Genomic DNA, 72089 nt, shown 5'->3' with positions numbered 1-72089 from the left:
ATACCTTCTGCTCTCCTTGGGTGAAAAATCACAAAATATTAATATGATCAATTTTTGCTTATTTTTCCATGAGCAGAACTGCAACACCTTAGGCAATATTACTCAGACCTCTTTTAGTTAAAAGTAAGAGAAACTCAAATTAAGTTATAAAAAGTTATTTCTGAGCTTTATTGCAAAAAAATCTGTTACTTTTTCCAAGTACATTTGAAAGGGAATGTTGTGGAATATTCCTTTACACTGTATAAAGATATATTGCTGTTTTAATAAAAAGCTAAATGGCCAATAGCTAGGCAGGAGGCATAGCTGAGGCTTTTGGACAGAGAAAGTTCTGGGAAGAAGAAAGGCAGTGTCACCAAACAGACAGAGATGGAGCAGGACATGCATGAAGACGGTACATGCTGAGTCATATGGCAGCATATACTGAGTAGACATGGGTTAGTTTAAGTTTAAGAGCTAGTTAAAAACAACTCTAAGCTATCGGGCCAAGCTTTCATAATTAATAATAAGTCTCCACGTTGTGGTTTAGGAGCTGGCTGGTGGGACAGAAAATTCTGCCTGCAAGCTATGTAAAATTCTTTTTTTTCTATCCTTTAATGATTAACATGTTAATTTTCCTCTACGAACAACTTGGATCAAATAACACTACATTTGATATGAGAAATTCCATGTGCATCTGTTTGAAGACTTCTGTATTCTACTTTCAACTAATAATCATTTTAAAACAAAGATTCTGGTGAGGTTTTAGTTTTGGTGGAGTGGTGGGTGGTGGTGTTCAAACCTTGGGGTTGTCTTGGACTTTTACAGCATCATTGTTATAAAATGTAGGCTGCACCCTTTTTGTTTTACAAACATATTTTCACTTTTATTGTGGTTGTGTTGTTCATTTACATGTTGTTCATTCTCCAAAATTGATTTCTCAAAACTCTAAAACTGAACCAACCACATGATACATCTACACCATGCCCAGTGTAGACTTGAAGGAATCAAAGGCAGCACACCATAGAAATATGTGCACACATACGCTCACCACAGCACTGTTTACCAAATCCAAGTTACAGGAACAGCCTAGATGCCTATCGATGGATAAAATGGTAAATAAAACACGGTGTATATGTGCAACTATGTGATTTCTTCTCGAGAGATTTGAACATACATCTGTTTCCCTCAGATAAGGCACTGACAGCAGACCAAAGTCATGATGTTTCTGAAGTCTAGCTTAGTGAAGCAGGGAGTCACTGGACTTAATTTCAGGGGCATGGATGAGAAGGGATAGGACAATGAGTGACACAAAGCACCTGTGTCACTGAAAAGCCCAGCCAGCCTGAGTGGGACTCCGGAAAGCTGCAGGCAGGTATGCAAGTCTGCAAGAAACTCCTCTCCCTCGGTAGCTGTTCAGTTTCTGTAGCCCTGGGGCAGGGTGGGCAGGAAGTAGGGACCACACTGCTGGGTTCTGTAGCTTATGAGTTCCCTTCCTCCTCCAATTTGGAGGAAGTAGTCACACAGCAATAGTGGGATTTTATTCAGTTTTTAAAAAGACAAAGTCATGTTTGGGCAAAAATGTGTGGAACAGATCATGTTCAACAAAAATCAGCCAGACTAAAACACACAACAGTCACACATTTTCTCTTATAATCAGAGTCAAGAATATGTAAATGAAATATTCTACTCTATACAACTTAGGCACACTAATAAACATGGCTAAAGTAATTTAAACTGTCCTTGAGACTAGACTAGTAAGGTATGTTTCAGTGCTTTGTACACAGAATTTGACCAACCATATACTACCATATATTCAGATACTAACCATGGATTCCCTAAATGCTTATTTATATTTTATTTGATTTTTCTATACCTAAGCATATCAAAGTCTGCTGTTACTCTTTTTGTTCTGTCGTTTTTCTCATATATAAAACTTGAGTGATTTTTGCACAGTTGCCCGGGCTTTTAGCTGATATGTTCATATGAATGATTTATTTTCCCATTTAATCAATTTTGAATGTGAATATATTTGACTATCTTTCACTGCTAAACATTCTTAGCCATTGTTTTTTGTTTGGGTATGTTTACAATAAAAATCACATTTTAATTTGGGGAGGCTGGAGGACTGGCTCAGTAGCTAAGAGCACTGTCTGTTCTTTCAGAGGACCCGATTTTAATTCCAGTACCCACACAGAATCTCACCATCATCTATAACTCTGGTCCCAGGGAATCCAATATCCTCTTCTAGCTTGTGTGGGCCTCAAGCATGCATGTAGTGCAGTCACACATGCAGCCAAAACACCCACACTCGTGAAATAAAAATAAACTTTAAAAATTGTTTAAATATTATATTTTGATTTTTAAAACATGCAGAGAGATTGTTAGCATATAATTTAAATGAGGTGAAAACTCGAAATGTAATGTTACTATTCATTCTCTTGCTAGCTTATAGATAACAATGCTTTCCCTGTTCATTATATATACTTACTTCAAAGATGGACATCTTTTCATCCATACCAGCGGCTACCTTTTCAGCTCAAAATGTGCAGCATAAATGTCATGAGATACCTTATTTAACGATTCTCTCTATGAAAGGTGGGATATTAACATGCCATTATTTCTCTCTGCGACACACCTGCATCTCTGCTCACAAAGATACGAGCCTCAATTTTAGAATTCCATTTCCTGTCTTGAAGTCACATATTAGGACATAATACATGAATTCATTATCATTTATAATAAATAGCTACAGATTAAAAATTCCTTAAACCATCTAAGCAAGCCTTCATTTCCATATAAGAAGAAACAATATTTAAGCTGCTGATGATTCCTGCTGACACCCTTTTTAAATTTATATGCTGTTTTTCCCTTTAGAGTTGTTACTTTTTACAAAGATTTCTTTGCCCAGTTATCATGCATTTTAGTTTGTGTTTCTGCAGTATCCTTTTTTTTTCTTTATTTCCACTTCTAAGGAGTCCCTCTTCATGAATAGATTAAAATGTAGAATTAGCAATTGTGCAACCTCAAGCAGTTATGATTTTTTTCCAGAGCCAAAGTTGGCCCAGGTAGCAAATACTGAGGGTTTGTAAGTCATTCGATGTCCTTTGCTTCTTCTGCCTTTGAGTTGAAAATGAAGCCACAGGCAATATGAACATGAAGGACCCTGGCTGTGCTCCAATAAAATTCTGTGCATTAAAGCAAGCGGTGGGCTAGATGTCACCTGCAGGCGGTAACTTTCCCACCTCTGTCTCAGAGTTGCATAAGGTTTTTTGTTTTGTTTTGCCTTTTGTTTTTGTTTTGTGACACTCACCCCATAGGATATGCTGAGGCTTTGTGGAAATAACCTCCATGGGCAAGGTACTAAGGTCTGTAATTTGGCATTTTGATGCACTACAGATGCCCTACTTTGTTGAGAGCCTCTGTTTTCCGAGTACTTTAACTTCTCTGATTAGTGCTAACAATAGCCATTGGTTATCTCCTTCTAATGAAAAAGAACATTGAAACAGCAGGTGCAAGATTGGAGAGAGGTAAAGCCATGTGCTAGAATGTAGATTAATGGGTTAATTTAAGTTATAAGAGCTAGTTGGGAACAATCCTAAGATATTGGTCAAGCTTCAATAATTAATAAGAATTCTCCATGTAATTGTTTGGGAGCTGGCTGGTGGAACAGAGACTCATTACATTTAAACAACTGTCTTCAGTCCCCTCCCTCCAATCTTCTTTCTTAGGTCCAGACTTTGAATCTCTCTCTCTCTCTCTCTCTCTCTCTCTCTCTCTCTCTCTCTCTCTCTCTCTCTCTCTCTCTTTCTCTTTCTGTGTGTGTGTGTGTGTGTGTGTGTGTGTGTGTGTGTGCACATGTATGCATGCGCATGTAGTGGACTGATCTATTGATACTCTGCCTTTCTCAGTTTTTAAAGACAGTGTCTCTCATTTTACTGGCCTGGAGCTCTCCAAACAGGCGAGGTTGGCTAGCCAATGAACTGCCTGTCTCTGCCTCCACAGCACCATGGTTGCTAGTGTGTGCTATCATGCCAGCCTTTCTTACATGGGTTCTGATGGAAGGACACAGGTCCTCATGCTGGATGACTGAGCTACCTTCCTGGCCATTTTATTGCTATTTTTGTGCCTGTGGCTATTTCATAGTTCTATCTACAATTCCCCTCATATCAGTCCAATGTCTCAAGACATTTGCTACCATATGGCTCTAGAACTTTGGAATCCCTGTCACACAAAGGATGTGAGTGTCCACGGCCTGCACTGTGAACCCAACCAGTGAGCACCTGCTACCTATCCTTCCCGTAATGTACTAAGAAGCATCACATGAATCCACATCTTCTATTACTTCAGTTTTGGGCAAATCTCTGTATGCTCCTTTCATGATTTATGGACTTTGATCACATATCCCTTCATCTTTCATCTGACATGAATTTAATTTCCCTTCTCTATTCTCTTAAGGGAAATGATTCTAACTTCCAAAAAGCAAAGCAGAAGTTGTTCATTCTGTGTCAGCTGAAACTGTCTGACTCATCTCAGGGTTTGTTTGTTTGTAATACTTCCTAGTCCATGTTGCAGTCATAAACACTGAGGGAGGCAAAAGAGAAGGCTCAAACAGATATCACCTGCCAAGAAATGCATTTCCAATGAATTTTCATGCTGGCCATGCATTTAATATATGTTCTTAATCATATCATTTGACTTCCCTTGGTTTCTACTTTGTAAGTTCGTAAAAATATGTGAAGAATAGTCAATGTTATCTACCTTAACTTTTTTTCAAGTATTAAAAATATACAAGGCTTGTTATTTTTCCCTTTGTTGGGGAAAAATATGCAACAAAATAATTATGGAAGGGATGGTTTGTCTGAAGGAACAGGCCATCATGGTGGGTAGTTATACCAGTGGGGACAACTCTAGCAGTGGCGCCAGGGAGCACTACGTGGCTGCTTTGACACTGCATCCACAGAGGAGGCCCAGAGAGACAAACGTTGGTGTCTCTCTGTCTGTCTGTCTGTCTGTCTGCTCTCTGTGTGTGTCTCTCTGTCTTTCTCTCTGTTTCTCTCTGTGTGTCTCTCTGTCTCTCTCTGTGCCTCTATCTCATTTTTTTCAGATTAGACCATAGATAGTGCCACCCATTATTCAGGATGAGCCTTCCCTTTTCAGTCAATCCTCATAGATACACCTGGGGAAGTATTTCCTTGATATTTGAAGCAAATCAAGCTGAAGATTAACAATCTCAGAGACATAGAAGACAATGTAGTAAAGTGGAACATGAATTCTTTAAGCCTCAGCAGTGGGTTTGCTCAGCCAAAGAATCTGCATATAACTTTATACCATCTTTGAATTCCTGTGATTGGCCAACTCCAATACTTCAAGTTCATGCCACAATCTTTTGTATGCCAGGTTCATCATGCACTATTTAAACCGAAGCAACTGGCATGAATGAGATATTTTTCTTGTAACTCATAGCATAAGATCAATAGAGGCACCGGAACTAGGACTAGACTACCACTGCGTCTTCCATCCCAGTAGCAGGAACCAACGCACCATAGTCTCGTGCTCTACCACAGGTCCAGGAAAACCAGGGCCAATTCCCGAGCTGCCTGCCGGTGCTTGGGGGCTGCCACTGCGGCTTCCATGCCAGAGGCAGGAGGCAAGGCACCCCAGCAGCCTAATCTCCGCCTCTACCCATGGGACTAGGCCGGGTGCCTGTGCTCAGAATCTACCACCGTGGCTTCCATCCCAGTGTTGGGAACCAAGGCACGCTAGTCTCCTGCTCTATCCATGGGACCAGGTAAACCAGGTCCCATTTCCGGACTGCTTCCTGGACCTAGGCTCTGCCACTGAGGCTTCCAAAGTACCATAATTTCCTGCTCCACCCACGGAACCAGGACTAGACTGACTACAGGTGCTTGGGGACTGCCACTGCAGCTTCCATCTCAGAGGCAGGAGCAAACTCACCCCAGCACCCTAGTCTCCTGCTCTACCCATGTGACTAAGACTACCAGGGCCTGTCTCCAGGCCTGGGGTATACACTGGAGATCCAATCCACCCCAGTGGGATCCAAAGCACCCTGGCATCCTAGTCCATTTCTCCACCCACGAGACCAGGAAGTGGAGAGCTACCACAACAGTGAACTTGCCTACACCCACCAGAAGGGAACGCTGGTCCAACACCCACCATGAATGGAAAAGGCACCCTCTGGAACCCACTGAAAGAACGAATGGGAAGGAGACAATATAAAAACACAAGGAGCAATAGAAAAACCAATATGACACCGCCAGATTCCAGAGACCCTACACCAACAAGACTGGAAAACCCCAACTCAAATGAACCAGAAGAGAATGACATAAAAAACTTCATAGAAATGATAGAGGCCCTCAAAGAGGATATGAGAAAATCCCTTAAAGAGATGGAAGAAAACACAATCCAAAAATTCAAGAAATGGAGCAAAAGACAAAGCAAAAATTGCAAGAAACAATTCAAACAGTGAAAGGGCTGAAATTCAAAATAGAAACAATATAAAAACACAGACTGAAGAAATGCTGGAAATAGAAAAGCTGGGAAAACGATCAGGAACTACAGATGTAAGCATAACCAACAGAATACAAGAAAATCTCTGGTGTTGAAGATACACTAGGAGAATTAGATTCATCTACCAAAGAAAACTTAACGTCCAACAAACTCCTAACACAAAATATCCAGGAAGTTTGGGACACTGTGACAAGGCCAAACCTAAGAATAATAGGTATAGAAGAAGGTGAAGAAACCCACCTCAAAGGGTCAGAAAACATATTCAACAAAATAATAGAAAAAACTTTCCAAACCTAAAGAAAGACATGCCAATGAAGGTGCAAGAAGCTTACAGAACACCAAATAGAGTAGACCCAAAAAAAATCCCCTCGACACATAATAATCAAGACCCCAAACATACAGAATAAAGGAAGAATATTAAGAACAGCTAGGGAAAGAGGCCAAGTTACATAAAAAGGCAAACCTATCAGAATTACAGCTGACTTCTCCATGGAAACTATGAAAGCCAGAAAGTCCTAGACAGATATTCTACCAACATTAAGAGGCTACAGATGCCAGCCAAGACTGCTATACCCAGCAAAGCTTTCAATCAATATAGATGGAGAAAACAAGATATTTCATGACAAAACCATATTTAAACAATACATATCCACTAACCCAGCCCTACAGAAAATTCTGGAAGGAAAACTCCAACTCAAGGAAGCTAACTACAACCAGAAAAACATAGGCAATAGATAATCCCACTTTACCAAAAGGCAAGAGAAAAAGTGGTGGAAATCCACATACAATTCCACCAACAACAACCATTCCAAAACAAACAAGAATAAACAATCAATGGTCACTAATTTCCCTCAATATTAATGGTCTTAACTCACCCATAAAAAGACACAGGTTAACAGAATGGATTCAAAGACAGAATCCATCCTTCTGTTGCATATAGGAAACATACCTTAGCTTCAAAGACAGACGTTATTTCAGAGTTAAGAGTTAGGAAAAGATTTTCCAATCAAATGGACCCAAGAGACAAGCAGGGGTAGCAATCCTAATATCTAACAAATTAGACTTTAAACTAAAATCAATCAAAAGAGATGAAGGAGGCCATATCATACTCATCACAGGAGAAATCAACCAAGATGAAGTTCCAATTCTGAGCATCTATACCCCAAATACAAGGCCATCCACATTCGTAAAAGAAACATTACTAAAACTCGAAGCACATATAAAACCTCACACACTTGTAGTAGGAGACTTCAAAACCCCACTCTCACCACTAGACAGGACTACAAGACAAAAACTTAACAAGGATACTAAGGATCTAATAGAAGTTCTGGCCCAATTGGGTTTAACAGACAACAATGGAACACACCATCCAAACACAAAAGAATATACCTTCTTCTCAGCTCCACACGGAACCTTCTCAAAAACTGACCACATACTTGACAACACAGCAAACCTCAACAGGTACAAAAAATTGGAATAACTCCATGTATCTTATCAGACCATCATGCCTTAAAGTTGGAATTCAACAATAACACAAATTACAGAAACCCTACAAACTCATGGAAATTGAATAATACACAATTGTACCACCACTGGGTCAAAGAAGAAATAAAGGAAGAAATTCAATGAGAATGAAGACACAACATACCCAAACTTATGGGATACTTTGAAAGCAGTGCTACGAGGGAAGTTCATAGCACTAAGTGCCCACATGAAGAAACTAGAGAATAGTCACACTAGAGAATTAACAGCACAACTAAATGCTCTAGAACAAAAGGAAGCAAATTCACCCCAGAGGAGCAGACGCCAAGAAATAATTAAATTGAGGGCCGAAATCAATAAAATAGAAACTAGAAAAACCATACAAAGAATCAATGTAACAAAGAGTTGGTTCTTTGAGAAAATCAACAAGATAGACAAACCTTTATCCAAACTTACTAAACAGCAGAGTATGAGCATGCAAATTAACAAAATCAGAAATGAAAAGGGAGATATAACAATGGACAGTGAGGAAACACAGAGAATCATCAGCTCATATTTTGAAAAGCTGTACTCTAAAAAATTGGAAAATTTAAAGGAAATGGACAATTTTCTGGATAAATATCATTTACCAAAATTAAATAAAGAACAGATAAGCAATCTAAATAGTTCTATAACACCTAAGGAAATAGAAGCAATCATCAAAAGTCTCCCAACCAAAAAAAAGCCCAGGCCCAGATGGTTTCAGTGCAGAATTTTACCAGAAATTCAAAGAACAGCTTATACCAATTCTCCTCAAAGTATTCCATGCACTAGAACCAGAAGGGTCTTTGCCAAACTCTTTATGAGGCTTCAATAACATTGATACCCAAGCCACACAAAGACACAACTAAGAAAGAGAACTTCAGACCAATATCCCTCATGAACATTGATGCAAAAATACTCAATAAAATACTGGCAAATAGGATCCAAGAACACATCAGAAAACTCATCCACCACAATCAAGTAGGCTTCGTGCCAGGGATGCAGGGATGGTTCAACATACAAAAATCCATCAATGTAATCCATCATATAAACAAACTGAGAAACAAAAATCACATAATCATCTCACTAGATGCTGAAAAATCCTTTGATAAAATCTAACACCCCTTCATGATAAAGGTCTTGGAGAGAGCTGGGATAACAGGAACAGAGCTAAACATCATAAAAGCTATATACAGCAAATGAACAGCCAACATCAAACTAAATGGAGAGAAACTCAAGGCAATTCTTCTAAGATGAGGAACAAGACAAGGCTGTCCTCTCTCCCCATACCTCTTCAATATTGTACTGGAAGTTCTAGCTAGGGCAATAAGACAACAAAAGGAGATCAAGGGGATACAAACTGGAAAGGAAGAAGTAAAACTTTCATTATTTGCAGATGATATGATAGTTTACATAAGTGACCCAAAAAACTCTACCAGGGAATTCCTACAGGTAATAAACTCTTTCATCAAAGTGGCAGGATACAAGATCAACTCAAGAAAATTAGTAGCCCTACTATATACAGACGATAAAAGGACTGAGAAAGAAATCAGAGAAACATCACCTTTTACGATTGCCACAAACAACATAAAATACCTGGGGGTAATGCTAACCAAACAAGTGAAAGACCTATATCAAAATAACTTTGATCTTTAAAGAAAGAAATTAAAGAAGACACCAGGAAATGGAAAGATCTCCCATGCTCCTGGATAGGTGGGATCAATATAGTAAAAATGACAATCTACAGACTCAATGCAATCCCCATTAAAATCCCAGCACAATTCTTCACAGACCTTGAAAGAACAATTCTCAGCTTTATATGGAAAAACAAAAAACCCAGAATAGCTGAACAACCCTGCTCAACAAAGCAGCATCAGGAGGCATCACCATCCCTGACTTCAACCTCTATTATAGAGCTATAAACAGCTTTGTATTGGCACAAAAATAGACAGGTAGACCAATGGAATCAAATTGAAAGCCCTGAAACTAACCCACAAACCTATGAACACCTGGTTTTCGACAAAGAAGCTAAAAATTATACAATGGGAAAAAAGATACATCTTCAACAAATGGTGCTGGCATAACTGGATATTGGCATGTAGAAGACTGCAGATAGATCCATGTCTATCGCCATGCACAAAACTTAAGTCTAAATGAATCAAAAACCTCAACATAAATCCAGCCACACTGAACATGTTAGAAGAGAAAGTGGGAGGTACCCTTGAACGAATTGGTACAGGAGACAGCTTCCTGAACATAACACCAGTAGCACAAACACTGAGATCGAGACAATTAATAAATGGGACCTCCTTAAACTGAGAAGCTTCTGTAAGGCAAAGGACACAGTCAGCAAGACAAAAAGACATCCCACAGATTGGGGAAACATATTCATTAACCCCACATCTGACAGAGGGCTGATCTCCAAAATTTACAAAGAACTCAAGAAGCAAGTCTCCAAACACCAAAGGATCCAAGTAAAAAGTGGGGGACTGAACTAAATAGAGAATTCTCAATAGAAAAGTATAAAATGACAGAGAGACACTTGAGAAAGTGTTCAACATCATTAGCCATTAGGAAAATGCAAATCAAAGCAACTCTGAGATATCATCTTACTCCTGTCAGAATGGCTAAAATCAAAAACTCCAATGACAGTTTTTGCTGGGGAGGATGTGGAGAAAGGGGAACACTCCTGCAATGTTGGTGGGAGTTCCAACTCATACAGCCACTATGGAAATCATTATGGAGATTTCTCAGGAAAATGGGACTCAGTCTACCACAATACCCAGCAATTCCACTCTTAGGCAGATACCCAAAAGTCGCCCATTCACACAACAAGGATGTCTGTTCTACTATGTTCATAGCAGTTTTATATGTAATAGCTAGATCCTGGAAGCAACCTAGATTCCCCACAACTGAAGAGTGGATAGAGAAAATGTGGTACATTTACACAATGGAGTACTATTCAGTGGAAAAAAAACAATGGAATCTTGAAGTTTGCAGGCAAATGGATGGCACTAGAGGAAATCATTCTGAGTGAGGTAACCCAGACACAAAAAGACAAACATGGTATGTACTCACTCATATATGGATTTTAGATATGGATTAGGGGAGTCTCATCCTCCAATCCCACTGCCAGTGAGTCTGGGAAACAGGGGGATTCCCAAGAGAGATGCATGATACCCTAGAGAAGAGGAATGAGGCAAGATCTCCTGAGCAGATTGGGAACATTGGGGGAGGGGAGAGGGAGCCAGGAAAAAGAGAGGGGGATAAGAAGAGGGGAGAAGAAGGTATGGGGGAGCAGGAAGGTTTAGTCAGGGTAAGAATAGAGGAGAGCAGGATGAAAGATACCATAATAGATTGAGTCATTATAGGCTTGAGGAGAGAGCTGACACTAGTGAGATCTCCAGAGATCTACAAGGATAACACCAACTGGCAAACTAAGCAATAGTGGAGAGACTACATTAAATGACCCTCCTTGATGGTAAGGTTGATGACTACTTTATATGCCATCCTAGAACCTTCATCTAGTGACTGATGGAAGCAGAGGCAGATATCCACAGCTAAACACTGAACTGAACTCCTGGAACCTAGTGAGAGATGGAGGAGTGATGAGCAAAGGGGTCAAGACCATGATGGTGAAACCCACAAAGACAGCTGACTGAGTAAGGGGAAGCTCTTGAATCCCAGACTGATGCTGAGAGGCCAACAGGGGACTGATCCAGACTCCACGAATGTAGTGCCAGTGAGGAGGCCACAGAAATCACTGAAGCCTTGGGTAGTAGATCAGTGTTTACCATGGTGTATGAATGATCTTTGGGAGCCCCTTCCAAATAGAGGGATGCTCTCTCAGCCTAGACATGGGGAAGGGCCTAGGTCCTGCCCTGAATGAAATGACAGACTTTAGAGATCCCCCCAAGGAGGGCCTCACCCTCCCTGGGAAATGATGTGGGGATGGGGTGGGAGGCTGGGGAGCTGATGGAGGGACAAGGGAGGAGGGGTGGGAGAGGGAGCTGGGATTGACATGTGAAGTATTCATGCTTCTAATTTAAATAAAAAACATTACAAAAAAAAGATCAATAGAGGCTTCATTCAATGACTGTTTGTCACTCCACTAACAGAGAATATGGGTAAGATTCATGCCTCACATGGATTTCCTCAGTGCCACCGTTTGGTCCTGATGCTGAGATGCTTTGGCTTTCTCCGAATACTACATACACTATACTTCCCAACTCATGAAAAATGACTATGTATTTTGAATGAGGTTTTCCTAGACAAGTTCTAACACAGCTGTTTCATTCGGGGGACACTGGAGAAGAACGCTGAGAAACAGCACCTGTCAGGGTCTGCTGGGACCAACTTTTACTGGCTCACAAGAAGCAATTATGTGCATCCTTTTCCAGCTGTGCATTCCATGGCATCATGCTGATAGTTTAAAATGGACATAACGAGAGTCTATATTTTGAAAACTGACAAAACAAATGAGCATTTTTCTCCCCAGGAATTCAGTTGTGAGACACTTGCCAGCTCACTGCTACTTGAAAAAGAGGGCAGACTCGGCCAGAGGAAAAAGAACTGCTTGGACTTGATCTTTTCCGTAACAATTGCTACCCTGCATATGACATAATCAAAGTTTTCTGCCACATGCTGAGTACCCCCATCCCAACATCACAGAGATTCAGAAATGGCTACCAGTCTATGATCCTCAGCTGAGTGTCGTTACACACCTGGGCTGGAACATCTCTGTTTATTTCCCATATGTGCCCTCATCTGTTACTAGGGAGTCATGATGACCCTCTGGGTCACCAAATAATGGTGTCAGCAGGGACCTGAAGACCAACAGTTCTCAAAACAGCTGGATATAATTACATAATTCAGCAATATGTCAAAGACAAGGGAGGTTTTCCAGCCTCACTCTACCTATGTCCTTGGTATTCTAGGATATCCTTATTGCAAGCTTTGTCACTAGATCTGAGAGAGATGCACTATTGCTGCTGACCTTGGGCTACACCAGATATCATGATAGTAGACATCTCACTCACAGAATACATAGGATGTATTCAAAAAAATAAAAGCAGTAATTCTCCAATTAGAGTAGCCAGGCAATTAGGGGGAGACCTTGACATATGGATAGTGTTATTAGGAGGTTTCAGAGGCACAGTTATGTAGCAGTTGCAATTAGCATCTAGCAAGGAATTAGATTTGTTTATATACGCTTCAGGGGGAAGAAAGATTGTGGAGAATATTTTCAAGGCACCAAGTGTGCTGGGACTTAATGAAATATTGAGTGACATCTTGAAAAAAATAACTTTTCTGGAACTAATACTCTGGCCTACACAATCACAAGTCATGCTGGGACCACAGTGAGCTAATGGGTTTCAGGGTGATTTTCTATCCAAACAGGCTTCGAGTACTTGAAGCAATTAACAAGCTTTCTAGCCAGATTCAAGATTGTAGGGGAAAATTTTAATGTGAAATATGCTCATGTGGGAACCCTTAGAAATCATCTCTGTGATTATCAAGTGATGAAGCCATAATCACAATGCTGGCATCCACAGACCTCCTGACTCAGAGGTTTCTGTGAATATAGTATTCTCATTAATGTCCTCCTCTCAGAGATCTGCATCAAGAACTAGGAAAAATGATCTTTTATACACAGTCGTGAAATATGGCATCATTGTGTGAATTTTACTGACCACAGCTTCATGGAAGGATGGCTACTCTCTAGGGTCTGTAAGAGAAATGGGAGCAACATATGCTTGAAGGAACTGACAGAATAAAAGAAGAATAATTCTTAGTCAGGTCATTTGTAACAGCTAGGATTGAGTATTTAACCTGTTGCATGGATTCTACCTAGGCCCCAGAAGGCTGCCTGTATTTCTGATCCTTGTTTTTACAGATTGGGTCATACTCATAATAACATTGATGTTTTCTGGTTTACAGTAAAAAGAAAACTGTGAACTGATCTTTACACACTAAAACCAGATTTAAACTGACTCAAGAAAAGATCACTTAGATGGAAATGCAGTGGAGTGGCCTTACAGAACTGGAAATAACCTAGCCACATTTTCTTTTCCATCCTTTGTCATTAATGTCCCTATTTGAATAAACTAGTGTTTGACTTTTCATTTAGCACATTGGTTCTTAAGAACAAATTATGAACCATGGACATTGTTAAGACCCTGATTACTGTACATGCCCACTCAAAACTGAGATCCCTCCTTCCTCTCTGCCTCTAGCCACGCCCACTATGGGAGTTTCGAAACCCCACCCCACGACCAATTGGCAGGCACTGTGCACTGTGATAGAAGGGCAGCCCTGAAGCATTTTGTATCAAGGTGGTACAGGGATTGTACTAGGAAATGAATTCCCATGAGCACATCTTAGGAGGCTCCAACCCAGAAATATTTTGAAACGTATTTTGCTCCTATGACGTGACAGGTAGATGAAAGTTTCTTTCCAAAGCTTTGAAGAAAAGTATTGCCATGTAGTCCTTAATGGTATAAATCAAATCACACCATATCAGGCTCTGTGTCAAGATACTGTTTTCCATTGTTTATACTCAGTATTTGAGATTCAGCCTTCACATATAACAGTGGTTCTCAACCTCTGGGTTGAGCTATCCTGCATATCAAATACTTACACTATGATTCAAAACAGTAGCAAAATTAGTCATGAAGTAGCAATGAAATAATTTTATAGTTGGGAGTCACCACAACACAAGGAACTGTATTGAAGGGTCACAGCATTAGGAAAGTTGAGAGCCACTGCTATATAACATAACACACACATAACAGTGAGGGTAACTACATAATGATGCTTTCTCTAAATACTTCAGATAGCCTTATTGACAACACAACACATATTTCTCATGCTTTTATTGTCATTCACTTTGTCATTCATAATTCAGGCAATTGAAAATATTTTGATTTCCATTAATCTAAGGGTAGCAATAACCAGTATGCCACAGCAATAACCCCCAATAAAGAGCAGTGTGCATTCTCATGAAGATTCCAAGACTCTTGTTTTGGAGAAGGGGAAGTGCAGCCATACATGCTGTGTGTGTGCGGACGAATGCACGCCACGGGCCTTCTCAAAGCCCAGTTCTGCTTACTAAGTCTGCACTGAGCCAGCCACAGTGGAGACCAACCCAGAAGGACAAGAAACTTTGCTCTCCTCCTTCTAAGTTCCCAGTTGCGTGTTTTCCAATTCCCACTCCAAAGCCAGATTCTGTGTTCTAAGTGCCCAAATAATACTTGCACCCAACTTTTGTTTTCAAGTCTTCATCAAGACCTTCTCCATCCTGAAAAGTTGCATTCATTGCCAATTGTTGCTCTCTCTTCTCTTGGTTGACACGTTTGATGGTTGAAATCTTTGTGACCTCCCCCTCGTCTGAGAAGTCCTGCATGTAGCTAAAAGCATCTCATTGTACACGCTCAGATATGGCAAATGTTGCATGAATTTTAACTCTTACTTGATCCTTCATTTTTTCCTTCCCCTTGCCACTGATTCACACCGCCATTCAAGTCACAGGACAGTCATTCTTCACGGCGCCCAAGTTTATAACAAATTATTCTTCATGGAGGCCTCGTGTACCGCCTGAGATCTTAGCTTTACTAGTCTCCCGATTTAGACGTCGCAAGTTCTGGCCATCTTTATGCAGGCACAAACAATAATGGCCCTCCTCCCTTGCTGCATCTCTGAGCCCCTGACCCAGGCTTCTCTTGATTTTGATGCCTAATACCCTGCTTAACATCCATGCCGGACATTGCACAGCCCAGATGTTCAGGAAACTCGGCATGCCAAAGGGAGGCATAAGCCAGAGCGTCTTTTCCATTGGCATCCTTCATATGATGGTTCTGACATGAAAAGCACACAAATTATTATCAGTGGAGCTCCACAGACTTAGCAATCACTTGAATTTAGCAGAGGGCCAGTTTCAAAAAAAATACAAAACAAGCAAACAAAAAAAAAAACTGGTGACTTTCTACCTTCTGTTGTTCTATTACTCCTGTACTCCCTAAGTCTTGCTCCTTAAATAAAAAGTACCACATGCTCTGCACTCTCTGGCTCTCTTTGGCAAAGCTGTATTTTCTTTCTCCCTCAATTTATTGCTCTAGATTTATTGCCTCTCTCTCCTAAGGATCTTCCTGATTTTAATCAATAGTCAATTCTCCCTTTTGAAAGAGTAACCTTTCAAAATCATAAATCTGTTTACTTTATTTGCTTTAAAACCTTCCAATAGCTTCTGATGTTTTGCAGAATAAAACACAAAATTCCCTACTGTGGCTCACATAGTTCTAGAGGAACTGGCTTTGTCCAACCCTTCACTGTCATCCCATATAACAAATGGGCAATGTACAAGCAAGAATCCAATTTTGTTTTATTTTAGGTTATCTCATTTCACTTTATATTACCTTTAAAATTTCAAATATTTTTAAACCACCTGGAAGAAAGTAATATCTTCTGCTACCTGATTTAAAGTTCTCCCCAATACATGCCAGATTGCCCAAAACTTACAGCTCTCTGCTTCTTCTTCCCTGCCTGACTTCTATTGGAGTTATCTTTAAACTATTGTTATATCCCCATTCCAAATATGAGGAATGGAAGCATATTAAGTAAAGGCAGAATCAAAACAAGACCAAAACATAGTAGGGCAAACACCAAACCCCATGACTCCATATCTGGCATTTGGGGTTTGGAATGAAATCACCTGAGCTCCAACAGTCTTGGACATCTCGCACTTCCAACTCTACTGTCTTATTTGACATCTTTTTTTTTTTTAGGTTAGAAAAAATCTTGTTTCACGTGTCAATCCCAGCTCCCTCTCCCTCCTGCCCTCCCCTGCCCCACAAGGTCCCCCAGTTCCCAGCCCAATCTCCAATTCGATCCCCAAGGAGAGTGAGGCACTCCATGGTGGCTCTCCAGTAACTGTCATTTCATCCAGGGCAGGGCCTAGGCCCTCCCCCAAGAGTCCCAGCTGAGAGAGCCTCTAATATTGTAGCATGGGCACTCAAAGTCTATTTGTACGCCAGGGATAAATACTACCCAAGGCCCCATAGATTACCTAGGCCTCCTCACTGACACCCACATTCAGGGGGTCTGGATAAGTCCCATGCTTCCCACACAGCCATCAATCTGGAGTCTATGAGCTCCCCCCTTGTACAGGTCAGCTGTTTCTGTGGGTTAAACCAGCCTACTATTAACTCCTTTGCCCATCAGTTCTCTCTTTCTGACACTGGATTCCAGGAGTTCAGTTAAGTGTTTGTCTATGGATATCAGCCTCTGCTTTGATCAGTCGCTGGATGAAGGTTCTGTTTCCTGGATTCTCTGGCACTGGGATTGTATGCTGGCACTCCCCCTGATTCATGTCTAAAATCCATAAATGAGTGAGCACATACTATGTTTGTCTTTTTGTGACAGGGTTACCTCACTCAGTATGGTTTCTTCTAGTGCCATCCATTTGCCTGCAAATTTCAAGATTCCATTGGGTTTTTTTTTCCGCTGAATAGTACTCCATTGTGTAAATGTACCACATTTTCTCTATCCACTCTTTAGTTGAGGGGCATCTAGGTTGCTTCGAGGTTCTGGCTATTACAAATAATGCTGCTATGAACGTAGTGGAACAGACATCCTTGTTGTATGAATGTGAAACTTTTGGGTATATGCCTAATTGTGGAATTGCTGGTTATTGTGGTAAACTGATTCCCATTTTCCTGAGAAATCTCCATAATGATTTCCAAAGTGGCTGTACAAGTCAGCACTCCCACCAGCAGTGTAGGAGTGTTCCCCTTTCTCCACATCCTCTCCAGAAAAAACTGTCATTGGAGTTTTTGATTTTAGCCATTCTGACAGGAGTAAGATGGTTATCTCAGAGTTGTTTTGATTTGCATTTCCCTGATGGCTAGGGATGTTGAGTACTTTCTCAAGTGTCTCTCAGCCATTTTAGTCTCCTCTATTGAGAATCCTCTATTTAGTTCTGTACCCCATTTTTTGATTGGATCCTTTGGCGTTTTGGAGACTTGCTTCTTGGGTTCTTTGTAAATTTTGGAGATCAGCCCTCTGTCAGATGTGGGGTTAGCGAATATCTTTTCCCAATCTGTGGGGTGTCTTTTTGTCTTGTTGACTGTGTCCTTTGCCTTACAGACGCTTCTCAGTTTCAGGAGGTCCCATTTATTAATTGCTTATTTGACATCTTTTAATACTATCAAATTTATTACTGTAAGAAATGAAGTTTTCAATGTAATTGATGATAATTTTGCTTTTGAAGTTGTGACATTTTACCATGATCATAGGAGACATTTTTCTCTGTGCAAGACAGATATTTTTTTCCATTTTTCTCTGCTTAAGACCCAATGTATCTCTTCAATTTGAGAATTCACATTTTTGTTTGAAAAAATTCTTGACCATGAGTAATTAAAGTTTTGTATAATGAACATGCATTTGTTCCTGTTCTGATCTCCATATCCCTTAATTAAAATTTTATTGTTAACCAATCCTTTCACAATGGACAATCAAGAAGATAAATCGTTTGGATTTGCTATCCAATTCACAAAACCTCTCTTGGTCTGGGTCTGGGTGGCTGCTCAATCTTTGCATTCAGAATTGATATATAAATAAATGTATCCAGGTCCATTTAAATTTTCTAATTCTTTTTTGCATTGTCTAACTGTCTTGTGACTTCTTCCTTTGATCTATTTGAATATTTTAAATAATGTGATAAGAATTTTTTGTGATTACTCTGTTGTTTTTACTTGTAAGCTTCAGAGTTGCCCCACATACAGTTCTATGACTTTTCTGCAGTGGATTAGTCTATATGACACCATTAATTTCAGTGTGAGTTCATCTCTATATAGTAACTCTCTATTAATTTGCGGAAAGTCAAACACTCCCTGAACTATACAAACATCTTTCACTGACCCTTAATTTCCTTACTTCACACTTGCATCTGACTCTAAAGTTTAAGTTTTCCAGGTATTCTTCCTCACTGGACCAGTGAATTTGAAGCCAAATATTCGTGCTTGTTTCCAGAGACTGTGGAGGTGACTCAGCATTGTTCATTTTGAGGTGCTGGTTTCTTGCTTTTGGAATTCGTAGAAATCATTTCTCCTTCTGTGAGCATCTAAAGCATCAAGCCAAGATACTAATATCGCAATATATTTTCAATAGCCCCTTGGCAGCAGCCCCTGCTCACAGCTGGGATATAGCACATTCTACTTATTTTTTGCCTTCTGGTGATTTATCTATTGGTTTTAAGTTTGGCGGTGTTTCCAAATATTCTTGGGCCTATTTTCTCCATCATTCATTTGTTTGTGGAACAGTATGCACTCTGTTTGATTTATAACATATGAAATTTAAAACTTAATCTTCATCACATTTTAATTGAGATAGAACCACACATATAAAACACAGAGAGAACAGATATCTATCACAGCCAAGAGAATGTCATATGGCTTTATTTACTCATTATTTCTTCTTCATTCTCAATATACAAAAAGCCTTTGAGATTTCATTTATGGACAGAAAAACTAAAAACATCTGTTACTAAGCCTTATTCCTGAGATTTTTAATGCCATACTTCTCTGTGCACATGGATGATGTATAAAAGTTATCTTGGTAAATGTACCACTATGGTACTTAAATTGTATCGATTAGGAGGCTATCATAATAATCCACTGGAACAAGAGGTATACTGAAATAGAAGGCAACCATGCAAATCTCAGATCCTCGGGATGTCTTTAAGCTATGACTGAGAACATGATGGGCAGAGGTAGGGGTGCTGATGAGTGAGGTACTGAGGACAGCACCTGTGTATGCACCTTGATGGGTAGAGGTGTCATTGATTAGAAAGAAATAATTGATAAATAAGTAGATATGAAGGTGTGATGGGAGGAATAAAAGTTCAGTTCTAAACTTACACTAAAACTTTTCTTTCTAAACTATAGTCTTGATAAAGGAAGTTACTTGATAGTTGGGTACGTCTTCTTTGAGACAGGTGAGCTGCAACTAAAGGGTAGCTACAGAGAGCAGAGATGAAGAGGTACTAACACGGCCAAAGACCAAGGCAAGACACTGAATGTACTCTGCCATAAGTGTCCCAAGGCAGCCATAAGCACAAGGCAGCTCTTTTCCTGCAGAGGGAGAAAAGTTACTGAGATGGCACTTAGAATGCCCATTTCTGCATCTGATGCACCAGAGCCATTACAGCCCTCTACAGGGAAAAAGAATAAAACGTATATATCATCACATCCCTCAGGCCAGGAGACATTGCTGAAATAAAATGCCCAGTTGCTTGATATATTCTGAATAGATTTGGCAAGAGGACGTGTGTCCTTCCCAGTAGCACTCTGGCATCTTCATGCTGGAGTCATCAACTTAGTCATTAGCATCTTAATTTAGCTGTGGGTACTTTGTAAAGTGGATGGAGCACGTTTTCCAAGGATTTTTGCTGGCTAGTCTGGCTGTGATTCAGGACTGAAAGACAGCTGGAGGTATTTCCAGCCCAACCCTGTACACACCCGCAATGAGACAAGAACCATTCCATCACCTGACAAATATGACTGGGAGACTCATAAGCCACATACAGTTATTGTCAAAGTAAATGAGCCTCATACACGGCAGTGTGACTGAAGCCAGGCCGCACCCTCCTCTGCCTTTGCCTGCAAACACGAATGTGCCTGCAGACACACTCTGCCAATCGTCACACAGAGGAAGCCAGCGTGGCATGTGAGCATTCCAATTCAGAGTTGGCTTCTTTCCAGCCTACAGGAAATGAGGGAGCAAGGAACAAATCAACTCTGTGCTGGCAGCAGAAATGGCAGCGTTGGTGCATTTATTGTTTTCTGCCACTCCTTCCCACAAATGAGGCGAGACAAAATTAAAGAAACAAACGGGCGAGAGATGGGGACCCAGGAATGGCACCAGCCATCCCGGCGCTGATATGGAGAAAGCAGAGGGTGGCGAAAATGCAAGTTCCCCCACCACACCCTGTGTCTCAGCCACACCTGCAGCACTCACTCACCACAGACCTGCGTGACTGTCCCTCTGACATCACCAGCCCAGTTTTCTTCCATGGGGCCTCTTCCTCTTCTCATTTTCCATCTGCCTCTGTCCACGAAATCCTCCTTCAAAGTCTCTCATCAGGAAAAGCTCTGACAGCATTCACAACTTGTTTAAACTTTCTGTTGAAAAAATAGCAGAAATAGAATTCAAAGAAGAGCACGGCAACAGAAAATACAAACTGCACCCAAAGCTATGAGTTATACACATTAGCAAAAACCTTAAATCCAACAAGAATGCCCATGTCAACATTTTAAATATATATTTTTAATTCTTTAATTGTTTCCATACATAATGACTAAATAGCAGGAAACAATTCTGAGTCCATATCTTGATCTTCCTTTTTTCTTTAATTTTTGAGATTATAATATAATTACATCATTTCTTCCTTCTCTTTCCTCTCTTCAAATTCTCCCATATACCCTCTCCTTGCTGTCTTTGAAATTCATTGCCTCTTTCTTCATGAGTTGCTCTACATTCATATATTTATATACATATATATTCCTAGTATATCCTCTTCAGTCTGAATAATGTTACTCACATATGTGTTTTCAGAGTTGACCGTTTAGTATTTGAAAACCAATTGCTGAAATAAATGCTTTGCTTATTTCTTTATACTGAGAAAGAAAACATAATGAAGCATAATTCTAATTATCTTATATCTCTCCCCACGATAACATTTTAGTAGTTTTCAAATGATTTAAAAATAAAAGTTAAATCCTTGTAGTAGCCTTCCGAGATGTGTGATATCTTTTATATTTAATTTTTTGAGTGGGTTCTCGCTATCTAGTTCGATCTGGCCTCAAACTCTTAGGAATCCTCCTGACTCAACCTCATGAGGCATGGTCTCTTATGCCATTCGGTGACATTAACAGGAAGACCAGCCTATCATGACACTATATGCATAAATAGAATCTAAAAAGGTTGCTCTCAGAGAAGAAGACTATGGAACACTTGTTATTAGGTGATCTGAGGGTTAAGAGAAAAGGCAGGGAAATGTTGTATCATTTATCTCAGGTCTGCCCCTTCAAGAACATTTTAGAAGAGCAGGTTTCAGTATTTGCCCAATTGTTTTATATATCAATCTCAGTTCCCTCTCCCTCCCATCCTCCCATGCCCCCACCAGTCCCCCTGCTACCCCCTATTCACTCCCCAGGGAGGGTGAGGCCTTCCATGGGGGATCATCAAAGTCTGTCACATCATTTGGGGCAAGGCCTAGGCCTTCCCCTGTGTATCTTGGCCAAGAGAGTATCCCTCCATGGGGAATGGGCTTTCAAAGTCCATTCATGCACTAGGGATAAATATTGGTTTTTACTTTGGGTCAGTCTTTCCTGGCTGTCTTCTCTCTTGCAATGACAGTGTTTGCTCTATTTTGCTGTGCATTGGAAATACCTGACATTTTTATTAAGCATCCATGATGACTCTCAGAAGAAACTTTGAACATTGGGAACTTTGGAACACTTTTGGAACTGTTAAAATGTGGGGTGCTTTTAGACATTAACAAAATGCATTTGTATTATGGGGTGAGCGTGAGACTTTGGGATCCAGGGGTAGAGTACCATTACTCAAAAGTGATGTGCTTGAGTTAAGCTGACAAGTATGGCATATGTGACAGTTAATCTTCATTGCTAACTTGAATTCACTACCTACTCATCCTGAATGTGGGCAGGGCCATATCATGGGCTTAGGTCCCAGATTTAATCAAAAGAAAAAATGGAGAAAGCGAAATGGAAAAGATAAAAATAAAACAAAAAAATTTTTCAATTTAATTTTAGCTGAATTTATCATCACAATGTTAAATAAATTTGAGCATTTAAAAATACAGAATAAAACAACCTCTTTTGTTTTTTAGAAAAGCAAGAAAGAATTTCAAATGAAACCAAAGAGCCTTTAAAAACAAAACATAAAATTGCACATCCTCCTTTCGGTGAAATGGTCCAAATGAGGGAATCAAATCACTGTTCCTCTCAAAGAAATGGCTCAGCGACACCCAGAGCAGATGAGTCACAAGCTTGTTTTCCTGTCAATTATCTCAGATCTGCCTTTTCAGGGACATTTTGGAAAGGAAAAATAATGTCCATGATAGCTTCATCTCATGTTCTGGGAAAATAGAGCAGAAAATTACCCAGCCCTAGTGCATTGGATGTAGAACGCCTAAATTATTCAAACAAACCAAAGCGCCTAAGCTTGCACTGACTTTGAATGATTCTCTTTGATATGAGATGCTTCTATACAGCAGGGAGTTTGGCTCTAATTTTCAGAATTCCATTCCTCAGAATTTTCTACTGTGCAGTTGCTTGTGGTATTGTACAATTGTCAAAGCCCTAGTTGATTTCTTGACGACCAGAATGAGGAGGTTTATAGCTTCTCTGTTTGAGTGTGTTTACCTAGACAAAAGGAGTTAGAGGCACTTGTTCATTCAATCATTCAAAAGCATGTATTGATCACTTTGTATGGTAGCATGATGCTAAAGACACAGGATGCTAAGAAACAGTTATATCATCTGCATTTGAGGATGTCAAAACCTAGTGATTATGCATAAAAAGGAGGAAAATTGTTATATAGATGTATGAAAAAGCTATTCATACACACACACACACACACACACACAAAGACAGGATTGAATGCAGATCACTAAACACCCTGAGATCGGGATGAACTCCCACATCACTAAACACAGAAACATGGATCCTAGCTCAAAGTGAATGAACATCCATTAAACCTCAGTAGAAATATACTTGAACTGAGTCTTAACCAGGAGCAACAATGTCTGGGGACAGTGCTAGTTGTCATAAATAGAAGCGTGATGCTGGCACCTAGTGAGGGAAGAATGTAGTTCAGAACATCAACAATACCAAAGAAGAGAAACCTTATTATTCAGGATGAGAATACAAACCAAGGACTTGAGGTTGAGGCCCGGAACTTGTGAATTTAAGGCTGGGTATTCAGTGGTGGTAGTGGTGCAGGTATGAGACATGAAGCATAAAAATAAAAAAGAACAGAAAAGGCCTCTGCCCTCATACAACACACATCTTATTGGAGTGGTACAACAGTGTAAACCACAGGCCAGTAACAAACAACTATTCTAGTTTGGCCTCTGTTGCTGAAGTAAAGCACTCTGACCAAAAGCAACTTGGAAGATGAAAGGGTTAATTTTATTGCACACTTCCAGGTAGCAATCTACAATTGAGGGACATTGGGGAAGCACCCCAAGCCAGGAACCTGGAACATAAACCGTTGGGGGAGGCTGCTTACCAGCTTGCTCTCAGGCTCATGCCTGTTAAGAGAAGCTTTCCTTGAGAGGAGCCTTCCCGCCCGCCTGGTTCCAGAGCCGCATTAGTCCCAAATAAACACACAGGAGGCTATATTAATTATGAAGCTGTTGGCCTTGCTTGTCCCTTACTGGCTAGCTCTGCCTTAAGTAATTACCCCATAATTGTTAATCTAAGTATGTTTCTTACCGGAGAATAGTTCCCGGCGTCCTACCCCCATGGCGTCACATGTTGACTCTCTTGTGTTTCTCCTACCCAGAATCCTCCTGGATTCCTAGCCCCTCCTATCTAGGTTTTCTATTGGCCAGACAGTACTTTATTGACAAATGCACAGGCAAATAACAGGACTTCCCCAACATCTCCTCTTTTCTGTTTAAACAAAAGAAAGGTCTTAATTTTAACATAGTCAAATTGTATATGACAGAACAGTTACCAAGTAAGAACATAGTTACAATATTTTAGCAAGATTTAAAGAAAATATCATCCATCTCATCCTTGTGAGTCCAAAGTTCTATATGTAGTTTATCTCTTATCATAACTAAGGAAAACTATAATTATAACTATCTGTCTTCAACTCTATCAAAGACCACAGAAGGATAATATATAAACACTAGGATTGACAGAGACATCTTACTGCCTGGACAGTCACCCGAAGTTCCTCTGTAACGTTGGGGCATCCATCTTCAGCCCATAGGCCACAATGTGTCTGGAACACTTCTCAGCAAAGCAGGAAATTTCAAACTGTCCATCTGCGTTGGCAGTCTGTCAGTCATTTTTCTTTGTCCTACAGAAAGTCTCGTAGACTCTTCATCAAGCAGGAACCCTGTAAGACTGAGTTCAGTAGTCACTTTCCTGTGGGTCCTGCATGTCCAGATGATACAACAACAGTCAAACAATCTAGGCAAGAGCAGTTTCTTGGCCAAATGGCTAATCTTGCCATGTTGAAAGCAAACGTTATAACGAGTTTCTTCGATGCCCATCTTCCTCTCAGACGTAATTGGTGCTGCCAGGAGCAGACATTTCTCATTGTCAAGACAAACCCTAAACCATTTTAAATGCCATGTTCTGAAGGTCTTTGAGAGGTTTGAAGACTGTCCATCTCAAATATATTTCTGTATATCTAGAAACCTAACTTATGTAACTAGAAATTCTATTATAAGTAACTATCTATAGTCTGTATTCAATTATGCATTACGTTGTAAAAGATCAGTATAAGCACAATACTTAATCAAGAGGAGAAATATAAGCATCACAAAATTGACCTTGATTTTGTTTCAATAAATGAAAAACAATACCCATACCATAATTCCCCTTTTTACCATTAAAAAAGATTGGCTGTGATCACTAGCCAATTATAAACAATCCCATTTAAATGAAAACAAAGATTTATAAACAAGATGGGAATTGGGACGTCGCTCATTCCAAACTGCTTCCTGCTGGAAGGGGGCGCTGTTTATACCATGGGGATCATGACAAAACTCAGAAACCTGTATAAGTCCATATTTTCGGGGTCTGTAAGACTGCATCATCTTCGCTGTTTTGATTGTTGGAACACCTGGTCCACTGCTTCCGGGGGTCTTGGTTCGTCAAACCACAAAAGCCTGGAAGGAATCCTTAGCTGTTCATTTTCTGTAGAAACATAAATAAAAACTCCTTTTCCAAGTAACATATCCTTACACTTAAATTTTGAAGTCAAGGCATTTTTAAAAGATATAAGTTGAATTAATTCAGCAGCATTTATAATCAAGTGTACTTTAGTAGCTGTTCCTTCCTTAGCAATCAAAAAACTGAAAAACACAGTAGCGTACAGTATCCAGACTCTCTGTGTATTTTCCATCTTTACGTGGCTTATTTATTTATCTATTATTACTTTATTTCTTTCACTTTTATTTATTTTTCTCTGAGACAGGGTTTCTCTTTGGAAACCTGCCTTCCTCTGCCTCTGGAGCAATCCTACCGGCGTGCACCACCACAACGCCGGCTTTTGTATTTATTTACCACTTTGTCGTTTCAGTTTCTCTCTCAATCTCACATATATTTTTAAACACGCTGTAAACTTTTAGAGGTTTTGTTCATTCAAGTCTGACTTTACTGTAAAGCTTTATGTTTTTCTGGCCACGTGTCTTATCTGTAAAACCGCGGCTGTTTTAAACTGCCAGTTTTTTTTTTTGTCATCAAGATGGCGGGCGTAAGCGTGACTCCAGCTTACCGCCTCAGTCCATGCTGACATCCAGCAAAAGCTGCCACTTCCAGCTGTACGTACACACCTTTCAATCGTTAGCAGAGTCTCTTAAAACAACCTTGTTGTCTTTTTTTTTTCTTTTTCTTTTTCTTTTTATGCCGTCAGGAAGACTCCAGTAAGCGAGCCGCGTGAATCTCGGCTTGTGGCTAGCAAAACAGAGCACACCTGAGAAAAATGCTGCTACCAAAAATCTGTGCTTCTCTCCGTTCTTCTGTTTCTAAAATTCCTTTAAAGCTCTTGTCATTCTGCGTGGAAATTCATGATCCCACTCCTGATCACCATTATGTTAAGAGAAGCTTTTTCTTTTGCTAGCCGCTTTGGTTTATCCCCCCGCCAGTCGCCTGGGCTCTGCCGCGCCAGCCTGGTTCTAGATTCGCATGAGTCCCAAATAAACACACAGGAGGCTATATTAATTATGAAGCTGTTGGCCTTGCTTGTCCCTTACTGGCTAGCTCTGCCTTAAGTAATTACCCCATAATTGTTAATCTAAGTATGTTTCTTACCGGAGAATAGTTCCCGGCATCCTACCCCCATGGCGTCACATGTTGACTCTCTTGTGTTTCTCCTACCCAGAATCCTCCTGGATTCCTAGCCCCTCCTATCTAGGTTTTCTATTGGCCAGACAGTACTTTATTGACAAATGCACAGGCAAATAACAGGACTTCCCCAACACATGCCCAGCTATCTTTGGTATGCAGCCAAGGCCTGCGTGCCTCAAGGTGACGCTTTTCATAGTGGGCTGCTCTCTCCCCCCACAGCAGTCAACAATTGAGACAGTCTCTCAAAGACATGATTGCAGGTCAGTATCATCTGGACAATCCCTCAGTTGAGACTCCCTGGGACAACTCTAGGCTGTGTCAAGTTGTTGGTTGAAGCTAAGTAAGACAAGTAAATATGAAATATGTCAAACAACGACGGTTTTAACAAAAAATAATAATAAAAGTATGTCAGAGAATCAAGGTTGCTGGTGATAAGAAAAGGTTATATTTAACTTCCAAGTGATAGGGACTTGGGACTAATGGGGAGATATGTGGGGAAAACATTCCAGACAGATGGTATGGACTGTATCAATGCCCTGAGAGAGAAGAGGTCACAAACACATTTAAAGAATGTTTAGAAAACCTATCTAGCTGGAGTCAAAAGAGTTGGAGGGAGAGTTGGAGGAGACAGCATGAGGGATGGAAGGAAGGCTTGTTCACATGAGTGTTACATGTAACTAAGTTTTACTGTAAATGAAGTGGAAAGATTTTTAACAGGCCATAACATGATGGGAAGGCTTGAGGCTAAGAACAGCTTACCTGTAAATCTGATTAATAAATTGACTGTTGAGAAAAAAAATCGCACAAAATTTATGACAATAATTACATCTAGTGCATTCTGGTTTGGGACAGGACAGATAATACAGGAATGGGAGAGGCTGAGTAGCTTTTAAAAGCAGGTGATAATATTGTTTTCTTTGTCACTGTGGCAAATGCCTGACCGAAATAACTTTAAGATGGAGTCTTTATTTGGGCTCATGGTTTAAATAAATATGGTTCATCATGGCCAGGATGGCATGGCAGTTGACTTGGCAGTTTGTAGTATGGCTTCCTCGCATCTCCTCCGATATAAGGAAGCAAAGATAACTAGGACTAGGAGCTAGGCAGAGTTAACTACCCCTAAAGTCCTACATCTGCCAGAGAATCCCTGTGCTCAAAAGATTCCAAAGCCTCTAAAGCAGGACTACCAGCTGAGGATAGACTGTTTCAACTCAGGAGCTCATGTGGGACATTTCCATTCCATCAAGAGTAGAATGAAAGTACATATGCAGCAATGCGAAGAAGAAAGGGATTGGTGACAGTCTTTAAGAAATTTGTTATTAGAATGATTCAAGCTACAGGTGGGATAACTAAAAGTAGCTCACCTAGTGGAATTGGTTTCCACAAACAATAATGTATTTCATGTCTACTTTAAAATCGCTTCTCTAAAATTCCTACTGATTTATACTATTAGACTTACACTAAATTAGGTAATAAACATTCAGTAAATATCAAGGTTATGTCTAAGTAGGATAAGTAAGTACTGAAATACTAATTATGAGGACTAAATTTAACTTTACACTTAGATTTTATGTGAGCAGATAGGGACGGGCCCCAGGGCCTTGTACATATGTTAGGCAAGTTCTACACCGTTGAGCTATAGTTAACCTCAGATTTTTGTTTTTATATGGTACAAAAGTGTACATACCTTTTAATCTGTTCATATCAATGTGTACTTTGCCACAATGAGAAACAATGTAACGCTGGAACACATTTCATAGTGAATTTCCTAAAATCAATAAGGACAAAGGAATACAACTTTTTGAAAAGTATATAAGAAATATAGAATGTGGTTTTGTTGAGAAAATGCATTAATCTAAAATGAGGTAATCCAGAAAAGAAAAGGGGGAAAAGAGGAGGGAAGAGGACATGGGAGAACAGGAAGTTTGAGCCAAGATAAGAATGGAGGAGAGAAGGATAGGAGATACCATAAAAGAGGGAGCCATTATAAGTTGGAGGAGAGATCTGGCACTAGTGAGATCTTCACAGATCTACAAGAATGACACCAACTGGCACTAAGCCTACCTTAAATGCCCTCCCATGATAATGAGAATGATGACTACCATATATGCCATCCTAGAACTCTCATCCTGATGGAGGCAGAGGCGGACACCCACAGCTGTGAACCGAATTGAACTCCTGGAACCCAGTTGCAAAGAGGAGTGATGACCAACAGAATCAAGATCAGGCTGGTGAAACCCACAGAGACAGCTGACCTAAACAAGGGAGAACACATGGACCCCAGACTGATGACTGAGGGGCCAGCATGGGACTGATCCAGACATTCCTTCCACCAAACCTGGGTGACAGAAAGGAGGTCTTGGCAATCTGTGGGACCTTGGAGAGTAGAGCAGTATTTATTCTTGGCATACAGATGGACTCTTGGAACCCATACGACGTGGAGGGATGCTCTCTCAGCCTGGGCACATGGGGGAGGACCTAGGCCCTGCCCAGGATGATGCAACAGACTCTGAAAATCCCTCATGGAAGCCCTTGCCCTCCCTGGGGAGCAGAGGGGGGATGGAGTGGGGGTGGGGGAGAACTGGGGGGTTGGGGAGGAGGGGAGGGAGAGGGAACTGAAAGTGACATGTGTAAAAAGTTAAATAAGAAATATGAAAAAAAAGAGAAAATAAACTGTATGATGGGGAAACATAGTACACAGCCTGCATAATGGGAAACAGTACACAGCCTGTTGGGGCTTTTCCCTGGGGAAAACTATTTTCCCCATCCCATTCCTTAGTGGCCTGTAGTTCTTTGTCTAGGGCTGAAACCCCATAAGATTTCCCCCTTTCATGTTAGCATGTCTGTTGGTAACATTCTTGTTCAAGTCTTATTTAGGCAACCCTATGGAGACTCATGGCAAACTTCCTGGTCCTCTGGTTCTTAAAATACTTCCACCTCCTCTTCAGCAAGGATCCCTGAGCCTTGGGTGCAGGGGTTGGATAGTAGATGTATCAGCAGGGCTGGGAAAATTCAACTAAGATGCTTTTTTAATTTAAATTTAAATTAGAAACAAGGTTGCTTCACATGTCAATTCCAGGTCCCTCTCCCTTTCCCTCCCCTTCTCCCATGCCCTCCCATCAACCCCTCCAATATCCCCTCATTTCCCCAGGGAGGGTGAGGCCCACCATGGGGGTGTCCATAGTCTGTCATTTCATCCAGTGCAGGGCCTAGACCCTCCCCCAAGAGTTCAGGGTGAGAGTGCATCTCTCATTGTTGGATGGGCACCCAAAGTCCATTTGTATGCCTGGGATAAATACTGATCTACTACCCAAGGCTCAATAGATTACCTAGGCCTCCTCACTGACACCTACGTTCAGAGGGTCTTGATCAGTTCCATGCTGGATTTCCAGGCATCAATCTGGGGTTCAAGAGCTAACCCTTGTCAGGTCAGCTGTTTCTGGGGGTTAAACCAGCCCAGTCTTAGCCCCTTTGCTCATCAACTAAGATGTTTTTATTTAAAATGAGATTTAGTATCAGTAGTATACTACTACAAAACTAGCATTTGTTTTTCTGTTAAAATGACAGATTTAATTGGATATTAAGCCAATATTAATAAAAGTGTGAAAACAGTTTACTTTTAAATCTCCCTATGAAGTAAAGGCACTGTTTTAATCAAAATAATTTCTTGTGCATTATGTTACCATGCCATCAATTATTTTTGCATGCACATGTATGTATTCACATGTGTGTAAGTGTACACAAAGTCAAAGTCAGTTGCCTTGTTCAATCACTTTTCACTTTATTTACTGAGACAGGGCATACAATTAACCCAAAGCTTGCCAATTCTGCTAGTCTGGTTAGCCAACCTGCCCCTGGGATCCTGTCTGCCTGAACTGGGGTTACACGCTGCTGCCACACCCACCTGCCTTTTCCATGAGCTCTCGGGATATGAACTCCAGCCCCAACATTTGCAGCTTGGATACTTTACCCACTGAGCTCTCTCCCAGTCCCTGGTTATTTGGTTAAAAACTGAATATTCTCATTTTCAGAAGAAGACAGAATTTTTTTCTACAATTATGTAGCCTGCTTTGCTTTATTCAATTACGTTTCAGCTGTGCTAGACAGTGAATTGAAGTGTTTTGTTATTTTATTCCAAGTTCTGATTTCATGAAGTACTCAGATCTCTAGGCAACATCTGATATATTCCCTTCTAAAATCCTAACTGTAAATACATTTTTATTTGTTTTTGTTGTTGTTGTTGGTGGTGGTGGTCATGATAGTGGCAGTAGGAATTTAATCCAGGCCCACACACATGCTAGAAAAACATGCCACTGCTGAGGTCCTGGACATCTTTTTGCCTTGTTATTATTATTATTATTTTATTTTATTATTTGATTTAAGACAGTGTCTAAGTTACCTAGGCAGAACTTGAGCTCACTCCTTAACCCAGACAGACCTCAAATGTGTGATCCTCCTGCCTCAGAACTCCTAAATGGTATAATTTGCACTTAAAATGGACTCAGATTTCTCAGAGGGCTTCTGGAAACTCACAAAAGCATTTTTACCATATATACACAGGATTCAAAAGATAATTGGGTTTTTCTAAGAAGATGAACTTCATGAGAAGTGGTGTTAAACAGGAAAAGATTCTTCAACTTTCCTTTGTTATACTTGTGGGATAAAAAGTCAATGTAAGTAATCAGAAACTATATCATATGTATGGAAAATGTCAGTACCCTTCCTGGCCAACATATGGTCCGAGGCCAAGCTTGACATTAGGCTAGATAAAGTCTTGGAGTCTTCATCCTTACTGAGATTTTCGTTTGTTTGTTTTTAAAATGTTGTATACCACAGTTAAATCCATTCTTTAGTGAAGTCTCATTATAAATTTAATCTTATATTGATTTTGGTATGCACTGACATATTTTTGTCTTGCCATAATTCTCTCAAACTACTTGTACCCGTCATCCTCCAAAGTCCTGCAGACAGACTCCCACAGAAGGGTTCTGCTGTGTTCCAGGAACTATGCTCAGAAAACTCTGAAACCTCAGTGCTGGGCTGGGTCAGGGTGTCCAGGCTTCTAGAACCTTGAAGGAGAAGCAGACAGATTCACAAGATAACCAGTATGGGGCAAAACATCTGGTTCCTTAAGACTGACTGAAGTAACCGAAATTAGTACAGGTTTTGTTTGGCTGGTTGGTGGGTTGGCTTGTTGTTTGCATTTATGGGGAATGAACACAGGGTCTCATGCTTATTACACAAGCTCTCTACCAATGAGAATTAGGTCCCCTAGCCCTCTACACACTGTTTAATCTGAGATGGGTTCCCCCTGAGTTGGCTAAACTGGCTCTGAACTCACTCTGAGGTCCAAGGAAGCCTTGAATTTACAGTCCCTCAGGCTTAGCCTCCCTAAGTAGCTAAAATGACAGGCCTTCACAATAGGGCTGGGCTTATGGCTTTGTTTTATTTAGAATACTCTTGATGTTGATATGTCCTGTCTTCTTGATATAAGCAATTTGTTGTTGTCTTTTTCTCTTAAACTGTAGTTCATTAAATTAGGTAGATATAACTTTTAATCATAAATGAAACATTTATCTTTTACTTTTTGCCTGATCCCTCAGGAACAGAAACTCTAAACTACTCTGTTTTCACGGAAATGTATTTGCATAGGTTCAATAAGAATCTGTCCTTCTTCTGACAGAATAATTAGAAATATCGACTACATAGCCAAGACTTTTCACAGAACATCACAGTTGAGGATGACAAGCTTGAATCAGACATGAGCAGACAGTTTCTAGGAACTTGAGTCAACTTTCAAGGGCCAAGGCTGACAGGGCTCTCGAACAAAGCAACAAAGTCACTTGTGGGCAGCCCCAAGAGCGTTAAGATGCCTCAGGAGCTAGAAGATGAGAACTCATCCAACCATGTGGGCTCTGGGGATGAAACCTAACGATAAGTTCTCAGTTCTATTTCCCATTTTCAAGGTCTTTTTAAATGCTACTCTAAAACTCTTCTAAAAGTACCCATGATGACTTATGTCAATAACCTCAGCACTGAGGGTAACTTCAAGGTCAGCCTGGGCTTCAGAGGGAGAATTTACCTTGAAAGAAAAAGAAAGGGCTGGAAAGATGGCTCAGAGGTTAAGAGTACTGACTGTTCTTCCAGAAGTCCTGAGTTCAATTCCCAGAAACCACCTGATGGCTTCCAACCATTTATGAGATCTGGCTCCCTTTTTTAGTGTGCAAGCGTACATGCAGGCAGAACACTATACATAGTAAATAAATAAATCTTTTTTAAAAAAGAAAAGAAAAATCTTGAAAGGTAGTTATTTATTAGTCTTGCTTTTTCTGGGTAAACAAAGCTTTTCTTAGCTTACTCTGTGATGTGAATAATCTTACCTTGATTATCATTGGTCAAAAATGGGGTGCCTAGCCGGGCGGTGGTGGCGCACGCCTTTAATCCCAGCACTCAGGAGGCAGAGGCAGGAGGATCTCTGTGAGTTCGAGGCCAGGCTGGACCGACAGCCTCCAAAACAATACAGAGAAACCCTGTCTTGTAAAACCAAAAAAAGAAAAGAAAAGAAAAAGAAAAATGGAGTGACTATAAAATAGAAACTGTTCAAAATGAAGTCCAGTCTCTTTGGATTAACTTTTAAGGAAGAGATCACAGTGTGCCTTTGTACCAGAAAAACCTGTAACCAATAGTAAGATCTTCTGGTGTCCTATCTATAACCAGGACCAGAGATACTGTGAAGATCCCATTGTTTGGACCACTTATTGGAGTCCTACAGTTTCCAGTACTGATTTTACAAGTTGCTGATTATGAGGGAGAGGTCAATTCTAAGTGACCTTTAGATGTTATAATACATGACTAGCTACAGAGCTGTGTGGCATAGGTCAGTGTAGGATGCTTGGCTAGCCTGGGTTCAATTCCCAAAACTTAATAATTCTCTCTCTCTCTCTCTCTCTCTCTCTCTCTCTCTCTCTCTCTGTCTCTCTCTGTCTCTCTCTCTCTCTCTCCCTCCCTCCCTTGTTTCCTTTCTCCCTTCCTATCTCCTTCCCTCCCTCTCCTGTCTCTCTCGTCTCTCTCCCAGTGAATAGATATATAGTATAAACACCCTGAAGACATCTTCTGGCCTGTGTATAGCATCTGGTAGTGAGGAGGCAGCACCAGAACATGGTGCAGCTGAAGAGACCCACAGACTAGAAGTGTGCTGGGTGAGCAGAGGAGCGAACAGAGAAATGCAGAAGGTGCATTTCACAACCCTTCCCAATATTAAAACTCCCTCAAGGCCCCGTTCCACTTCAGGAAGCCAGGCTCTCATCTCCATCCAGAGCCACTTCTGAAGGCCTTTTCCCTAAGCCACTGTCTGCCCTCTTTCTCTTCTAAGTCATGTATTGTTATATGCTAATAGCCTACAACCTACATTCATAAAACGTTTCCAGTAGATGCAATCTTTGGGGGAAAGTATCATTTTCTAAAATTAACTCTCTCCCTTTATTAATCCTTGTCGTCTCATACTGGGAAATGAGAACAGCGAGTGCCCTTTTCATTGGTTTCATTCATCTGTTAAATATCTAGGGGCCTGCTCTTGAATCAATACTTGCAATCTTTCGGAATTAAATTGCCCTCTGTTAGAGAGCCAGAGGAAATGTCTTCCAATGATGAAATGCTCTGTGTTTATCTCAGTTTTCTTCCTTGTTCTATTGTTTGGAAATGAATACACATTTTTGACAAATTTAAATATCACCTGTGTTTATAGCATCATCCTCAGGGTGTGGTAGGTCAGGAGTTGAGATCTGCTTCTGAAGGCTTTTTTTCCTAATTGGCTTATTCAGCTGTGTAGGCAGCCCTATTTAAATAACAACTATGGCAACACTGGATTGAGGGAATAGTTCTCAAAACTCGGGTAATGTTTACCTGGATAGACAGGAATAGTGGTATTTCTGGCAGACTATGAGCTGTCACACTACTCATACTCCCCACATATCACCTTGATGTTGGGGAGATAGTGTGGTACTTATGAATTTTAGCACTTTATATTGTTTGGGCAGAGAAAAACTAATTATTTGTCAAATATAATTCGCACACTGTGATGGCACATCCAATTAGAGCAATTTGCCCAGATCATCCAGTGTTCCCCTGAAAGTCCCCAACCCCAGGCAGAGCAGACAGCTGGCTGCCTAGCATTCACTGTCTTCCCTTGGCCTTTGTCACTTTCCATCTTTATAGTGAATCGTGATATTTAAGTGTTTGTCTAACTTTTTCACTACATCATAGTTTTATTAAGTTAATTCTACCTGGGTTAGTTAATTATGAATGTACACCTGAGGGATTTTTCTCAGGACCTGCCTAAGAAAACCTCATCTATCAGTCATATTAACAGAGAGAACCAGTAAGATTCCAAATAAAGACAACACCCACAACATTTATGACAATGATAATAAAGAATGACTGAGGTCCGTGTTCACGTTTGATTTCTAATGCAGTGATACAAACACTTGAACCATAAGCAACAAAAAGGAGGAAAGCATATATTTAGTTCTCACTTCTAGGTCATAACCTATGTCTCAAGGAAGTAAGGTTAGAAATTCAAGCAAGGAGCTTGGAACAGAAACCATGAAAGAACTCTGCTTGATGGCTCACTTGAAGGCTCATTCTTAGCTAGTTTTCTAATACAGCCCCCAGGACTATTTGCCCAGGGAATGGTGCTGTCCAGGGTGGACTGTGTCCTTCAATATCAATCACTGATCAATATCTGTGGTTTGAAAGAAAATGGTCCCAAAAGGGAGTGCCACTATTAAGAGATGTCACCTTGCTAGAGGAAGTGTGTCACTATTGAGGTGGACTTTGAGGTCTCATATATGCTCAAATCATGCCCAGTGTCCCAGAACACTTCCTGTTGCCTATGGGTCAAGATGGAGGAACCTCAGCTCATTTTCAAGCACTATGTCTGCCTGCATGCCACTACGTCACACCATGATGATAATAAAGTAAATCTTTGAAAATATAAGCCACCCAATTAAATGTTCTTCCTTTCTAAGAGTTTCCATGGTCATGGTGTCTCTTCACAGCAATAGAAACCCTAAGTAAGACAATATCCTACAAATAAGCCCACAGGCCAATCTGATGGTGGCAATTGCTGGGTTAAGACTCTGTTCAGATGACTCTAGATTTGTCAAGCTGATAGTTAGACAGTGGTGAACAGCTGCCCTATTTTCACCCTGTTTCCAACTCAGGCCCAAGCAAAAAAAAAAAAAGTTTAATATGTTCTCCAAACAATCACAGAAGCTCAGTTCTGGTCAGCCTACCCACAGCTCTCCCATGCCATCAACCTTCGCTCAGAACTGACTTAAAATCCCCCTCATTTCTACTGTAAGATGTCCCACTCATATGAACCTCTGACAGCCAAATGATCAAAGAGAATTCCCTGGGGATAGCAACCTTTGAATAAGTGGAATCAATTGTTCCCGGATAGGCAGTCTTTGTTATTTCTACTTTATTTAAATGACAATAAAAGAATACTGATTTTTGCCTCAGAGATTGTGACTGAAAGAAATAATGATGGACCAAAGAGCATAGGTTAAAATTAGAACCCTGGACAAGGGACTTTTCTCCTAAATCTGTGTACCCTTTGGTTCACAGCCATGTACACAATCTTACTCTGCTATAAAGTTTGTGGGGCATCATAACGGAACTGGAATTCCTCACTACAGTACTACTCTGGATTCAGCCATGTAATTTCTAAATCATACATTAGCATGGTTCAAGAAACCCAGAAATCCTCAAGACCCTTTTAGAGGCTCTGCTGTTGCAAAACTAATTTGCTGACATATTGGCATATGTATTCATGAGGTAAATCCATTGAGGGTAGGAGGGCTGGCATGCATCAATCAAGGTAATGGCACCAAGAAGGGGTACCATGTTAAATATGTGCCAACTGTGGCTGCACTTAGGGAGGAATGGGAAGACAGTGATGGGGATCAAACACAGATCCTTGAGTTACCAGCCTATCACTTCACTCTTTGTAGACATGGACTTGCAGAGGTGAAAAGAAAAGAAGAAACTGATTCCCCTAAAGATGTGCTTAATGATGGAGCAAAATCAATTTTAAGAAATTTTATTTAAAGTAGGTAAATTTTTAATCAAAAGTTGTCTGAATTGTTCCTAGAATGGATACTTTGTAAGGTTCTGTATGGCAAGAACGAAAAACGTGCACCAACTGCCTGTGACAAGAACCCAAGTGTCGGAGCTACGTGCCGAGCAGCCTCTTTTTCTTTGGGACACCAGTTTGACTGAAAAGAAAATAACTGACAAATGGTTTTCAGACAGGGATATTTGACAAATACTGTCTTGAAAATGAGCAAAGTAAAACTGTCACTTCCAGAAAACAACTAACAAAATCTGTAGCCGCTGATAACATTTGAGCGTCCAAGAAAAAGAATTAGAATTTCCAAAACTTCCATCTATCACCATGAGCTTGATAGCTTTCCAATATATAAAGACTCCTCTGATCTGAAGGGTAGTGATTTGGGGGGGGGGGGGACAATTTTAAGTGTCGGGTAATAAAATGTCAATTCTTAGAAGGGCCGATAACTCACTAGATCAGTACCTTTTCAAATAAGCCATGTATAATACAAAAATTCATGTGTGGGTGAAAAACATACACAGAGTGAAATGGATTTTAATGTTACAGAGTATTAAAATGCTCACTGATATGGTTTAAGACTCTAGCATATAAGTCTGGAGAGATGGATCAGTAGTTAAGAACCTGTGCTGCTCTTGGAGAGGACCAGAGTTTGGTTCCCAGTACCCATAGGCAGACAGCTCACAATCATCTGTAACTCCAGCTCTATGCAATCTAATGCCTTCTTCTAGATTCTGCAGGAATTCACACATGAGCATGCAGACACACATGATACACATGATTTAAAACAAAATGAATCACTTAAGAAGTTATTTTTAAATGATTGTAGACTATAAGTAATCTTTTATAAACTGCATTGATATCAACTCTCAGGGTTTCTACTTTTCCAGCAAGGTATTCATGTGAGACTGTGTCCTCCTCATGTATGTCAAACAAAGGAGTCAAGTGTAGATGTAAAAGGTAACCCAGCTGTCTTCTCTTCAGGTTAAAAAAAAAAGTTGTAATCTTGTCACTCTTTAAAGCTTCTTTGAAAAAAAAAGGTTATTTTAATTTAAAAATAAGCTCTTTATGTTAACACATTATGTGTATGTTCTTATTTTAATAATATAAAAAATACATATAGCCAATGTGTATATGTGTGTGTGCGATGTGTATGTATGTGTGTGTGTGTATGTGTGCTTTAGTCACTGTTCTGTTCCTGAGAAGACATCTTGAACAAGGAAACTCTTAGAAAAGAAATTACTTAATTGGGGGTTTGCTTATAGTTTCAGACTCTTGGTCCATTATCTTCATGGTGGGAAGTATGACCGAATGCATGGTGCTGGTATCTGGTAGATACCATGGTCCACAGGCAAAAATAAAGAAATTCTGGGCTTTGTGTGAGCTGTTGGAACTTCAAAGCCCACCCCCACTGATACACTTCCTCCAACAAAGCCACACCTTCTAATCCTTTCCAAAGTTTCACCAACTGGGCATCAAGTATTCAAATATATCAGCCCATGGGGCCAATCTCATTCAAACATATATATATGTTTGACCTTGGCCATAAATTAAATCCCAGCATCACAAAAATAACTAAAATAATTTGGCTTAGGTCCTAAATAAATTTTGAGTTTCTAAAACAAATAAAAATTGGTTTGAGATCTGATATTTTAGATATACCAACATATTTATCTTCACCTACTCCTGAAACATAGACTAATATATTTTTCAAATGAACTTCCTGGCCTCAGGGAGGATCCGTAACTTACAGAGATCTAGGGAGCTAAACTAATACCTGCACTTGGGTAAGCAAAACAGGATAAAAGAAGAGATGTTGATCGAAAAATTAATGAACAAGGAGCTGAAGTCTCTGGGACACCTTTTTGTGTGGTCAGCTCCACATCAACTTTTACAAGTCCTTAACTTCAACTGGGAAATCTAATTATCAATCCACCATCATGCTAGCCTGAGCAAATGCTACAGAACATCTGCTTGAGACGTCCTTCTCTGCATTGGCTGAATGCTAGTTAGCCAAATAGACCAGTCACTCTCTGATTTTGATTTCAATACTACCTTGGCCTTCCCCAGTCAATACCTAGGCAGAGAATGGACTGGACGCTGTCAGAGCTTATGTTGAGTCCCGGCCTTCAGCATGGTGCTGCATGCATTACAGGTCATTTAGATCCTTGCTGCAGAGCCTGTAAGGTAAGGGGTCTCCTTATGTTTAAGGTGGGATCAAGGATTAGGATGGCATAAGGAGGTCTGTGACCTGCACAGAGGAGGAAAAAGAAAGACTACAAAGTGGGCCCTTGCTTCAGAGACTAGATCCAATGAGGCCAATCCCTGAGACTTGGGTCCAGCTGCTCAGCTATCAGCAATGAGGCAATTAGTGCCTGATTGCCAAGCTGGAATAAAAGTCCAGCAGCCAGACAGGGCTGTTTCATGGGCACCTCCGTAAGTCACAAAGATTTGGTATAGAAGTTTCCAGGTGTGGGAAGTAATGAGCCATGGAGACAAAGATCTAGGCAAGACCTGAAAATGAGAGCCGATATCTACGGATGAAGACATTGCCTTTAAAGATTAACATTCTAGTGTGCTTACCTCTCCGTTCTCACTTAATATGAATTTTTAATGTATGAAATGTGCATATTTCCTAAGTCTGGATTTTTGTAACTAAATATTGTAAGAAAAGCTGAAATGCCACTGTATTAGAATGTATGTTCCTTAAAAGGTTTTACCTCACTGAAAAGCCACATGCCTTTCCTTAATATGTGTTAGAATATTTGTATATTTGTATGGTACCACAGTTTTGCACTAAAAATCATTTTTGTTATCTTTGTGTGGAGATGCTAGGCACAAGAATGGATGGCTTTTCTTATTTAAGGAGCCCATTTACTTTCCAGAGCAATTTAGAAATCTAGTACAGTGGAAACCCCTGAAATCTAAGAGACTGACAGTAAAGAAGACTCCTAGTAATGAAGGATATGGAATGTAAACCAATCATCTTCTGTAACCAAGCAAGACTACCAGAGGTGACACTGAGACAGCAACACAACCACAAAACCTTCAACCTACAATTCGTCCTACTTGCAAGATGTGCTGGGGTACTGGTGGCACAGAGTTTGTGGGAGTGGCCAACCAATGACTTGTCTAAATTGAGGTCCATTCCAGTGAGAGGGATCCCACACCTGATGCTGCCTGGATGGCCAGGAACCAGAGTTTGGACAGCTTAGAGACAAAACATGACTGACAAGGAAAGGAAGAAAGGAAAAGAACCAATTCCTAATGATATTGTACCATACCCATAGATCAGAGTCTAGTATAATCATCATCAAAAAGGCAGCAACTGATGTGAGCAGATACAGAAAGCCCCAGCCAGAGCTCAGGGAACCCCACAAAAGAGAGGGAGAAAGATTGTAAGAGCCAGAGGGGTCAAGGACACCAGGAGAACACAGCCCACAGAATCAACTAACCAAGGTTCACAGGGAATCGCAGAGCCTGAAGCAAGTCACAGAGCCTATAAGGCTAGGTCCTCTATATGTATGTTGTAGTTATTAGCTTTGTGTTTGGGGAGGACTATTAACAATGGAAGCAGGGTTTCTCTGACCCTTCTGCCTGTTCTTGGGTCCCTTTTCCTCCTACTGGATTGCCTGGTCCAACCTTGGTGTGAGGGTTTGTGCCTATTCTTATTGCAACTTGTCATTCCATGATTGGTTGAAATCCCTGGAAGCCCTGCTCTTTTCTGAAGGGAAATGGAAGGGGAGTGGATCTAGGGAGCAGGAAGGTTGTGGGGATAGGAGGAGTGGAGGGAAGGGAGGCTGCAGTTGGAATGTAATGTATGAGAGAAAAATAAGTTATCTGTATATACAATTCATATATATGTATGTACATATATATATATATATGGGATGCATTAGTTCAAGCATTTTCTGATATTGCTGGTACCAATGAGGACTGTGCACCATGGCTAATAAATGCCAGCTCCTGCGGATCAGAAATGATATCCAAGTTTCTAGAACTTTCCAGGTAGTACTAGCACAAGGTAGTACAATTAACAAGGGCTTTAGTTGTTTTGTTACTGTATCAAAGTGATGCATGGATGAAATCCAGAAAGTGAAAAATGAAAGGAGCACAAAGCATAGAATAGATTAATTCCTCCAGAGGGAACCAGAATCCAGACAAGCAGCCACTGATGCCAAAGAAGCAGAGGTCATCCATGTAAAATACCGAGTCAGTTCCAGTGAAAGATTAGTACTGAAGGTGGAATGATAGACTATGTCCCCAAAGTTTCAGGGGCTGGGATGCTAAAGTAATGTATTTTATATGCAGTCTGTGAAGGATCAAGGGAGTGAGAAAGGGGGTCTGACACGTGGCTGTCCCACTCATTGACTCACTGTACTGTGGTTGGTTACTACATGAGACATGCACAAAATCGGGTTCTTCGTTCCATCATGGATCAGGCAGGTATCAAGAGCTCCTTCCTGGGGAGCCACTAACTGTTCATGGCTGCCAGGAGAGGAAATACCATTTTCTTCATTAGTGTAGCCACTGGGATCTTGTCCATATTCCAGGAAATAATCCTGTGGCAGGGCTCGTACAAGCAACCCTAATTAAACTCTGTGGGCCAGGAGACAGAAACAGAAAGGGGTAAGGGTAAAGATGGGGGGACCTTGTTAGGAAGAAAAGGGGATTCAAGGGATAGGATGAAGGATAAAACGGGGTACTCGGGGTAGACATAATCACAGTACATTGTGATTATGTATGAAATTAAAATAACAAGAAAAATGCAACTGAGCCTATGAGAAAGCATGCCCTGGCGGAAGTAACCCCATTATTATTCTTCAGTCTTTACTAGATTGTCAATTTCTTCAGTTAGAGAGCCCTGTGCCTGTGTTGACAGAAGTGCCTAGCACGATGCCTTACACATCATTGTCTCCATGAATATATATCTATGGGGAGCGCTATTGGTCTCCCCTCCCTTATCACCCTGACTTAAGATGGAACATCTTTGTGCTGGCAATCACCTGTGTCCAGGTGACTGGGAGGAAGAGAACAGGAGCAGAGCATCCCCCACCAGCAGAAATATGATCTCCTTTTTCAATTCACACAGAAGTCCGTGGAGACTTCTGTGGACAAGTTCCCATTTCCAGCATGGTCAAATACAATACACACATATGTAAAACTGTCATGAAACTCATCATTTTGCACAATTGATCTATATCATTAAAAATATCAAGATCAGAAGGCCCAACTCCCACTTCTCCTGAGTGTCTTAGTCCCAGGAAAGGAACATTATCAGCCAAGTAGCATTGGCTCTGACCCCAACAGGATACTTAAATACATCACCTTATATCCCAAATGTGTTCTCTCTTGGACAACACCTCTCTAGTCAGATACTGGTTTTGAATTAGTATCTCAAAATGAGCTGGTTCATATCTCAGCATTTTTGTATCCAAACCCTGCTTCCTAGAGTGAGTGCTCACATAAGACATTAAGGCTACAGATCACCTTTCTGGAATTTCACAACTTAACAATGTGGCAGAGAGATAGTGCTTATAGCAGGACCAGGATAATGATCCCACAGACAGAAACCAAGATGCTCCTTATGCTTATTTTTTAGAAACTGATAAATGATCTTAGAGTAGTGAAAGAGACAGAAAAGCTTTTGTATGTAAATTGCTTGAGACCCAGTGAGCAACTGAACACTGTTCAGGACAGTCATGTAAATCCTTTCTTTGGGCATTACACAAGAACATTAAAGGTCTCTCCAGTATCTCATTTTGACTCCCCAGGTCTAATTGCAAAAAGAAGGTGTCAATCTCCATCATTTCATTCTGCTTAGAACACCTTCCCCAAGGCAGCATCCATCCCTGAATAGAATGGAGACATTATTTCAGGGGACATGTGCCTAGATCATCTCTTTTTGTTACATGTTCTCTATTATCCTCTATTCTAAGTCCCAAGCACTTTTCCATTTTTTGCATGCATTGGCTCAACCTGAATTTCAGAATATTCTTTAAAAAAATTAAATCCCATTTCATTTTTCATATATGCAAATGAAGTCCACCCTGGCTTTTTAGAATTCCAGCATCACTCCCTTTCAGTCACTAATGTCTCGTCATGAGGCTATAGCTGGACTCAGCATTATCAGCTCCGTTCCTTTGCTATTTGGCGAGCAGATTATTTCCATTTAATGACAAGTGTTAGTCCTGAATTTTAATGGAATATTTTCTAACTTTTAATTGCTTTGAAAAATGAGAGGTTCTTTTTTAAAGGAATCTACACATATTTGCCACAATCATAAATATTTTAAAGAGAAAAATCTCATACTAGAAAAGCATAAAAGACTTGTCAATTAAAGCAAATAGGAAAGAGCAGTTTCAGAATTAAATTTGCATTATTTCACAACTGATTGGGGCAATTAATACGTTAAACTCTAGTCGACATCAAAGGCAAAGGATGTGTTAAACTTGTCTCTTAAATTATTAATTGACTAAAGTGATTTAATTATGAATTCTCTATTTTCTCTCACTACAGAAACACACTTCCTGTATGTCACACTATTTTTCTTTGGTCACTGAATGTTGAAGGCTTTCCCTCGTTGATGCTGAATAACAATAGATTCTTCAAATCGATTCGTTCCATCATCACCAGACTCCCGGAAGCTCCTGCAGCTGAGCCCCAGCGCTCCAGTTGTCACGTGCCACTCTGAGCCATAAAAGAAGACAAGTGAAAAGGCTGTCTTTGCCATGAGAAGTCAAAGATGAGCACTCACCCATCGGGTGTCGTCATCTCCATGTGTCTCCCACTTGTGCATCTGTTTATGCTGGAAAGAGTCTTTCACTTGTGCATCCGTTTATGCTGGAAAGGGTTTGATAATCAGACCAGTAAAGGTGAGGTGAGGTGGGGTGGTCAGAGAAAAACAGACAAAAGCCTTGCATTCAAAGAGTTGCTTTTGCTCACCTCAGTGGATTACATTAAGCTTGGGAGTTTCATTTCTGCAAATGATAAACCCACATTGCTTCCAAGAATCTCCCAAAGAAAACACAGGCACTTCCCTGTAGGGGAACAGACAAAATCCCACATTCAAGTTACTCAGTTTTATAATTTATCTATCTTTATACATTCAATGTTTTAAAAAAAAACTTTGCACACATGAAAAAGTCCAGGTTGTCACAGCAAATACTTACATCTGTCTCCTGGGAGTATTTTAAATAACTAAAAGATCATAGATGCAACTCAAATTCCCATTGAAAATGACTCAGGTTTGATTCCCCCCATTTCTCCCCAGAAGCAACTATCTCTACAACACTTGAGTATATTATCTCCATGGTTTTTTTTCAAATCTAACTACTTATATTTTCTTGAGTATATTGTGTTGAGTTTATCAAGTTCCCATGAATGGTATCATGCTATAGATATTATATTACAGCCTAATTTCATTCTCAGTATGATATTTTTTAATTCTTCCTATATTGATCTATAGTGATCTCAATAGTTTTTTATCAACATTTTGACTACTTGATAGTATTCCTTGTCTATCTGTGACTCTGTCCTTTTACCTAATTGATAACTATTGAACTTGTTGGTTGCTCACCTGTGTTAGCTGTGGTTATGATACATTGACCCACTTCAGACTACCCTTACCTTACCCTATTAATAGCTCCTGTATTTCAGTTCCATCTCTCCCTATTAAATTCCCAGATATGATGTTATTATTATTATTATTATTGTTATTAATTTAAATTTAAGGGCATGCTCATTTTTGTTTATTTTATACTTCTGCTTAACCCTTTTAATGTAAATGTTTCCTTTTTCCCTCATATCCTTCTTATGTCTCTCCCCTAGTCATCTCTGATTTTACCTCACACATTCATAGCCCTGTGCTAATTGGCTCCAGGATTCCCATGGACATGGAAACCAGCAGATACTCAAGACCCTTAAATGAGATAGCTCACTTGCATATAACCCATGCTCACCGCTGTGGATACCTGGGGTTGACTACGTCGATTCTAATCTTCTCTAGATAGCTCACTATTGGAAATTCTTAAGCCATTATGCCTCCACTTACACCCTGGATGGACTTTCTCAGAGTTGTTTTTCCATCAAGAACTTGACATTTGTGACAGAAAGGTCAGTTTCTCTGGGAACCTTTTTTAACTCCTGTGAGAAATAATCATGTGGGCAAGTTCCATATTTACCTTCTAAGTCTTTGACACTTGGGCTGTTCTGAGCTTCTGGTGACTGGGCTTGAAATTTCCTTTTCTTAGCTTTGACAATGACACTAATGCATCCTGTTAAGTATCTCACCCAATGTTTCTGTGTTTGGAATGATAGAAGGCTGCCTCCCTTCCTCCACTTTATCATAACTATTCCAATGCCTTACCTTTGAGCTCTCAAAGCCCTGCAGCCAGTCCCATGCCTACAAAACATCCCCATCATTATAAAGTGAAAGGAAGAGATTCTATTATAACAACTGCAGTGTTTTCAAATTTTATTTTCCTGTTTAATCTGGTTCAATACATTTTCATCCTTTAGACAATTTATTTCCCTCTGAAACCTGAAATCCTTCCAACATCTCATTCTTGAAACCTGAAATCCTTCCCACATCTCATTCTTTTGATGAGCTGTATTGAAAGGTAAAATTATGGCCTCTAGAAAATGTGTAAGGTTTGCTTCATAAATCTAACTTACATGAGCATTTTATTTGAAAGCAACTACAAAAGTATTACTTTCTAACTTTATATTTGTTGTTCTTTTCTTAGGATTATGTTCTTTCATTAAATCCAAAATAATCTTTGTAAATACCTTTTAGAAAAATGAATCTCATGAGAATTTTCAAGGAGAGAGTTAGATGAAATATGGAACAAATAGGAGACTGTCCTTGAGATATTTTGCTTGAAAGCTATAAAGACTCTGTGTGTATGTATGTGTGTGTGTTTGTGTGTGTGTGTGTGTGTGTGTGTATGTTTGTATACCACAATAGAGGCATAATAGAAAAAGTACAACATTATTTATTAACCCAGGTTGGTATAACTTCTTGATAACTCCATTAAAACTGGGGGAGATAAAATTATATAGTGGGTTTGCCAGCATTTATCTGACATCAAGTAACATTCCAGAAACTGTCTCAGTACATTCCAAGAACTAGTAATATCAGGTTATTACCAGTTTGGACTGTATCAATTTCAAAGCTATCAGATTAAAATTTTAAATCCTCCTTAAACTAAAGCATTTAAAATATTTTAAAATAAGTTGACATCCAATATACTTTTGTTTCCAGAGCTAAAGAAAAGTTGTAATTTTGGACCCTCCTAGAAAAATTAACAACATAGAAATGGGTAACAAAACTCATCTAAAGTTATTAACATGTATTAAATCTTTGCTATTTATTATTCTACATAGTGTTAGTTAATTATACTTGATTTTCTGCTCTGTGCTTCAAGATAACAGTCTCATGCCCTAAGTAGATAAGAAGCTACTGAGAGATAATGTGCAAAGTGGGAGTACTGAAAGACACCTCTGCCTGGGGATAGCTCTACAGGTAAAGCACTTGCTTCAGACGCACCAGGACATCTCTTATTCCAAAAGCCCATATCAAATAATGTCAGTGACAGCGCATGCTTGTACTCCTAGTGCTAGAGAGGCATAGACAGGAGGATCCTTGAGCCTTCCTGATCAGACACTCTAGTCTAATTGGCCAAAGAGAGATCCCAAAGAAGTGGATTATGTTCCTGAAGATGACACTTGAGGTTGTTCTCTGGCCTAAACAAACACACACACACATACCACCTTACACACATACACATACACCACACCAAACACACATACCACACTACACACATATACCACACCACACACACACAAACCCACAAACACACACACACACACACAAAGATGAGCTGCCCTTCTTCAGAAAGTCTGTGTAACCAAGGTGTGGCTCTCACCAACATTGGATGGGACTTTCTTTCTCCTTTCCTTTTAGTTTCAAAGTAATTTACATGAGACATATCCTTAAATGTATTTTCTATAACTGCAGAACCATAGCAACAGCTGTAAACTGACACTTTGATTCATGATGGTATACTCCATATTTTGTACCACAAGTATATTTCTGTAATTATTTTCACAGCCAATAACGTGGATCACTTAATCATCACCACAGTCTTGCTAATCACTCCACACTTCATATGTGTGCTGCTTTTTCCTTGACACCTCTATGTTTTCTTTGATTGGCTGGGATTCTGAAGGGCTGTGCACATATATGCTTTGCTTGGAGTATCAGTCTCTGATCATGGTTCCCATGGGCCCTTTCCATTACAACCACAGTCCTTCAGCTCTGAGTCATACTATTGGTAACATGGTAAAAATAATTTCTTCTGTACATTGTCTGAGCTTTCTGAAAGTCATAATTTGTTGGATATTGGTTTTCTGGGACACAATTATCACAATCTTGATCTCCAATCATGCATCATTTTGTCAGTTGGGTTTTCTGTCTTAATGATTCCCTGAATGTTATTTTCCAAAGCCTCTACTGAAGTTTTCAGTTTGGAAAAATCATTTTCAATTTTCTAAAGCACTTTCTTTTTCATCAGTGGACCACTTTGTGGCATTTTATTGATGGTTCAAATAAGAAATATATTGTGTTATCTAATAATAGTGTATCTCAGTGTTTTTAAAGGTTTGTTTTCCTGATGCCTCCAGTTTCTCCTGAATGTTGACATTCTTTTTTTTTTAATTCTCAGTCTTACATTTGGAAAGCCTTTCTTAGGTAGCTGTTAACTTGGTAGTGTTTTTGCATGACTAAGGCCTTAAGTGTCTGCTCTCTGTGTGTATAGCAGGGTGGTGCCTTATTTAAAATTCTTTAGAGACTTATCTGCTTTTTCTTAGGAGGACCCCATATGTCTTCTGAGATTCTCTCCCTGTTTGCACTTTGAATTTGAGCTCATGGAATGTCTGCAGTCAGGGTCACTCAGTGTGCTCTGTCACATCCCTGTTTTCTTCTCCTGCTTCGTTCTACCCTGACACTAACGATGTCCTTTATCTCCTTGCTAGTCTTAGCCCAAACACCCTATTATCAGAGGCTCTTCTGCCTTGATCCCATATCCACCCTGATAAGGATATCTTCCTAAGGATAATAAAGAGGGTGCCTTCTCTCATCAGGCTGCCCTCCCAAGCCCTAAGTTTATCCTCTTGAATTCATTTCAATGAGCTTCTGGAAAGCTCTCTTCTAGCACTCTGAAAAGAGTTTGTCTCACAGATTGGTGTCCAAAGGATGAAAGAAAGTCCTTGTGCAAGCAAGACCCTCTGGAGAACATTGTCTCCAGTTCTCATAAGAGAAGCAGACATTCTCCCCAGAGACAGCACTATCTCTGTCCCTTAAGGACTACATTTTGGAATTTCTAGGAGACTAACTTTAGAGGAGGGGGTCCATAAATCCATGCAACCACAGTCATCTGATGTCTTACAAAGGTGAAAAATACACACACTGGACAGAAGACAGCACAGTCAACACATGGTGATGGAAAGCATGTAGAAGAATGAAACTAGACCTTTATCTCTCAACTCAACCGCAAGTGAGTCAAAGACAGCAACACAAAACATGAAACAAGAATAACTTTTTTCTTTTCTTTTTCTTTTTTTTTTTTTTTTGGTTTTTCAAGACAGGATTTCTCTGTGTAGCTTTGGAGCCTGTCCTGGAATTCGCTCTGTAGACTAGGCTGGCCTCAAAGATCCACTTGCCTCTGCCTCCCGAGTGCTGGAATTAAAGGCATGTCCTACCACTGTCAGCTAATAATGATTATTTTACATTTCTTTTTAATAGTATTTTATCAATTTCTTGAAAATTTCACACAGTGTATTTGATCATATTTACTCCCCTCCCTCAGCTCCTCCAAGATCCAACCCTACCTCCCTACCATCAGCTTCATGTCTTCTTTTTCTTCTAACACCGTAGAGTCCCATTTCCACCACCCAAATCCTTTGGGGTATGAGGTCAAGCCGTGGAGTATGATCTACCTATGAGGAGTCACACCCTTGAAGATAACTGACCCTCACTCTCCCCTCCCTCCCCTCTGCTGTGTCTCTTGTGTGCTCTGTAACAACTGCTGTGAGTTCACACATGTGTCTCCCCTCTTGTGTCTAGAAAGGACTGTTTCCTTGTCATTATCTACCACCTCTGCCTCTTACAGTATTCCCACACCCTCTTCTATGAAGATCCTTGAGTCTTATGGGTAGGTGTGTGATATAGATGTCCCATTAAGGGCTGAACATTCCATGGTCTTTTAATCACTGTGCTTTGATCAGTTGTGTAGTTCTGTGTTAATCACTATCTATGCCAAAAAGAAGGTTTTCTAATAAGGACTGAGTGATATACTAAACTATGGGTATAATAAGTTATTAAGAGTTGGTTTAAACTGAGCAGTGGTGGTGGACGCCTTTAATCCCAGCACTTGTGAGACAGAAGCAGGTAGATCTCTGTGAATTTGAGGCCAGCCTGGTCTACAGAATGAGTTCCAGGACAACCAAGGTCCTGAAAAGCCAAAAGAAAAAAGAGTTAGTTTAATACTATTTCTATTAGCAGAATAGTAGTAAAAGTTCTTTCCTAAAGTCTATCACCTATCTAGTTACAGGTTTTTGGCCCCAATAATGATGCAAGTGATGACTTCTGTCTTGTAAAGGAGTCTTAAATTGAATCGGCCATTAACACACTAGTGTGCTTATCTTGCCAGGACACTTACTGTTGTAGCTCGTGGGGTTCATAGCTAAATAAGAAATTACATTTCTCCTCTGATAGCATACCTAGCATCTCCCAGCACTGTGAAAGATAGCTAATAGGGAAGAAGGTTACCAATGAAATGAGCACCAGCTTGCTTTATACATGTTCTATGACTCAAATATATGATGCCTTTAGCAAAAAGATCTTACTGTCAAGTTCTGGTAACCAAGAGCAATGGCAATAGTTTTTAATGTTTGGATGTCTGTGCAGCTGATTTCTATTTTCACAAAGATTTGCAATAATTGGCATTATACACTAGCCTTAGAAGATAATTATCCAGTACATTTGAGTTAGAAAGAATGAGTAAGAATCACGGTCTTATCTCTTGTCCCCAAATGATGCTTTCAGTACCAGGATTGGGTTAAACCTAATTGAGTTTCTGGCTAAAGGGGTCCAATGGGAATCCACAAACAACCCAGACTGTTGCCAAGACAACAGGATGCTCTCCACAAACTGACACAATGTTGAAGACAACTCCTATACAACTTGTTGGACATGGAAGAGTCATGATGGTGTCTGCGTAGATCCTTCATCCCTATGATCTATGGTCTTTGGTATGGAAAGGTACTCTTCATTCTACCAAAAGAGAAATATAAACACAACCCAGCTACAAATCCTTTAATCTACAATGCTGTCCTGCCAGAAGATAAGATTGTAATGGTAGTACAAAGCTTATCAAAGTAACCAACCAATGTCAGATTTGACTTAAGGTTCACTCCACAAGATGAACCCATACCCAACACTTCTTGGGTGACAAAGAACCTGAGGCCAATTGGCAGTTAAATAGCCCCTACTGACATTCTGCTAAACTCATATATATCAATGCCTTATTCAGTCATCATCATGGAAGCTTCCTTCTGCAACAGATGAGAATGGAGGCTCACAGCCAGACCTTGGTACCTGTAGCTCTAAATGGGATGTCTCCATCAAATCCCTCTACTTGGGGCTCAAGGAACAGCAAGGAAAGGGAGGCAGAAAGAATGTAAGAGCCAGAGAAGATGATGGATGACACCAAGAAAACAAGGTTCTCTGAGTCAACATAAGCAAAGCTCATATGCACTTGCAGAGACTGAGGCAGTATCCATAGGGCCTGCATGGGTCTGTGCAAGGTCCTCTATATGTATATTATGACTTCCAGTTTAGGGTTCTTATGGGATTCCTTAGTGTATGGAACAAGTGGGTCTCTAATTTTTATGCCTTCCCTGGAACTCTTTTCCTTCTGTTTGTTTTGTCCAATTCAAATGTGTTAACTTTTGTTTTATCTTATATTTTTATTATATTATTATATCATATTATATTATACTATTAGCTCTTAGATGTTTGTTGTTTTCTTTTTTGCCTGTTTGTTTTCTAATGAGAGACAGATTGGGAGTGGATCCACATGAAAGGAGAGATGAGAAGGAGCTAGGAGGAGTACATGGAGGAAACCATAATCAGGGTATATTGTGTGAGAAAAAAATATACTTTTGATAAGAGGGGGGAAGAGTAATGGTCTTGTGATATCTGTACAAAAAGATCTTTTAATTACATTTATTTTGTTTGTGTGTCAATTGGAAGGGAGGCTGCACCCTTGGCTCGTGTGATGGTCAGAAAACAACTTGTGTGAGTAAACTCTCTCCTTCCACCCATGGGAATTGAATTCAGGCAAAGAGCCTTACCTGATGAGCCATACATAGCTCTGGCTGTATATAAAGTTGTGAATCCAGAAGTTTCATAAATCCAGATTCATTATATAAATAATCCTATAATCCTATATGCAAGCTCTGTGTGATTTTTATTGCTCTGGAGTTTTAGCTAATTTAGGCATGGTAGTAAAGTTTGGAGCATGGCAGATTATAAATTAAATATACTTAAAAGCAACTAAGTGATTAAGTTTTACTCATACACTTGTAATGATGAAGTCAATAAATAATGAGCAGTTTAATTATATTTCTGACACACATGGCATGTCACTTATGCATCATACTAATTATTTGGTTTACAGGCTTTATCCTATTTTTTGTTGGAATTGGCTAAAAGGATGATTTGGACTTAATATGCTTTTATTAAAGAATTAGCATCCTTTTCCATATAATTGGAAGTAGTTTGTTTACATTTATTACATTTCAATAAAGGCATGACAGGAAATGACACTAGTGAAGAGAAGAGGTTCGTATAGAACATCAAATGCAAACTCCAAAAGATGAGCAAAAAGAGAACATCATTTTTAAAAGAAAAGCCCTTGTTGTGGGACTTTGTCCTCTGATCATAAGAACCATTACCACTGTAATCAGAGTAGCGGTGGTTACCCACAAGAAATCCTCCAGATCTAGACTGTTGGGTTTCCCTATAAGAAGTGATGGGGAGGGTCACTAGACCCTCACCTGAGATGCCAACCATTCCCTCCTGGGCCTTCCTGTCAACTGTATGCAGTTTTCAGTAGCTGCTAGAAAATATAAAACATGAAATGTTGCTGAGGAGAGCATCCCACCTGTGCAGCTATGGGGAAGTTGACAGCCATGCTAGAGAAGACATGTTGGTGATGCCACTGTGTAGAGTGCAGCCTTCCTGCCAGCCTTGTTCCAGAGCCACATCAGTCCCAAATGAACACACAGGATGCTATATTAATTATGAAGCTGTTGGCCGTTTGCTTGTTTTCTTACTGGCTATCTCTGACTTAAGTATTTACCCCATAATTGTAAATCTAAGTATTTTTCTTACCAGAGAAAGGGTCCGAACCTTTTACTCCTCTGGAGGCTACATCGTAACTCCCTGTGTTTCTTTTTCCCAGAATCCTCCTCGATTCCTAGTCCCACCTATCTTGCTTCCCTATTGGCCAACAGTGCTTTATTCAACAACCAATAGGAGACAGATTTACAGAATGGCATCTCCCATCACCACTGTTTTGGAGTCACTCGTGTTTCCAGTAGGTAATGTCTAACCCATGCTTCTGTAAGCAAGCCCAATACACTCACTGGTTCACTGAGCTAGACTTGGGTAGAACCATTCCTTTGGTCTCTCTCTCTCTCTGTCTCTCTCTCTCTCTCTCTCTCTCTCTCTCTCTCTCTCTCTCTCTCTCTCATTGTTGCTTTATCTGAGATTAATAGATGTTTATTCATGGTTCCCTGGGGAAGGTTCACACAACATCACTGAGAGAAGACGAAGAAGAAGAATTCAAAGAAGCAGCTACTAACAAATGTTTAAAAGACAATGAATTAAGATGACCTTTCAATTTGTGGAAACAAAGACATTTCTTGGGAAATTAGTAAAGAAATCCTGATATAACAGCAGAGATTGAATAAGTGAAGTATTTCTAGGGAGCAGATACCTCTGAACATCAAAGACTATTTTAAATGAAAAGTTAAATAACTCTGTTTAATGGACCAGATACTGAAAGTTTCAATGGTTGTTGTTTTTATTTCACTACATAGATGTGGGGCAGTACAGGCAGATCTGGTTAATAACTCCTGCTCTACTGGCTCCTGCGTAAATTATTTCCTCTTGTTTATCTCCAGCAAAACAAGGATTGAGTTCAGGTAAACAGTAAGACTTCTCCCAGCTTTAAAATTCCAGCGCTCTGGGTTCAATAAAGAACTGCATCCAGTATTATTGATATCGCCATTTCCTATAGTTCTTCATTTTTACATTGTCTCTTCCAAAACATAGAAGTCATATTAATGTTTTCACTTGCGGTAACAGAAAATTAGTGACTGAGACCAACTCTTCTATATAAAAAAAAATTAAAAAGCTGTAAAATCTAGGCAACATTTAAATCTTCTTAAAGGTGTCACAGAAAAAAAGGCAGTGAAAAAAGTCTCAATCCTAGGTCCAGAAGACTGGAGTCCTATGGATTTTAGTATTACTTCAGTCTGAGGACTGTTACTCACTGAGGCATGTCAGATGAAATTTGAGGATCTAGACAGCTCTTTTCAATGCACTCAGTAGGAGAAGAGTTAGAGCTAGGAACTCTTTGGAAATGAGAACCAATATGACTTAGTAATTCATACGTTTGGTCAGTGCCACAACTAGCTGTAACCTAGGGGAAATGATCAGGGGGAAAGTAAGTTAATCCTGGTTATAGAGTTTGTCATGCTACTCTCAAGGTAGGTAACAGTATTACTGATATAATTACTCTTATAACACCATTAAAATGATTTAAAATGATGATTTTCACAGTCGATGGTCTGGGATACTGATTTATGAGTTACTACTTGGTGAAAGCCTGGGGGGGGTCTCTAAAACAACACAGGCTGTTGCTATTCCTCTCATTTGTCTACCATAACTAGTTAGTAGAATCCCTTTGCCTACATGCAATCTCAAATTGAACAGGTAACGTCCTCCCCAGTAGCTACTTTCATATACAGAAAGATGCCATGCCAGCTTCTGGGGAAAAAAACATCAAAGTTCTCATCCTGCGCTGGACCCTGTATGCTACAGTACCACCGGCCATGCAAGATGTGCCCATTGCTGCAATAGTGACACAGTTATAGGTCAGTAAACGGGTTTCTGGCTGGATTTGAAACCTGCTCCACAGGAGGGAATTTCATGCCTACTCCTGTAACCCTGCTTAAAGGCCTATGACTAGGGAGGTCGTGGGCCAGAGGGTAAAACCTACTATTGTTATTTTTCCATGCCATCAAATTGTCCTCTAGATGTTTACTTGTAGGCCCAGGCTGCTCTTGAACATGGTCAGAAAGCTTTTGGCAGTGGGCCTAAGTCAGTGGAAAGTTACATAACTGGTCAAAGTATGAGAATAAAAAATTGAGAGTTTCCTTGGGGGAGGGTCTAGGCCCTGCCCTGGATGAAATGACAGTCACTGGAGTTCCACCATGGAGGGCCTCATCCTCCCTGGGAATCAGAGTGGAGACTGGGTGGGGGACTGGGGGACCTGGTGGGGAGGGAAGGGGAGGAGGGAAAGGAGAGGGAGCTGGGATTGACATGTGAAACAAGCTTGTTTCTAACTTAAATAAAAAAGAATAATATAAAAAAATTTGAGAGTCTCATGGACCCCAGTCTGACAACTGGAGAACCCTTAACATGGGTGTCATATGGTGGGCCTGGGAAGTCTATCGGGCCTCTGTCAGTGGAAGCAGTATTTACCCCTAGTGCATGGATGAGCTTTGGGAGACCATTCCCCATGGAGAGATACTCTCTCAGCCTAGATACATGGGGGAGGGCCTACCCCAACTGATATGACAGACTTCAATGATCCCCCACGGGATGCCTCACCCTCCCTGAGGAGTGGATGGGGGTAGGAAGGAGGGATTGGTGGGGGGAGTGGGAGGCAGGGAGGAAGAGGGAACTGGGATTAGTATGTAAAATAACATTGTTTATAATTTAAATAAAAGTTAAAAAAAGAAATTGAGAGTTTATCCCTAAAGGGGGCATTAGAATCAATGCCCTTCTCAAAGGCTCAAGGACCACCATGGAAGAAGAGACATAAAGAATATAAGAAACAAAGGATTGGGAAAGAATATTGGGAAGTGCCATCTTCTGAACTTGACATGACTACTGCACCAATGAACTTATAGCTGCTGTGGTTACCTACACAATACTTGCACCAGATCAGGCCAACCAATCCTATCATTGATGAGATAGATGATCTCCCAGCCTCACCCCTTACTAAGGAGATATTGGCAATAGATAGTTGCGGGGGAAGAGTACTCATTCTCTTTTAAAGATGTGGTTCCTGTTGGGCCCGTGCTCCAATGGATATCCCCGCACCAACGCACACATGGTCAGGGAGGAAGCATAGGGAAACATGGGGGAAGGAGCGGAGAGGAAAATGGGGTGGAAATCAGATTTCATTGCACATCAATGAAATTATCAAAAACAAAGTCTTTTTTAAATGATGAATTTTATTCTTGTGGCTTCTAGATTATAAGCTAATATCCAATTTTAGAGAAAGCCATTGTACCCTTAAGTATTCCTGTCCGTTCTCCCTCTCTTCCATGCACTTCCACAAATACTAGGCTTTGGAAGATAATATTCTTATTTTTACTTAGTATATTAACATTGTTTTTCAACTTTCTTATATATTTTACTGTCTACTTAGGATAAATTCCTGTTGTTTGAATGATATCCACCCCTTAATGTTTCCTTCATTTTAATTAATTAAGTTTTGTTGATTATCGAAACGCCTTATTATACATACCTTCAGTTTTTAATGGCTTTTGGCAATTTTGTATAGAATTCTAGATTAAAAGTCAGTAATTTGCTGTTGTTGGTTTTTCAGCATTTGGTAACATCATACTATCATAATCTTTGACTTTCTTATTTCTGTTGATAAGTTCGCCATGTGTTATTCGAACTACAGTTCATCATATATAATCTGTATTTTTCCTCTAGTTACCGTGTGTGTGTGTGTGTGTGTGTGTGTGTGTGTGTGCAATATAATTACAATATTGTTACATCATACTTTCATTGCAAAGCAAATATCTCCAAAACAAATGTCAGACTTTGACTTTCAAGCCCCTCTAAAAAGTTCTGTCTTTGGTATCCTGCCACTCACCTAAAGAATGGTTCAGGAACAGATGCTTTATAGAGACCACCTGAGACCATGTAAGAAATAATCCAGAAGACACACTAACCATGGAGACTGGAGATTTTCTGAAATCTAACTATCAATTTGCCTTGGGAAATTTTCAAGTTCTAGTACTATTAACTTGAACTTCCAAAAGTACATTCTGACTCACATTATCTTGATCTTCTGCAGAGATAATTGCTGAGTCAGAGCCACTACTACACCTTCACTTCAACTTCTAAGCTAGATGTACACATTACAGAAATTTTCTTAGTCACCTGAAATCTTCAATGTGACAACCAACATAGTCAGTGCCTCTGACAAATACACGTTTTGGATGGTTTCTGCTGCTATCTCTAAATTTGCTAATCTTTAGCAATGTCAACCTCCTGCTACTACCCTACGTGTAGTTTTCATTTTAAATGTTAATTTTATTCTTTTGTGTCCTCAAATCTCCCTTGAGTTTACCATCTAGTCTCCTTCTTAAGCATATATTTATAGTAGGAGTTTGGTATCCTCCTATACCTACTCTGTCGGTCTTGTCGTTTACATTGTTATTGTTTGATCTTTCTCACTTGGTTAGCAATTGAATTTTTCTACTTTGTTGTGTATTTGGTAATTGTATTTGCCTCTGGACATTGTACATTTTACATTGCTAGGTCTGAGAGAGGGGTATAAGTTCATGTGTCCTTTTAAAGATTCAAGGACTTTGTGATCAGTTTGATACATTTGAGGTTACCTTTAATTTTGTCAAATGGCTCCAAGAGGACTTTAGTCCATGTTTTTTGACATTAAGGTAACTCCTTTCTGAAGACTCAATACTCATGTGTTAAATGGTATTTCATTCTGACTGGTGGAGAAACCATTCTACATTTGTTACATATACCCACATATTTATTCCTGACAGCACTCTCAGGAGGATGGTGCCACAATATCGTTATTAACTTCTTATAGAAGAAGAACCTAACACACAGAGAAAATAAAGTCACATAGGTGCTAAAATGTAAAACTATAGCATGAACAAGATGTGTACTATTAAATCATTTTAACACTGTTGTGCTATCATTACTATGAGTGGCATTCAGAGAGATAAAGAACAAACTTAAAAGCAGATGTCAAAGAACAGAATGATAAGACCTAGCAAAATAAAGAGGCTTACTCTATATACAGCAACAGATGTCAGAAATATAAACAGATAATCAAACTCATGTGTGACCACAAATGATGGCAATGTTAAAGATCTGTGAAGCCCAAGATAGGGTTCTGTAGCACAGGGAATGGTTCCATACTCAGATCTCCTCGGAGCTGTGGAGATGGCTCAGCTGGCATAGTGTATGAATCATATGCATAAAGATCCACATCACACACATAAAACCTAGGCATAGTGGTGCCTATCTGTAACCGTGATGTTGGGAATAGGGACAGGCAGATCCCTTGGAGCCTAGATGAATCAAGGAGCTCTAACTTCAATAAGAGAATCTGCCCAGAAAGAAATATGGTGAAGAACATTTAGGAAGATACCAGGCATCAACTTCTGACCTCCATACACATGTGCACACATATAACTATGTACCATCATGCTCTCTCTCTCTCTCTCTCTTTCTCTCTCTCTTTCTCTCCCTCTCTCTCTCACACACACATACACTGCACAAAATAACACACAAAACATGTAAATATATGATAAAGATGTTTTCAGGCTTTACATTCTATCTTAAGAAGGATGCTTCTACCCATTCTAAATATCAAAGGGTATTTGAGAGATTGGAAGCAGTCCTTTTGCTTCATGTTGGCCAAACCCAAACCTAATTGTCTTCACTATGTGACAGATGAGGAAACTAAGGCTTTCTAAGGTCACTCCAGCAAAGTGTCATGTGGACTATCAGAAAGGCTGCTATTAGTTACTCTTCTATTACTGTGATAAACACATGACCAAAAGCAACTTGAAGTTCAAGAAAGGGTTTGTTTTGACTTCTAGTTGCAGTCTATTATGAAAAGAAGTCGTAGCATGAACTCAAGTCAGGAGCCTGGAGGCCGGAACAGAAGCAGAGGCCGTGGAGGAATGCTGCTTACTGGCTTGCTCCTTGTGGTTTGCTCATTTTGCTTTCTTATAGAGCCCAAGACCACCTGCCCAGGGCTGGACCCTTTCACATCAATTATCAATCAAGAAAATGCCCAACAGACTTGCCTACAGGCAGTCTGGTGGGGGAATTTTCTCAATTGAGGTTCCTATTCCCAAATAACCTTAATTTATGTCAAGTTGACAAAAAACTAACCAAGAAAATCACTAACTAGAAAAGTGTTGAATCTAGAGCTTGTGGCTCCTGGTCCAAGAAGTCAAAAATGGACTCTGAATTAAATGATAACTTCCAAACATGTGTCACTGGGCATTTTAAAAACCAATATGCTTATCTGAGCATTTCATAATGGTAACTAACTTATCTTTGACCCACCCACTTTCAAGTTTTCAAGGTATCCTAGGTAGCCAGAGATCTTTCCCCAGCTTAAAAGATGAAGAAATTATTATCACAGCAAAGTATCAGGATGTCTCAGTAAGAAGACTGAATTAGAACAAGGTTTCTAAGGTGTGCACTTTTCTGGTGTGGTATCTTTACCACGTCTACCCTCCAGTAGATGAAAATGAACAAAAATCAAAGATCATTAGCCCTGTGAACATTCTGAAACTTTTTACCCAATATTTACCTAATATCTCTCAAAATTTTAGGACATTACAGAAATACAATTTCTAATGTTCAAATGTTGGCTACTTTTGAGATTCTTGGCTGACTTGACTTTAGAATCGCTTAGAATTATCTGGAAAGCAGACCAACATGCAAGCACACAGATGAGGCTTACCACAGCTCTATTCGTGTAGTATGTCTACCATGAGGCCAGGTATGGAAGCTTGGAAATTCCCATTGATACTAGTTAGTTTTTCCCATGAAACAAAAACAACTTGAAATTTTACAATTGTTTATTTAATGATTGCCTGGGTAGGCTCTACTTCAGGATGCAGATAGACCCAAGGTCTGCTCTATAGGTGTTTCATTCTTGAACCCACAGCTACCTGACATATGTTCTCAGAAAGAGTACCAGTAGTATTAAAGAAGCACAGAAGGCCTTCTATGGCCTCTCCTTCAGACCAGTATATTGTGGTGGGGAGGATATTCCATACCTTCTAGTGAAATGTTTTACAGAGTGGCATGATAAAGGGCATAGACATTTAATGATGCTATAAGAAGGGCTGAAGAAATGGAAACCATTATCCTGCCTAAAACACTACTACTTCACATCTTGCTGTGCAAAGGAAGTTCTTAAGATCCAATCAGGCAGGCAAAAAATAAATTCAGTTAATTCATATCAAATGCTAACAGAGAAAAAGAGAGGTATGATGCAGGGTTGGGGCACAAATTGACTTCTTAGGGGGCAAGCTCTGGATGAATGTTGAGAAGGAGATTAGGTTTATCTTTGCAAGAGGAGGAATTCATGACCAAGACAGGCAGAGTGTTCACACAGGTAAGGCTGTAGAGCATGGACACTGGAGGCCAAGGCAGGCAGTGTTCATACAGTTAAGGCTATAGGGCATTGACACTGAAGTTTAGAAGATAAATGCTCAGGGCATACAAGGGAAGAGTAAGCAGTCTAGTTACCATGAGCTGCAGAGTAGATCAGAGACTTAGTAGAAGAAATAAATGAACAGAGTCTTGGAGATGAACGTGACTCTTAGGAGCCTAGATCAGTTGGGGCTATACAAGGATGGGGTAAAATGAGGAAAGGAGGAGGTAAATAAGCCCATTCAGTGTTTATTTGAGCAGTTCACAGGGTCATGGGGGGCATGGAAGTGTACTGTGTATACATTATAGGCGAGACAGGCAAGGCAGATCTCATTTTGATTGTGGAACAAAGGGCAAAGGTTGGTCAAACAGCATTTCAAAATCTTGACTCACAAAGACTGAGAGGCTTATACTGGCACTCCAGAGAAGAGGAAGTCAGGATGACCAGCCACTTTGAACGTGTTGAAAGATGGTGAGCTTGGTCTGTATGTTTTCAGTATAAAGAGCCATAAAACTACCTGTGTCATGTAGGATTCTAAGAGAAAAAGAGTGATGGGCTGGGGAGATGACACCATAGATAAAGTGATTGCTGTGAAAGCTCAAGGACCTGAGTTCAGATCCCCAGCATCTATATAGAAAAACTGCATATATGGCCTCACCATTTACGCTCAGATGGTTCCTGGGTGCTTGCTGGCCAGCCAGTCTTACCCAGTTAGTGAACCCTGGTTTCCGTGAAAGACTGTGTCACAAAACAGAACTTGAAGGCAACTGAGGAAAATGTAATGCTAACTTACTGCCTCCACATGTATGCAAAAATCTGTGCACAAACATATGAACACATACATGTGTACAGCACATGCATAAAATAAAAATAAAAATTAGAAACAGGGATACAGGCTTAGATGGCAGGATGGCACATAAACTGAGAAGGCATCGTATGTTGGATGGGAAGAGAGAAGAAATGTTGAGGATGCCATTGGGGTGGCTCTAGGGAGTCTCAGCCATGCCACCCCAAAGCAGGCTATTAGATTCTGTGCTTTGCCAGGCAGGAACTACATCCTAAGAGCATCATCATCATACCAACTGATGCAATTACTAGAAGAGGATAAACAGCTCTCCTGCGTCTCTCTGGCCTTTCTCATCGGGACAGTATAGAGTGTCTGAACAGGCAGTCATGGAAGGGCAGAAGTGAGAAAGCCAGTGAACAGCAGCTGTCCTGTCAGAATGACACGATTAGGTCTGAGCTTTGGGGAGACTGGCAGACCCAATGCTTGGAAGAAGCTGCCAGGAGGAGGAGAAGGGACACTGCCAGCAAGTACCATGAGAGAGAAGGGCAGACAAAATGAACTGAGTCCCCAGGGAAGACCAGCTCTGCAGAGAGGGATCCTTGCATACATTAACTCATGTATGTACTCACTGAGTGCGCATAAAGTCATATGTGTTTAATCCTCCTTTAGATAAAAAAACAAAGACTGTTTCTTAGAAGGACCATGTCGGGCGGCATCACGCAGAAATTGTCCTCTGTGCTTCTGCATAACTGTCAAGAGCCCTAGGCACTTTATGTGCCTCCTCCTCCAAAAACTTAGATTAAGCCAGGCATGGTGGCTCATGCCTACAGTCTCAGCACAGAATTTAAGAGATCAAACCTGGATACATCATGACTTCTAGGCTGGCTTTGGCTACAGAGTAAGACTTTGCCTCAAAAAATAGGATTATATTTGATGACCATATCTGTATACATATCAGTGGTTAATATTGTTTACTAAAACATTTTAGGCTTATGAATTCAGCTCTTATGTTTTCATTTTAAAAGATGTTAAAACATTTTCATGAACCCAGAATAGTATGATGGACCCTAAGCACAGGCTATGCCTTATAGGGAAGAAAACTAAGGAAATTTAACATGGAAACAAAATGCGCCAAATAGTTCCTGAACCACTTTTAAATGGCAAATGTCGAGAAATTAAATACAAATATTTCAAATTGAGTACCCTAAGAAAGGATATTCTCTTACATAGGCACAGTACTATCATACCTTAAAATTAATATCAATTCCTGGAACTACAATATTGTTGAGACTACATTACAGTGATTATCTAGTCTTACCTCATATTCTCTGTGTTGTTCCATTTTGTATGAAAGATATATTACCTAGTTTAAAAATTCATGTAGTTTTTCAGATAACTTTTGCTCTTCTAAAAATAATCACCCCACTTTTTTTTTCTTGTTGCATGATAGGTCTCTCTAGATATTCCAGGCTCATCTCAAATTCGGGACCTTTCTGCCTTGGCCTCCTGAATAGTGGGACCACAATTGTGTACAGCTACACTCTGCTGTGGGTGATCATTTCAGCATGCACAGTTTTTCTGTTGATAAATGCCTGGTGACACTTTATTAAGACACATTTCCCTGTATCATATCCTTTCAGTGTCCTACCTTGATTTTTTTCTCCAAAACATTCTTAGCCCTTAGTGTGTGTGCATATATGTGAGAGAATGGATACACGCCTGACATCATACAATACTGACTTGATCCCTGCCAGTTCTTCTATACTGTAACAGTGTGAGCAAGTGTTTATGCCAGCACAACTAACGATAAGCTGAGTATCATATGAACTATGATTAGCTCCTGGGATCCTAAGAAAAACTATTCGGTTCAAATAATAGTGAATCCTGGCAAAAGTCATTTAGTGGCACAGCTAGCAAAACTTAACATTCATATGAAAACAAGATTGCTTTTAAATTCTGAGTGCTTGCAAACTGCTCTGCAATACACTCCCCAACAAGGATCATGCTCACTGCTGGGTGTGCTGCACCCTTACCTATCAACTCGTGTGCTCAGAACAAATCAGCCAAGCCCCGTGCAGTGAGAAAACAGCTTCTCATTTCACATATATGTGTAGGGGGGGTCCAAAAAAAAAGTGGAACAAAGAAAGGAGGCAGAAGTTCAGATGGGCCAATTTGGTGTGCCTTTAACTTCTTCCACTAAAGGGGGAAAGACTAAATTGGGCCAATGTCACCTTCTGCCGCTTTTTAAAAAATGACTAAAAACTTAAAATCTGAAAATTGTCTTTTTATTTCTGAATAACAGAGGATGGTGTCTCTGTGCCCTACTCAGTTTGTAATGTTGATGCTGAAGATGACTTCCCCATTTTCGATTTCCATCAGCCTATTAATAGATACAAAAACCATTCTTTCTCCCATTTTCTGCAATTCAAGCCCATTTGTCCCATATTAACTCTGTCTCTAGGAAGAAAGATTCTGCTAAACAAGCACCATTGAGGAATCATGCTGCCATGGGAAGTGTCTGTCATTTGTTTTCTGAAAATAGTTCTCACAGCCACAGCCTCCTCCTAACCTAACTCCAAAACATCCTTAGCCCATACTCCTATCCAGAGAGCTTATTATTGATCCAAGAACATGGTCTGAAAAATTAGGACAGAAAATTGTCACTTGTATAGAAAAGTAAAGAGGGCATGTGGGGTTTGATGGCATCTGCAACTTTCAGGAATCTACTGAGGATCCTGGATCCACCCTACATTAGAGGAGACTACTGTTTAGACCACTTGTTAAGAAGAATGTTGTTCAACTGAGATTTCCTGATTTTTGCCCCTTAGTTAGATTCAGATTTCACAAATTGTTAAGGGCAGGGATACAACATGAATGATATTACATCCTCAGTACACCGCACCAGTTTTGCGGTGTCAGTTTGTCTCAATATCCATCCACAAATTACAAAAGGTCACAAAACATTTAAAACTAATTTTGTGATGAATTTTTGACAGAAAATGTTGAAACTCTCCCATCCTCTCTTTAATGTACTGTGTTGAAAAGTGAAGGTAAAGGGAATGAGATCCCACGTTCACACAGAAGCCTGCATATAACACTCAACAGCAGTTTTATTTGAGAGCTTATTTGAAGGTTCTAGCAGGGGAGCGAAGCTACTTGCATACTCTTGACCAAAGTCTGAAGACCGGTCCTCCTCTACTCAGGGAAGGTTATCCTCTTGGACAAAGTGCTCAGCTTGGGAGGGACTCACACGGAGCATTGTGAGGGAGGAAGGGGACACCCGCCTAGCCAGCCAGATCAGCCAAATCAACCCTGGTGATCAATGGGGTGACAGATGTCACAGCCAGATCACCCTCACATCTAGTTTTATTTGAAACTGTCAAAAAAGAAGAAAGGGATGGGGAGAAGGGGAAGGAGGAGGAGGAAACTGGGTGAAGACACACAGGTCTCTGTTATTACTTACAACTTATAATTAAATGTATGGAAAGTTAGAGCAGGATCATTTATAAAAGCTAATCACAAGTTATTTATATTTAATAATGGAGTTTCTACACACATACACACACACACATACGACTTCTATCATTAGCATTTTCTTGATTATATATAGTATTTTGTCTGTTCTTATTTCATCATAAGTGAATAGAATATTCTATAATAAAGTAGCTAATAAAGTAGCATTCAAAACAGGTGGGAAAGTGAATACAGTTTATTAAAGATAAATGTGAAAATCCTTGTCCAGTGTTCTTGAGTGTTCTTTTCAATACTTTAAGCACTAGCCTGGGTACTAAAGGCACAGGTCATATCTTTAACAGTAAATTAAACAAAGTTTCCACCTTCACAGGGATCAATGTCACAGTCAACTCTATTATAAAGATGGGCAGACAAGTAATGATATATAATGTGACACTACATACCATATAGGAAAGCATAACTATTGACAGCATGAAGGGGACACTAATGTCATCAGAGTAAAAGTCTGACAGCTCTTCTGAAGAGATGACCCTGAACAGATGAGGGTGACATAGTAGAAAATAAGTCATTTGGACAGAACATTCATTCTTCCAAGACAGATACTGTTCATTCTTGATTCCCAGATCCAATCAAAAGAGTAATAAGTCCTTAACCAAATTTCTTTAGCTTTTCAACTAAAAGCCTGAGATACTTGGTTAAAAATGGCAGCAGGGATTAAGTACTTAATACCTGCTCTTTCATTTCTCCTGGTCTCTGATGTTTTAGGCTTCTATGGATCTAACAGGAAAAGACCTTGCCATCTTAATGAGCAATGCAATTAAGAGATGTACCACCTGGAAATCAGCCCCCTCTAAGTGGCTGTGAGGTCAACATTTTCCTGATTTGAGGTCAATGAAGTCTGGTGTTTGTGTCTCCCTTAGAAAATTCTTCAGTGTAAAAGCATTTGACTCTGTCTGACTACCTGAATCTTCCCAAGGAACTCAATCTTCAGATCAAGAGCAGGCCAGTCTTTTTCAATTAACTGTCTTTCAGACCTGACCATTGTCCTTGTCTTCACTCATGTCAAACAGCATTCCCTGCAGAGAACAGCAGCTGTTTATTCTGGGCTGACTCACATAAAGCTTATTGAAATAACTGCTTCCCTTGTACAAATCTATCCATCACCTTTGCCTTGACACTCAGCCGGGTTCCCCGTACCTCTCTGGGGCCTGAAGGGATGAGACTCCTCTCGCTTCCAACACTGTATGTGAAGATTCCAAGCCACTTGCCTCTTAGAAAGTTTACTTGCACTTTAGTAAAAATTAACTGACAAAATTATAAATCCTAAGGAAACAGGTGTGTGATGTAAGCCTAAAAGATGTCTTGGAGGCTACAGAGCAATGAAGATGGTTTGGGGTTCTAGACTGACACAGCGCTCTCTGAGTCAATCTTACAGCAAGTGACACGGGAAGCAATAAGAGGTTTGAGTCTCAGTCAGGTTCAGTATGACTTTGGCTTCTAAAGTCAGTGTCATACTGAACTAGCAAGGGGAGTAAATGGGCCCAAGAGGTTTGTAAGAAGACTATTCAAGGGCCTATATGGTCTCTGCTTATTCATGACCTCCAGTAGATGTGGTAAAATGCTGAGGCCAAGAAGAGCCAATGAGCCATTCAAGACCTTTATTACTGATGAGATAACTGAGCACCACTCACTTCTCACATGTGTACTCTACATATACATATACATGTATGCTTAGCATAATTAATCCTAAGGTAGACTGGTAGATTCAACAAGCAGAGCCAAGCACTTTGGCAAAGTAAAAACTACCCTTCTTTTACAAGTTAATGGAGGGCCCACAAACCCAGATCTGCACACATCCCATATGCTAGCCCATTAGTGGACAGAGAACTAAAATAATGGACAATGAGTTGAGACCCAGACAATAGAAAATTTCAATGAAAGAAACATATTCCATGTTAGGGCATAAAGGCCTGGGTGTGCAAGAGCTTATTCACTAACCCCCAAGAGACAGAATCTTCTCCAGCAAGTGTGCAAGACAACATCTTAACTGCTACAACCATGAGAGTTGCATAGAGCTGTGGTCACCAGCCAGCAGCAACAGGGAATTTAAGATTCCCCCACACACAAGAAGGGAGATGTGTGGGTCACCTCCCCAAGATGCTCCTAGGTGATGACAGCCAAAGGACTGCCACAGCATGGCTCAGAATTCTCAGTCCATTCCTACTGGCCCTAGCCTGTTTACAGGCCTGTGAATTCCCATAGAAGTGGATTGCAGCCATGTCTGAAATTCATCAGGGGAGAAGCAGAAAGATCTGCTCCCAACAGCAGCTCTTCTGTCTGTTGCACAGAAGGAAGAAGCTCATCACAGGGTGTACAAAAGTATGGAAGACTGTTGCCTCAGCAGAGCCAAAGGTCTGGTGCTTCAGGGAATAAGAAGTATTTCTGGAGAAGAACTCTTGGGGTTGTGTGAGACTCACTCAGAAGACATCTGGGATGACTTCCATGTCCTGCTCATGGGAAAATTAAAGAGAACTTGCCAGCAAGATAAATGATAATAAATCATTATCATCATTATTTTTAAAGGTTAATTAACGCAAGGAACTAAAGACTGCACTAAAACCACAGAAAGTAAAAACGATTTGAAAATCATGTTAAAAATTAAAATACAAAAGCAACCAGATCAGTAAACTTCAGGAAGAATGCAAACATTTTAGTTCTGATGTGTCTTAGTCACTATTCTATTGTTGTGAAGTGATGTCATAACCAACTTATTATTATATGTAACTTATAAAAGAAAGCATATAATTGGGACCTTGCTTACAGCTTCAGAGGCTGAGTCCATGACCATCATGTCAGGAAGTATGGAAGCAGGCAGGCAAGGCACTGGAGCAGTAGCTGAGAGATTACATCTGATCCACCAGCAGGAGGCCGAGAGATGGAGACTGGGCCTTTTGTGGGCTTTTGAAACATCAAACTCCCAGTGGCACACCTCCTCCAATAAGGCCACACCTCCTCATCCTTCCTAAACAGTTCTGCCAACTAGGAACCCAACATTCAAATACATGAGCATATGGAGGCCATTCTTATTCAAAACATCACAAGATGCACACACACCTTCCTCAGAAGCCACCCAGATCAACTAGAAGATGCCTCATGCCTCAAGTCATGTTTAACTTTTTACAAAAAAAAAAAAAAAAGAAACTACATAATTTCTAAGATGCTGAAAACTTCAGAAGAGAGCTGGATACTGCTATAAAGTACCATTTTAATCTTTCTTTTTTATTCCCTTTTAATGGGTGGAATTCGGGAAGTTGGAGGATAGATAGATGAGATGAATGTTATGATAAAGCACATGTAGTTTTATTCTCTCTATATTATAAAGCAGTAGTCGGACCATTTTTTAAGATGTCAGGCTACACTTGCTTTCCCTTGTGATAATAAATTGGTCATAATTCAATAACATGACTTGCCCCTGGAAGTAACTGCTCATAATTTTGAAATATTAAGATCTTGTCAAGCTTCTGATGATTCAAACCTGAACTGCTGATCATTAAGCAAGATAGCCTGGGATTTCTGGGGCAAATACTTTAAGGGAGGAAGTCACCTTAGCTACAGAGGTAGGTTGGATGCCATTAACATCCTGTACCACCTCCCTCCATACAGATACTTGGTAAAGATTTTAATTTGTATGAAACTTCTAAAGCAGAATCAAGGCTCCTCCGGCAACAGGGCAAGTCTTCAGTACAAGCAGGATTCCATACGAGCAGTGCCAAAGCATCACCATGGGGTCAAAATTCCCACCATTAAAATGCTGAACAAGCAAGTGAAATTCCCAGGTCTTCAGTGTGGCACAGAAAAAAAGGCTACTGCTTCTTAGAGCATGATCCTTCTTCTATTTATGTATTTTATGTGTATGGGTGCTTTGTCTACATGTATGTATATGTACCATATGTGTGCCTGATGCTCACAGAGTCCAGAAGAGGGCATTAGATCTCCTGTTACTGGAATTACAGACAGCTGTGAGCTGCCATGTGGGTGTTGAAGATGGAACCCAGGTCCTCTGGAAGAGCAGCCCTAAAACACAAAGCCATCTCTCCAGCCCCTGGAGCGCAATTCTTAGAGGGCTTGCCACATGTGTTACCATTTAACACCATATTTCATGGCTATTTGGTCACTGTAGAAAAATCTACACTGTTCAGTTCTAACTCTGTTTCTCAGCTGACTTTGTGAAGTTATTATCTGTAATGAGGCGCCCTGGTTTGCATCTCTGTAGCTGTCATAAACGCCATGGCCAAAGCCAACGTGGAGAAGAGAGGGCTTATCTCATCTTACACACAGTCCATTCATTACCTAAGGAAGCTAAGGCAGGAGCCTGCAGCAGGAGCTTCAGCAGAGTCCATGACAGTCAGAAGACTGCTTACTGGCTTACTATTTTCTCATACAGTCCAGACCCACCTGCCTGGGGATGGCATTTCCCACATGGACCTGGTCCTCCCCCAAAAATTAGCAACTAAAAAAATGGCCCAACAAACTCCAGAGGGAGAGGCAGATGAATCTCCTTCAGTTTGAGGCCAGCTTGTTCTACATCACAAGTTCTAGGACAGCCAGGACTACATGAATAAACTCTGCCTCAAAAACTCAAAAGCAAAAAATAATGCCCCACAGACATGTCCATATGCCAGTCTAATGAAAATAATTTCCCTGCTGAGGTTCTATCTTCCAGGTTTGCATGGATGACCTAAACAGCACGGTGTGTGTTTGGCTTGTAATTTCCTAGGTGTTTGGGGGTTTGAGATTTCGTGCTAAGACTCAGTCGGATGGTTTGGGTTTGATGTCTTTCTGTTGGGCTTTCCAAATACAAAGCCCTGTCAGTTCAAGCTGGCCATAATGGGCAGGAGCAAGCGTCTGACTTGAAATAGCCTGTGCTAACTTTAAATTGGCTTTCAAAAGCAGGATGGTATCACAATAACATGTGAGCTGTGTTTTGTGGGTGCTGTATAGTTTTATTGTCCTTCATCTAAACTTAAGGATTGTGTATGTCTTTGGGGAACAAGCCTGCAAGCTACAAGTCACCACATGAGCAGACTGCACGGTGCACTGCCCTGGCTCTCCCACAGCCTCTGCAGTCTATCACAAGAGCTCAGCCATATCATCCTCCAGAGGACACTTGGTGTTTTGGCTGCAGTGTGACTGGTAGAGTGTACTATAATATGGATCTTCTGCATTTATTTATTTATACGTTTATTTCAGCATTCGTTTATTTATTTATTACTAAACTTCAACCACAGTCTTCTCTCCACCCTACCCCTACCTCTCATTCCCCATGGAACATGCTGTGGGTAGCCATGTATTTTGTATGACTACATTAGAATGTATGAATCTGGTTTTTATTTTTTCATATTGTTTGGTTACTATGATCCAAAAGTTTGCCCGGGGCCTTGAGATGACTTATTGGCTAAAGCACTTGCTCTATGGCAGCAAGCATGAGGACCAAACTTTGGATCTTCAAAACCCATTTAAATTCCAGGTGGGTATAACCTGCACCTGTAATTCCAGTATTAGGAAGGCAGAGACGGGACCCAAAGCAAGATGGCTGGACAGATTGCCTGTATGTTTTAGTTTGTTCTTCTGTTGCTTCACAAAACACTAACAAAAGCAACTAGGGAAGGGGTTGTATTTTAGCAAGAACTCAAGGCAGGCATATGAAGCAGAAACCATGAAGGAACAATGCTTATTGATTTGTACCCTCTGGTCCTCCTGCCTAAGGATAATATCACCCACAGTGGCTTCCACAGATTGCTATATCAATCTGGAATCAAGCAAACACCCCATAGACATACCCACAGGCAATTCTTTCACCTGAGGTTCCTTCTTCCCAAGTAAGTCAGGTTGACAGCTGAAGCTATGATACTGGCTCTAGGATCAACTGAGATACTCTACATGACTGAATCAGGTAGAAAGCAAACCCCAAGACTTCTGATATCAACCTCTGGCTTCCACAATCACATGTGCACATACATAAATACACACACACACACACACACACACACACACACACACACAAAGAAAGGAAGAAAAAAACAAAAGAAGAGTTTACTAGAGTATTAAATAATTGTTTTCATATAGAAAGGGTAACCAGTCATGCTAGTAGCATAATATTGTCTATCTGGTGACTGTATCAATGGAGAATTATACTTCTGAAACTTGGAGACACTGTGAACTTCAGTGAGCAAGTCAGTACAATTTCTAATAATTTTCCCAAGTCCTAAACAAGCGAGAGTTTTCCTGATCAATTGCGGGTAAAGGGGTCAGCTAGAAAGCCCAAGCTTGAGAAGTTTGGGGATGGTAGTATCTTTTCCAAATTCTCTTAATTCTGTATTACTAATTATGCACATTCCATAACACAAACTTTCCTTCATCATTTTTGTTCTAACAATTATTCAGTCGTTTGCCATTCCAATGAGCAGAAAGCCCAAATATGTCTAAAGTCACTAATATCTGAGACCCTAAGACTTTCTCTTCTCAACTCCTTTACCATGGTCAATTTTCTAGCCACCCTGCCCATCAGTGGCACAACAGTTCCCTTGAATGACTCACCTCTGACTGAGCCCTCCGTTTGGTGCCCCCAGTGCTTTACTGAAGAGGCTCCCATCCATCCTTCAGGCAGCAGTCTGGGCTTCACTTCCTCAGAAGGCTCTTCTAAGCCCTCACTTGTATCTGACCTGCAGAACCAGCAGAATCTGGTTTATCCTCTAAAGGTTCTTAACATATGTTTATAATTGCTTATTTAGTTAAACCTCACACCATCTGTGTCTTGTAGCAAGATATTGTGTCTAGCTCATTTTCACATCTTCAACCAAAATAGGATCTCTTGGATGAGTAAATGAATGAAGGAAATGCTGTTCTCACTAGCAGACAGGAGTCCTACAATTCAGGGGCACACTCCACCAACTCCCCTCAATCTTCACCAAATCACAAACTCTGTAGAAGAGAATCTCAAAGTACAGCGTGATCCTGTGTCTTCATAAAGCCAGGTGGCTGGGCTGAGCAACGCCCTCCAGGTCCTGCCAGTGCTGTACTCAATAGCTCCATATGCCAAAGGTTGCAAGGTACATTGGGTTGCTCTAAAACACATGCAAGACAAGCGCCCCTGGGCGCTCTCAGTATGAAGAAGAAGAAAGGCGAACACTCACTATAAATGCAGATTCAAAAAAGCCTCTACTCTTGTTGCAATGGGAAGAAGGGAATTAACTCAAAAGACAAGTTCAGAAACGTGAATGTTTGGTCATATGATGCCCAGCTCTGCCCTCTAAGACCAAAATGTTATTTGGGGGGTGGGGCTGGGGAGAAGGTAGACTTAATTAGGAAGGGGTATGCTCTTTGCTAATTCTAACTTATATATTAATTTTTAGCATAGCTCCCAGTTATCACTCTGGGTATTAATTGGGCCCCTTCCCTTAATGAAGAAACACAGCTGTGTTGTTTGAAGCTTCCCTGGTGCTAACCTCTCTTTCACCTCTGTCACAGATAGGGAAGAGGCATGTTCTCTCTGCTCTAGCAGAGCCTTGGCCGTGTTTTAGCTGGCATGCAAATATAGAGTGTGATCCATCATGTTTTATTTAATAGAGTCGCTGAGAGAAAGGGAAGAGGAAATTGTTGTGAATTAAATGTCCTTGTCTCTTCAGGCAACAAGATAAAAGTTCTGATTGATGGCTGAGATGGCTAGAAACGGAAGTATTAACACAAAACAATGATTTTGTTATATT

General features: G+C 40.2%; 1 long non-coding RNA gene across 1 annotated transcript; it reads right to left on the bottom strand.

Annotated features, from left to right (window-relative positions):
- Positions 1-43604: 43604 nt before the first annotated feature.
- On the bottom strand, positions 43605-71024 carry LOC110342582. The gene is made up of 3 exons (XR_002384698.1): positions 70921-71024; positions 44194-44288; positions 43605-44091 (listed from the first exon to the last, which is right to left on the bottom strand). It is a non-coding gene; the product is annotated as an uncharacterized LOC110342582 (long non-coding RNA).
- Between the last annotated feature and the right edge of the window lie 1065 nt (positions 71025-72089).

Source organism: Mesocricetus auratus, unplaced genomic scaffold (genome assembly GCF_017639785.1).
Source record: "Mesocricetus auratus isolate SY011 unplaced genomic scaffold, BCM_Maur_2.0 Super-Scaffold_6730, whole genome shotgun sequence".
Lineage (NCBI taxonomy): Eukaryota > Metazoa > Chordata > Mammalia > Rodentia > Cricetidae > Mesocricetus > Mesocricetus auratus.
The sequence above is the reverse complement of the archived record's forward strand: the minus strand, read 5'-3'. Positions and strand labels throughout refer to the sequence as shown.